The sequence below is a fragment of the Ipomoea nil genome, unplaced genomic scaffold, assembly GCF_001879475.1.
Source record: "Ipomoea nil cultivar Tokyo-kokei standard unplaced genomic scaffold, Asagao_1.1 scaffold2826, whole genome shotgun sequence".
NCBI lineage: Eukaryota > Viridiplantae > Streptophyta > Magnoliopsida > Solanales > Convolvulaceae > Ipomoea > Ipomoea nil.
The window spans coordinates 3,011,457-3,080,000 of NW_017619254.1; the positions used below are offsets into that span (position 1 = coordinate 3,011,457).

The following is a 68,544-nucleotide window of genomic DNA, read 5'->3' on the forward strand; positions in this document are numbered from 1 at the left end:
GTCTCCGTTGTTATCTTCATACTTCCCGGTGAACTCAATAAACAGTATTTCACCACACAAGAAAAAAAAAAAAAAAAAAAAAAAAAAAAAAAAAAAAAAAAAAAAACTAAAAATGTCTCATTCTTCAATAATCAGCAAAATGCACATTGATGGATTAGATAGATAGAGAAAGAGAGCTACCTAGGAGAAATACGATCACGACCGAGCTGACCTTCGATGTTACGGTCCCAGGCATAAACATGGCCCTCACGAGTGACGGCGAGGGAGTGGAAGCGGCCGGCAGTGATGCCGGTGACATCACGTGGGAGGCCTAGAATGGGAGTAAGCTTGTAGGCATCGGAGCCTAAGCCCGGTATGGACATCGGCAGGCCCAAAGCCCGGTGGCTTCCATCGCCGAAGCTCATCACGGTTGTTCTCCCGTCGGTGCATATCCACCGCCTGGTCAGTCCGATCACGGAACGTGCTTTATCAACTAAAATGACACGTATGCCCTTCAAAATAAGGGTGGATAGATGTCAATTGTAACGGAGGACCACATTGGGTATCATTTTAAAAGTTAGAGGATTAAATTGGGTACTTTTAATACTTTGGGACTAAATCGAGTATTAGCTAATAGTCGGAGGACCAAAATGGGTATTAACTCTAAAATAAAATAAAATAAAATAAAAACTTTCAGTGACTTCTGAACCCCTCAAAAAAATGCACTGAAAATGACTTCGTCCCTGAACAACACTAAAACATGCATTGACAATGACTTGGGTCAAATAGGCCACTGAACTGCACACTAAAATACAATTAGGTCATCAAACTCAAAAAAAAAATGCAATTGAGTCCCTGAACAACATAAAATAACTTATTTACCTTGTGTGACGGTTATCAAATTTAAAAATTATTTTTTAAAAAAAAATTTAAATAAAATAAATATTTAAAATTTATATATATATATATATAAAAAACAAGAACACCTGCCGGAGACGAAGAAGTCTTCGTCTCTAGCAGGGTCCTTTCATCTCCGGCCAGGAAACTAAAGGATCCAGTCGTAGATAAAGACTTCTTCGTCTCTAACAAGTTTTTTTCTTAATTAAATATTTATTTTATCTTTTAAAAATCAATAAATTAAGACAAATTACCCTTTTACCCTTGAATTTCACGATGCAAACGGAAGAAAGTAACGAGAGGACCGCAGAAGTTCAAAATTATAAAGTCATATGACTATGCTAAGACAACTACAAATTTAGGACGATAGATGACAAAATATCAAACTCAAGGGACCTTGGCTGGTATTAACTCTTAAAAGTAATTTGTAAATGTACAAAAAAATAAATACAATATAAATTAACAACTTAGAAAGGAAAAAAAGAATTTGTAAGTATACTAGAAGTAAAATATATTAGTTAATATTATAACTAATTATATCAATAAAAATTAATCAGGACTATGTGGTCTAATGGTACCCGGGTTGGACTTCTATTTGGAAGGTTGTAAGTTCAAACCTCAGTGGAGCAGATACTACATTGAAATAGAGCTAGTAGCATTCAAAAAAAAAAAAAATCAATAAAATTGTATCCCTATTATTGTTGACTTTTATATATTACAGAAATGAGGTGCACTTATACATACACACACATACATATAGAATTTGGAATAAATGAGAACTTCTTCTTAGTAGAAAAATTATAATCCATCTTAATTGTCTATCTAGTTAGATATTTCTAATGGTTCTAGAGCAATGAGAAAAAAAAAAAATTGATGATATTTTGATAAATAACTAAAATTTAAGTGCAATTTGTAACACTTTTGGTTGTACTTTGCAACACCACATGTAGTATTTTCCATTGCAAGTTCTACTACATAGACTCTCAAATCATACTCCTTGATGTGGCAGGCACTGATAGGTTACTTTTTTCATGTGAGTCACAATATAAGTGTCTACATCAAGATTTTTTGTGTGAGAGTAAAAATTGAGAGTGAAAAATAAGAGTACATGTAGTATTTTTCATTACAAAGTGCACCATGTAATGTTGCTAAGTATATACTTTTAAATTTTACGAGAAAGTGCACTTAACAACACCACAATGTGCATTCTACATAGTACATTTTAAAGTTAAAAAAAATATTATAAAAATGTCAATGTATTTTCTTCTATCATTGTTTTAAATTCATTATATTTTATAGACAAATAACTGAGATTAATTCCTAATTTTTCTCTCAGAATAAGTTCTTATATAAGCGTCTCCCTATAAACACACACATATATATATGGATGATATCTAATCCTAAATGTCAACACCTTGCTGTCAAATTCAGCTTGCATGCATCTATAATGTTGTTGATTATCTAATTAATCATAAATGTCAATTAATGCCTGGCTGTCATATATAACTTGTTTGTATCATTTATTAATCAAGGTTGATTATTAATTAGATTTCTTAATTAATATGCTTGTTGCATATTAATATGAGCACTTATCTCAAATGCTAAGATGTTATTTAAGTGTCGTGAGGGTTGAGGTACAACTCCATTTGTTAACTAATCCAAAATAAGTTTATAAGTTTTGTTTTGTTAATAATTGCGCATGGGTGCAAGGTTTATCAAGGACCAAAATATAATTATCCAAAATGAAGTCATTAAGTGATAATAATAATAATAATAATAATAATAATAATAATAATAATAATAATAATAATAATTGTCTGCAAAGAATCTTTTCCATTAGAAGATGAAGGTGATATGATTAATAATGTGCCAAAAACAAACACTAAAACTGCAATCTCTACATAAAATTAACACCTTATCTATCTTATCTTAAATAAACCCTAATAAGTTCAAAAGCTTCCGAACTGCAGTTCCAATATAAAATTTCTGGATCATGACCACAAGTTTAGACAGATATAAAGCTGTTATTTTCATGTGCATTAATCTATAAATAAAAGCAGTTTAGACAGGCAAAATTGTACCTTTACTGTCCCTTACTCAGTCAACAGATGAAAACAGATCAACATATCACATCACAAATACCCTTATTTCTAGTTTCCTACCCTTGTGGAAGTTCAAATTAGTCCAAAATTTTCAAAAAATAAAAAATAAATAAAAATAACGACGTTTAGGCAGTCAATTTCACCATTAAAATAACAGCGCCAGAATTTGGCATTATGCATTTATATTTTGTTAAAAAATATTTTTTGTCGAGATGACGAGAAAACTCATAGTCACTATTTGAAGATATGAGTGGAGTAAACTGCACTAGGAAAACCAAAGACCATATGCAACGAGCTCAAATGAAAGGGTGTTAGTATATATTGAACTAGTGACCTTCTTCTAGTATGAAAATTATGTTTCACCACTCGGTCACCCCTTTCGGGACAAAATAATTTTCACCCATTACAATAATTGAGGTGTATAGTTTGAGTTTTCACACACAAAAAAAAAAAAAAAAAACTAGTTTGCACTCAGGTATTTTTTTTCAACTTGGATTAAAACTTGTTCCTATTCGTTTTTTTTTTTTTTTCAAATTCATTGCCGTGGTTGAAAAAATCATTTTTCATGTAATAAGCTATCAACTAATAGCTAATTTACCAAATATTTTTCTACAATCAATAAATATTATCAACTAGTCAAATCCACGAACCAATCAGTAAACAACTACGGAGTATTTACCAAACACCCCCTAATCTTATTACTTAAGAGAATCTAAATTTACTTAGACTAAATTAAACTCGTTAGCGGATCCCACCTAAAAATATATTCCTCAAAATAATACTTATTAGCCAGTTTTCTAACAAAATCTCCTCATTAAAAAAAAAAAAAAAAAAAAAAAAAAAAAAAAAAAAACCTTAGATGATCTCATTTTGCTAGACTAATCCTAAGCCCATAGTACCTTACCCCTAGAACCATTGCAGAGCCAACAGGAGTAAACTGCGAATCACACAATCAGCCACGAGTCAAATCCTAAATCTCCTCAAATTTGAATGTACTTGTTACTGCAAGTTCCCTCAATTTTCCTTTTTTTTTTTTTTTTTGTGCAAATTATTATTATTAAGACTTGACTCTTGAGTATATAGTAAAGACATTCCCAATTCAAACTCTATTCTCCCTTCTGTTGTTTTGTTATCTAAAGAGATAAGGAAAAATATCTATCAAAAGTAGGACAATCCAGGAAATTGAATTTGCATTCAAATTGCCGCAACTTTATGCAACATTGATCGTTGACAGCAACTAAAATATCTAATGCTTAAGATTTGGTTTTTCTAAGAAATGTGTTAAGAAAAGAGTCAGAAAGCAACCTTCATATATCTTAATTAAAGTATGCATTTCATTTCAATTAAAAGTTTAAACCAGTAGCCAAGTACCCTCACACATGTTTGATGGGCTCCATGTAACCCATAACCCTTGAATGAGTTGACACTAATACTAAATTGAAATATGTGTTTCGTCCAGTGTTGCAAATCGGCGCCTAGTCGCTAGGCGATCCCCAGGTGCCTAGCGATTTTTTCAACATTGGTTTCGTCTCAACTAAAAGTTTAAATTGATAGTCGAATTACATATTTATATATAGATATTCATGACCCTAGTTAAGTAGTCAGAGCATAATGAGGCAAACCATGCTAGGTTGCTTATAGTTAACCGACTCAAATCAAGAAAGCCACTGGAGTCAAACTTGAGAATTTATGATTACTAAAACAACTGTCCGATCAACTTGGTTAAGATTGCCACTATCCAACCACATTCTGTTCCTTAACAAATAAGACATGCAGAGTTTTATTGACAACAATTTCTTTTGTATGTTGAAGGTGATTGCCTTGAAAAGCATGGGCAATTTCCTATCTATTTAATGATATGACATAGAATATAAAAATGGATTTACATATTACATCCAAGAAAGCTCCAAGAAAGAAAGAGGGGAAGGCATGGAACTTCACCAGAATACAAAAATTCAATTGAATAGTGATTTGTCTACATTTCACTGGTTTAACCATCCCTTGAAATTCCTTTCAGTATATATATATCTATAGAGGCTCAAAAGATGTTACTCACACCAATGAAAAAGAACTATCAGTGACAGAATTTTTCCTGTTCTTTCAGAGTATAAGCTTTTCTTGAACCAAAATGATGCAACCACAGCTTCTTCATCCTTCCTGGCTATCCTATGAAACCAATTACTCAACTTCTCCTCGTACTGGATCCTTAAGTTTTTTTGAGGATGTTTTTGTAACAGACAACAGTTACCTTTCTCCAGTCATCACAGCAGACTCCTCGGGGCTAGATTCGACCTTATTCCATGATGATTTTCCTGAATTTGCAGATCTGCAAAGAGATATGCAAATCCCTCCACTCCTGGAGGGTGATGTTTCCATGGATGATATAGAGCCCAGCATGTATGAGGATGTTTGGAGGTGGTTAAACAATGAGGAGAGTGAAGAGGGAACTAACAATACCTCTTCAGAGGTGACAAAGGATGTTTTGAGCCCAGATTTCTCAGTTGTGTCTGCTGAGGATTCTTCCATGGCTGTTGTTTTACCAGGAAATGGGGTGGGAGTGGATGATAGCCATTGGTGCCTTCTTCTTCACTTGCTAGCAGCTTATGCAGAGGCCATGGGAAACACGCAGAGGGAGCTAGCAGAGGAGATCGCGAGATGCATAAGGCGTAAAGCAAATGCTTTAGGGGAAACACTTGAGCGGGTTGCATACAACGTTGTCCAGACCAAAGAGGATAGAGGAGGCAGTTATCTGAGATGCGAAGCAATCAAGAACTACGAGACAGCATTCAAAGTGTTGTACCAGGTTCTGCCATATGGGAGATTTGCACACTTTTCTGCTAACTCTGCCATCCTTGAAGCCATACCGGATGGTGCAGAAGCAGTTCATATAATAGACTTTGATATGGGAGATGGAGTCCAGTGGCCCCCTCTGATTGAATCCATGGCTCAGACAAGAAGGGCTCTGAGACTCACATCTGTGAGAAGGGAAGAGGAGTCCACCAGTCACCACTACTGGAGATTTGAGCAGACAAAGAGAAGGCTTTATGACCATGCAAAGCCGTTGGGTATAAAACTGCAAATTGAGGAAATGAGCTTAGAGGAATTAGTCAACGAAGCGAAAAGAACGAAGAAAACAGGGAAAAGGAAAGAATGGTTAGCCTTCAACTGCACGTTCAGGCTCCCGCACATGACAAACAGGCAACAAAGAAGTCAAGCCATGCAGTTTCTAGAGATAGCTAAGGAACTGTCGCCCTATTCTGCAATCCAATCTGGGATTGTGGTTTTTGCTGATGGAGAATCAGGGTGTTGGAGCAGTTCATTTTCAGGTTACACTTCTTTCTTTAACAGGCAGTTAGTACACTACAAATCCTTGTTTGAATCAATGGAATGGCACTTCCCGGTTAATCTCACCGAAGCAAGGATTGCAGTAGAGACTCTTTTCTTAGCGCCTCATGCCTGCTCTGATTCTTGGTTTCATGACTGGCAAGAAAACAAGATGAAGGCAATTCCCGATCTCCGGGCAGAAATGGGGTTGCAGGGCCGGAAGCTAAGCAGAGAAAACATTTTCCAGGCTAAAGAAATGGTGAATGAAAGAGAGAGTCCATACAGAGTCAGGATTGAAGAAGAGAAACAGCATGAGATGATCTTGGAATGGAGAGAAACACCATTGGTGAGAGTTTCAACCTGGATGTAAAAGACAAGAACCGCAAGAAAATAGGAAGAAAGTACATAAGAACACGCTCAAATTATTGTCTCCATTTATTTCTTCAAGGCGTTAAATTGTTATGCAAGTGTTAGTGTACATACACAATACATACATATCACTATATCAGAAGTCTAAAACATTTGATGGAATTTTTATTCATTTTTAAGAAACATTCTCAAAATGTTCATTTTGAGAGTTTCTGTACATGAAAACCACACCATGAAATCCAACTTTGAGCCATTCAATGGATGGGTCAAGATAAGTGGAAAAAAAAAATACAATATTTCTATTTGAAGGAAGAAATATCACAACCAAAGCAAAATATGAAAACAAACATAAAACTAAGCATTAATAAAAAAGCTAACTGTTGATCGTGCATGCACGGAATGTCTAAATGTATACTTAGACGAAAAAGACAGGAGTCTAAATTGCAATATCAAACATTACATCAATAATCTAAACAATTTCTACCCAATTCCTCCAACAAGTCGGAACGAACTGTCTACCTGAAGTATATAGAAATCTGAGGTATATCAACATCATTATCATCATCGTCCTCACAAGCCACCACAATGTCAAAATGACGACGATATGGAGGGAAATCTGCCTTGGCAACATCCCTGGCCAAATCCATCATCTTACGATCTATGCGGTCCTTGTGCCTAGGGAACATGCTATTGTAAAGTAAGCAGCTGCCGTAAGAGATGCTATAGGCATTTAGACCTTTATCTTGGAGCCACTTGATGAGCTCTTTCAGTGTCGGATTATCCCTCAAAATCCACCTGTCCCAGACAGTCCAGCTCATGTCTTGATGTTTGATCACTTTGGGTGGTACTGGCTCAGCGATTGAAAACAAGGGGAGTGCCAAATTTGCAAATGTGTTGCGGTAATCCTCCACCTTGTGTTGTCCATCCAGAGCCTTGTATAGCTCTAAGCAAACAAGACCTGTTGCCATAGCAGTTGAAGTAGCAATCGCGGGAATAATCCTCCCAGCAATGAATTTGGCTTTCAGTTTGTCAACCTCAGGGATGCTGTAATTTCTTGCTCTCATGTTGGCAAGTCCAGCAATCATGTCCATATGATAGTTGGTATCATCATCCTGCACATTCACACAAATTAGGGAAAACTGAGTAGAAAGACCATGATGTCAAGGAACAGAAAACAAACATTATCACACAATCTGTTTCTTTCCTTAAAAACAAGCAGATGATGCCAAATGTTGTAAAAAGCAAAACGGCAATTAATTGCACATGGTTCTAATTCTCCCCCCCCCCCCCCCCCCCCCCCCTTTTTTCCTTTTCCCTTGAGGGTATGGTGCATAAAGAGATGATGGCAGTACCTTCTCAAACTGAATAGGGTTCATCTTATAGCCTGCAGGCAATTTCTCTCTGCACAATTCCAGATTCCTGACCAACTCATTGATCACTGCAGCATCATCTATGGATGATGTTGAAATACTAGTTGCTTTCTCATCTGTCTCAATCTTGACATCCTTTTTCGGTTCGAAATCAGGGACTATCACTCTGTCAATGGCATCAGCCAACTTCTGTTCAGACTTGATCCAATCTGGGATAGGTATGCCAAATGTTTCAGCTCGCAATATGGATGCTGCCATAACAAAATTAAGGTGACTAGAGTCATTGGTGGAGAACTGAAGTGGTCTTGGAAAGCGCTTTGGTGCAGACCAAAATGGAGCACCACTGCTAGTCATGGCATCCTCTGGAAAAGTGAATGCCAATTGCTTCACACGGTTCACAAAGTAGTCTTCGAACCTGTTATTAAAAAATTCAAATTATGAGAAACTTAAGATAGGAAAACAAGCACACAAAAATGGAGGGGTAACCCCAGCCAAGATGGCAAGAGATCCACGCTTGTAAGCACAAGGTCACGAGTTCGAATCCTTGCCCCCTTGGTTTGAGCCGGTCAACTATGGGTAACCTAGGTTGATTTACTTCCTTGTGGTCCTTTGCCGGCTAGGGTCACAAGGCGGGGTTTACTCACACCCAAAAGGGTTGTGAGGTTTCCCTCGTCATCCAAAAAAAAACACACACACAAAAATGGAAAGTCGTGTTTAATTTACTTTAAACGAGCCCAGGCTATGCAGTCTTGGAATGTATCGCATCTATCCTTCTCAAGGCATTCAAGAACACGTTCTAAGGTATCTCTGGACTGTGCATCACCAGCATTTTTCATTCCAGATGTGTATTCGGTTGGACTAGTCAAATAAGCATTTACTTCAGTAGGGGTTTTCTCAAGTAAACCCTCAAATTCAGATCTTGCCCATGTCAAACAGTGATGAATGTTGTGCGGGAAGGAATGCACAGTGCACATTGGTGCTTGTTTTTCAGGAGGATCCCTTGAAGCACCATAATTCTCAGTTAGGTGAGGTATTACCATCTGAGTGTTACACTTGGCACCTAGAGTTCCCGACTCCAGTAATGGTTTCTGAAAATACAAGCACCTTTGGTCAATGTAAAGCCTGGCATTAACATTATCTAGAGCATTGATGACAACATTCAAATTTTCCCAGAATGTATCATCAAACACATTTTCAGTATCAGGGCTTGCACGGTTTTGCAGAGCTTCAATATGTAGAAGAGGATTAATCAATGAAGCGGCTGAGGCAGCAACTGTAGATTTAGCCTGTCCAATATTCCAATCACGGAAAAGGAATTGTCTGCTAAGGTTGCTCTTTTCAATGACATCATCATCGGTGATAGTTAGCTTTCCCTTCTCCCCACAAGAAACCCCCATCAGAGCTAAATTCTTCAAGAACTCGCACCCAAGAGCACCAGATCCCACAACAAAAACCTTCGCATCCTCCAGTTTCTTCTGTAATTTAGATCCAAACACAGAGATTTGAGCATCATAGCGACTATTCAACGGCTTTAAGTCGCTGGTATCCAGGGGCTCAGCTGGAAGAGACTCCAGAGAATCGAAATAGAAAAACTGCAGCCATAAAAAGTAACTGATTAGTCCACACTAATAAAACATACATGACCAAAGGACTTCAAATTAGGGATGGCAATGGGTCGGGTGTGGGTCGGGGAGGGCTACATCCATCACCCGACCCACCTTATATTTTCTCCACCCACCCCCACCTCCAACCCGCATCGGGTGGACTTTTTCAGAACCCACCCCCACCCCCACCGGGTGCGGGTGCTCACTACGGGTACCCACCACTTATCATCTTATTATGTTTTTCAAAAAATAATATTTAAATTATTTACACATAATAAAAAAATAAAATCCATTAGTGATACTAAAACATAAATAATTGAAATATTTAAATATAATAACTAAATTGTTAATTTTTAAAATAAACTTAGTAGTTTTGATATAAAAAATAGTAAAAAGATACACGGAGTTATATAAACTATTATAAATAACTACATACTAGTATTTATTTTACTATTATATATATATACACACACACATGGTGGGTCGGGTGGGGTTCTAGGCGGGTCTTGTACATAGAACCCAAATCCAACCCGACCCACCGCGGGTTTTCTTTTTTAAGACCCACCCCCGACCCACCACCCACCATCACCCAAAAAAACCCGATCCATGCGGGGTGGATTCGGGTGGATATCCACGGGTCGGATTGAAATTGCCATCCCTACTTCAAATAGTTGAAGCTTAACACGGTAATGCATAATCCGTGTTAGGTGAACAGTACATGTGTCACTAGGTCAAGTGTACAATAATAGTATCTACAGCTCAAACCACAAGTCCACAAGTACCAAAAATTAGTTGAACAACCACGGAAAAGCAACTTACACATTACACCCAGTCAGAAGATATTAATAAAGATCAAATGTACTATTAATCCTTTTTTTCAAATTGGCAATACCAATAGAATTTTATAATCAGCGCGTAGTTATGTAAGGATAATTTGTAGTTCTAGTGATTAAAATCAAAGGATAATGCTAAAAATACAATTGATGCTGAGCCAATAAAGGTGATAGTGAAGTTGTAATTAAATAGGATTCTGCAAGCTGGATGTCAATAATAAAATACAGCTGCAAAATCACGATCACCAACCCGATGCAATAAAGCACATCACTATTGAATAACTGGCATATTTCTGTTGCCTTCAATAAACACTAGTCAAAGAGTCAAATATTCATGCTCAGAAAAGATGGCTAAAGTTGCCTTCAACTCACAAAATGAGCAAATCCAAGCAAAAAGAATTAAATAACGAACCTGAAAAAGTGGGTGGAACTTCCCAGAGCAAGCCTTTACAACTTCTTGTCCAACAATACCGCCAAACATAGCAGCCATTGGGTTTAGCACAGCCCTAGCACCAAAGGCAAAACTTCGGAGAAGTTTATGGTCAACCTCTTCAAGTTTAGCATCAGGCAAACTATTGTTAAGTTCAGTAAACAGCTGTATAAGTTTCTGAGCGTCTTCTTCTGATCCAGAAATAGGAAACCGTCCTAACTCCAAAATAAACTTATCCAACGCTTGAAATGCTAAGTGCAGTACTGGTGGTCGTTCAAATTTTGAGAAGTCACTGAGAAGAAAATCACCAGGATCCTTAAGTGTTTCTCGCAGCGGCTTGAATTTCAAGACTTTAGGTTCCTTTACCTGTGTGACAATACCACCTCCCTCATATGCGGTATACTTTGTGGTATCTTCTTCAATCGTAAATGAATAAGGCCTTGCATTTTTTATTTTCCTTGGCTTTCCATCATTCAATTCTGTCATTCCTCGGACTTCGGAAAAGACAATAAGATCTCCATCCTGAAACTCAAGCCTTTCATCATCAACGCACGCAACAAGAGCAGGATTGTCATTGCTAATAGATGCAATAATGCCTGTACGTGGATCCTCGCCATCAACATCAAGAACTGTGAATTCAGGGCCAAAGTCACAAAATACACTACCAAAAAGGCCACATACTTCAGTTTTGATAAAGGCAATTGGAGGCTGGTGATTATGACAGTAATCATCAAATTCCATTGCCTTCTCTAAGCGGATATCAGTAAATACAGCTGCCTGCATCCCAAACATCAAACATGAAAGGTTGTGTTATTTTGTATAGTGTACATGAGATGGCATATTAAATTAGTATAGTTAACCAAGGAGGGCACTTGCCTGAAAATCAGAGAGTTGTTCCTTACTCAACTCATTTGTTAGGGTAGAAATAATCACAGAATTGTTTAGTTCTTGCAATTTCTGAACAGAAGCAAGAGCCCTGTTTTTCCCCACATCATCCTCAGAGAAAACAAAATTGCTAGACAGATCCCACAGCTCCACATTTCCTTCATCGTGTAAAGTAACAGATTTGACACCAGCAAGAATGAGGTTCTTCGCTGCCAATAACAATAACAATAAAATGATGCTCTTAGTTGCAAGTGTCAATTCAAAATAGTCAGATATATAAAATGATGCTCTCTGCTGCCAAGTAAATACAATGCAACTACAATACTACATACAACAAAGAAGAAATAAACATTACACTGAATAAAGGTATTATAACAAATACACAACCCTAGATTCACTTCATGAATGTATATGCATCATTTTAAAGACTGTAAATACATTCGGGCAACAATCAGTGCACACCTAGGTCGCCAGGTGCCTTTTAATGAAGGAATGTGTGTATAAATATTGCAGTACTTGCCGTTGGAATTACATTGAAACTAGATAAAATGAGATTATCAGAGTTCCTGTGAGCTCAATCATCACAATATACAGATCGGGATCATACAACAGCTAAAAAAACAACAAACCAAATTTTTAAAAAAATAAATAAATAATGATGCACAGCATTTAAAAGTGAGCTACCTGCATACCTCAACAATTCAGACACAAAATCCAAATAAATGGGAAAACAAATTCAAAATAAAAAGGAAAACTATCATTCCATACCGATCTCAACTCCGAGGCCTTTCATTCCAGAGATAAGAACATTAGAGCCGAACAACCGACGCATGGTCTCACGGCCATACACAGCGAGCTGACGGCTGTGCAGATCCTCATCGATGTCGGGAGAATTACGCGAGCAGTCAATCGGCGATTTACCATTCTCAGTCCGACGGCCGTTACTAACAGCATCATTTCCGTTCACCTCCACGCCTCCCATCTCGACACTCGATTCCTCTCCGCCGCCGCCGATATAGCAATCGGATTTGAGCCGTTTGTTCAGGGAATAAGAAGCAGAGGAAGAAGAACCTTCTAGTTCTGAAGCGGCGGCGTCCCCTCCAACTGCTGACCTCTTCAACGGAAGCATAAAGCGGTCTGAACTGATTGATTCATCAATAGCCATGTTAAAATCTTCAAATTATTATAAATTTATAAAAATAAAACTTGAGCAATTTCACAGCAGAAAAACTCAGGTCCGAATCCAGATGTATGTACGAATGAGGAGAAAGGGTAAAGTAAATAAATATAAACGAATGAAAGGAGACGTACCGAAAAAGACAATGAAGGACTGAAGGAAGCTCAAGGAAGGAAAGTGGGGATGCCTGAGATTATTAATAGGGTTTCCTTCATCACCTTTCGGAGCTTATTAATCAAGGAAATGAGAGTGTTTCGTTTGTGTTTACTGTTTAGGTACTTGTCTCCTTTGATTTCTGGCTGCAAATGTCATTGCAAATTATAAATTATTAATTTATTAATTTTATTTGCTTAAACATTTATCCAATTTAAGAAAAATAATCGAAAATTTAAAGTGAACGTAGGATATATAAACTTTTCATATTTGGTAGTAATATTATTTTATGTAAATTGTCAATTACAATATTGTTATGATATATTATATTTATGCTATTCAATTATATTATATATAAGGTTTAAAATATTGTTTATAGCTGCAACTCTATTATGTAATTACACTTTATTTCATGGAATTTGTCTCATATAAAGTTTTGCATTAACGTTATAAATTTTATTTTATATAACAAATAAAATATTGATTATATTTGTAATAATGTTATGTAATAAAGTCATATGGTCTTGTGAAAATTAAATGGTGATAATCAACATTTAATTTTTACAAGACCATAATAATATTGTTATTGTGAAAATTAAATGTTGATAATTAACATTTAATTTTCACAAAACCATAATAATATTGTTAATTATAATAACAACAACAACAATAATAATAATAATTGCAATAATAATAATAATGATAATAATTTTCACGGACAGTTTCTATAATATATATACTTATTTATTTATTTATTATATTTATTTATATTTCAATTTCTACGGGCAAATTATTGTGAGGAACGATGGTCCACATAATTGTATGGATCATGAATATCAAATACATTTTTAATATATTAAAAATACATTATTTTTATATTGAAAGTACCTTACATACATATATAATGTACCCTTAGTATATTTAAAATATACTTTTTATTGCATGCAATCCCAAATTTCATAAGTTTGAAATTAATATATGGCATAGCTAAGCGGCCTAATATTTAAGATTGTTGATGTGCAAATTGAGGACTACGGAGACAAATATGCGTTATTCGTGGATTCATCGGATACTATCCAACAACATTCTCCAACTTAATTGACGTGAAGTGGCTTAGTAACATTAAGATTATATTCTCGAATTATTAGTTCTCATCTTTTATTGATTACACACTTAATTCGATAGTATTTGGAAGAAAAAATCAATGTTCGAACTAAGATTGTGATTTTGGTCTTTAAAGGTCAATTGTATGTTGCTACATCTAGAGTTAGAAATCTCAAAGGTCTAAAAATTTTGATCCGTGGTGACTCTAAAATTGTAATTCAATTACTATTGTAGTTTACTAAGTTCTTAAAAATTTGTAATATTAAATACTATGTACTAAATTTTTAATATAGTTTAAGATTTGTAGTAATCACCCACCTTAAATGTTATTTTAATTGTAAATATATTTATGTTCATAATTTTATCATAGGAATTCACACATAATAATTATTAAATAACAAAAATTTTATATATGAATAAACCTCATATAGGGTATAGTTTTATAACATATTTTCCGTGCATCGCATGGGACAAATACTAATATTGACTATATATTAATATTATTATGTTATTACTTTATTTTCGGCAAATTATATATTACAATTTTACTATAAAGTATTACATGTATGTTATAAAGTATCTTAACTATAATATAGTCATATGAATTGGTAGAGCAATTATTGTGACAATAATTGCTCACCAAACCATATGGTTATATTACCATATGGTTATATATTTATTACATGGTAAATACAAATTCAAATTAACCTTAATTCATTTTTCATCTCTCTTGCCTCATCCAATCCATCTAAAAATTCACAAATAAACTTCAATTGAGATTATTCTAATGAGGTCAATCTTAAAAATTTAGTACATAATATTTAATATTACAAATTTTTAAGAATTTAGTAAACTACAATAGTAATTGAATAACAATTTTCAGAGTCACCACATATCAAAATTTTTAAACCTTTGAGATTTCTAACAATTTTCAGAGTCACCACGGATCAAAATTTTTAGATCTAAAATTTATAGAAATCTCAAAGGTATAAAAATTTTGATCCGTAGTGACTCTGAAAATTGTAATTCAATTACTATTGTAATTTTACTAAGTTCAATTCTTAAAAATTTGTAATATTAAATACTATATACTAAATTTTTAATATAATTTAAGATTTGTAGTAATCACCCAACTTAAATATCAATTCTTATTTTAATTGTAAATATATTTATGTTCATAATTTTATCATAGCAATTCACACATAATAATTATTAAATAACAAAATCTTTATATATGAATAAATCTCATATATGGTATATTTTTATAACATATTTTCTGTGTATCGCACGGGATAAATACTAGTTATAAGTATAAGGCTTAAAATATTATTATTTTTTGAAAATTAAATTAAATTATTGATTATATATGCAATGTTGTTATGTTATCGTTTTATTTCGTACAAATTGTCCATTAGAGTTTTACTATCAAATACTTCATTTATGCTATAAAGTATTACAGAATATATATATATATATATATATATATATATATATATATATATATGGTTTAAAGTATTGACGATATATGTAATTTTATTATATTATTACTTTATATTTCTCCAAATTGTCTATTGCAATTTTATTGTAAAATTATGCATTTATGATATAAACTTATTATATATAATACTCAAAATATTACGGAATAATTATATTTGTAATTATGTTATGATCTATTATTATTAGATATAAGATAAGATACTACGCATAGTATTTCTCTCAAGAGACCAATCCAAAAACATATTGTGTAGATTGACAATGCATTGTGTATATCGATGAACCAATGTTGACAATGTATCATGGATCATGATTCAAATTATCTGTATAAAATTAATATGTTATGTATTTTCAACTAACAAATTGTGTATATGTTAAATGCAGGGGCGGTTTTTGGCCCGTGCATAATTTCCAACTGCAAATGACATCAATTTTAGAGAGACTAATATCTAATTTTCACCTAGGTGCTTAAGAAAAAAAAAATACAATTAAACCCACATTCATTCACGTATACTTTTATTTTGCCTAAAACTCATAAGTTTTTTTTTTTTTTTTTTTTTTTTCCTCCAAATCACCCACTACCATTGAAGAGGACAAGATTATTCCTTTCTCCATTAATTTTATAATTTTTCCCCAAATTTTTTTATTACCAAAGTTGTAATTCAATTTTCACTAATCTCTCATAATTGATTGAGCATGATTATGGCAAAATTGTTCAAAATTTTTATATTGAAAAATAATATATAAACTAGTATTTGTCACGTGCGATGCACGAGAAATATGTTATAAAAATATACCATATATGAGGTTTATTCATATATACAAATTTTGTTATTTAATAATTATGTGTGAATTGCTATGATAAAATTATGAACATAAATATATTTACAATTAAAATAAGAATTTATATTTAAGGTGGATGATTACTACAAATCTTAAACTATATTAAAAATTTAGTACATAGTATTTAATATTACAAATTTTTAGGAACTTAGTAAACTACAATAGTAATTGAATTAAAATTTTCAGAGTCACTACGGATTAAAATTGTAGACCTTTGAATTTTTTAGAAATCTCAAAGGTCTACAAATTTTGATCCGTGGTGACTCTGAAAATTGTAATTCAATTACAATTATAGTTTACTAAGTTCTTAAAAATTTGTAATATTAAATACTATGTACTAAATTTTTTAAGATTGACCTCATTAGAATAATCTCAATTGAAGTTTATTTGTGAGTTTTTGGATGGATTGAATGAAGCAAGAGAGATAAAAATGAATTAAGGTTAATTTGAATTTTTATGCACTATGTAATAAATAAATAAATAAATCTTAACTATAATATAACCATATGATTTGCTGAGCAATTATTGTTACAATAATTGTTCACCAAACCATATGGCTATATTATAGTTAAGATAAGAATGATATATTTTACGGTATTGATTTTAAGATAGTGCTCATACTTTGTATAGGGCCTCGTCAACTCAAAGCATATAATATATTAATGATATGTATATAATTTAGACCATGGCACATAATAAATTATGCTGTGCAACCGTGTGCACCATGTATGGTGCACACGATTGCAAAAACGACGTCGTTTTGACTAAAAACGCGCGTCCCACTTAAAAAAAAAAAATCAGGTTTGATTACCGGCAATAGCATTTTTTGTGCATAATTTGAATTATATATCCACAAACTCATAATTATATATCCATAAATTTATAACTATATATTCACAGTGAATGAATAACACAAAATTCAGAATGAATGAACTAAATATCCATAAATTCATAACTATATATCCACAAACTCATAATATTATATCCACAAATTCATAACTATATATCCACAATAATTCATAACTATATATCCACAATAATGTTGTTGAGGGGAATCAAAATTGAATTTTCTTTTTTAAAATGAGACGCACGTTTTTTAATCAAAACGGCATCATTTTGCAACCGTGTGCACCGCACAGCATAACTATTGTAGGTCGTGACCCAGATATAATTTGCGGATCTCGCCAATATTGGGCCATCAAGTCCGAATTTGCAAATTGGATTGGGCCGTTAGCTAATCTGTAAGAGTGACAAAAATACGGAGTAGAAAGATTATCCCAAATCATCGATGATCTCTACCTGACTGCAGTCGCAGCTAGTCCGCCATTGTCAAATCTCCCTCGCTCCATTGCTACTCAAGCACAAGCTCGGAAACCACTATAACCCGAAACAATGGCATCGGTTAACTTCAACCCTTTCAGTGATAACTGGTTCAGTAAACCTCCAAATCCTATTAAATTCGTCGATGTGCATACATTTTTTGAGTCTGTAAACCCCTTTAAACCCCAAACTAAGAATCCTCCCTTTGCCGCCATTTCACTCCCATTTTCTCGAAAACCGAAGAAGGAAAAACCTCCTGGCCCTGGAATGTATCGCCGGATGCTTGACCAGTTCTACTGGGAGTGCGAGACGCTGCCGGACCACCGGCACACGCCGAAAGTAGAGAAGATACTGAGCGAGGATTCGATTTTTGAGACGAAGGAGAACCCGACCCAAGAGGAGATTGAGGAGAACGAGAGGTGGTTCTCAGAATTCAAGGAAAGCCCGGTTGTGCAGTTTTTGGCCCGCGCTGAAGAGATTGCAGATAAGATTAATGAGACTGCTCTTCGAGAGAATTCAGCTCCTTACCAGAGAGAAGACAAAAAATTGTGGAAGGTATTAACTTGCTCTAATTGAAAGTCCGCACCCAGATTCCATATGGATTTTCTATTTCATTTTTGAATTTCAAAGTTCATTTATTTGCTTATATAGTCAGATAAATGCGGTGATTATATCAAAGTTCTAGAAGGCTTGAAGTGCTAGTCTATTTAGGGCAGTAAAATGAGCACTGAAATGAAGTACATTTCCATATAAAAATTTAATTCTCAACTCTGATGGAATGTAAATGAGTTTCAGGGAGAAATTATTATCTCTGTTATTGTTCTGATTTTTCAGCAAGAAATTGTAAAAGCAGATTAAGTATATAGTTTAGCTTTGAAGTTGAACTTCATATTTTCCATTATCTGCAGAAACTATTTGATAGAATTTATGGTATTTGTTCTACTTTCTGTATAGTAATTTAAAAATATTCTGATAAAGCTTGCTATGTTCGCTTCTGAAGGCAGTTCCTAATGTGATTGGATTGGATGGGAGGCCAATGCCGAGGAAGGCCATAAAGACGAAAGACGAGTCAGATGATAAATTCTGGGATTTTGCAAGGCAATTCTTTTTTGGGCTCTGGGGGTTCCGACAAAGGCCATATCCACCTGGAAGGCCCATTGATGCTGCACAGGCTATTGGGTATAAGAAGCTTGAAAAGCGGTATTACGATTGTATGTTCTCTGCATTAAATTTAAGTAGTTTGTTTTTAGCAGTTTGATTGTTATAACTGTGTCAATGCATGTATTTTGACCTTCTGCCATGATTTTTAGTCTTTTCTTGCCATTTTATTTATTAGCTCTCATAGATGGAGTAGTCACTTTTCAATTTTCTTGTTTATCTCCGATTAGTTTTCATTCAGTTGAGCTTTATTGTTACTTTTGCCCAGTTATAATGAAGACTGGTGGATGGTTTTACAAGGATAGATTGGGTCGTTCAAGGGGTCCCATGGAATTAGTACAGCTTAGGACTGCTTGGACTGGTGGAATCATTGACAGGCATACTTTCGTTTGGGGTGACGACATGGATGAATGGGCACCTATATCCATGGTTTATGGCTTGGAACGTGCTATTGCCACCTGGGACGGTTTGTTTTCACCTACTTGTGTCTTCTACAATTTCTTCGGCTATTGATCTCATTTATGAATTTGGTTACAGAGCAGATAAAAGTTACATGATGTTTTGCCATGGGAAGAAATACCATAATCACAAGGATTCTCTCAAATATGATATTCTTTTTAAATAACACCCTCATGGTAATTTAAGAATAAGATGCATATATAACACTTTGGATGTTCAACCTACTGTTTTACAGATTTCGGTGATGTGTATGCTTGTATCCCAATTCATATCTTATGCTGTGGCATGTAATATACATTTCTGCAAACTTATTGATTGGGTTGAATGTGTTTGATTTCCAGTCAGACTATTTGCTGCTGCTACAACCTTATTCCACAAAGTCCAGAAGGGTATACCTCCTTGGGTTCCTCTCAAGGGGCAAGAGGAAAAGACCTATAATCAGCTCCAACAAGAAGCTTATGAGAGCAAGAAGCGTGACTTGGCTGTTCTGGAAGCAAATGGCGGTGTGTGGCCTGGCGTAAGAACTCCAAGTCATGCTCTGTTTCTCTGGGCCAGTGGATCTGAGCTGACATCAATTTTGGATGAGGATCACATGCCTAACAAATACATTCCAAAAGATCTCAGGTGCGTAATATCCTTCATCGTGCATTGATAACAACTGAACCCATTCTTAATTCCAAATTAGTTGAAGCATGCCTTACTAAGCTCTGTTTAAACGCTAAATATGCCCAATCTTTTATGTTGCAAATGTTTTATAATAACTTTAAGCGGAGTAAATTTCGGTCTAGCACTTCATTTCTTCTTTTACTACCATGTACTCCAAATCCTGCTTGGCTGAGAACAGTATACCCTATGCGCGTGCGGTAAGACCATGTTATCTTCCTGTTTGTGAATGTTACCACTGCATTTTGCTCATTGTTTCTGTTAGAATATCCCGCTTCATAATTGCATCAGCTACTCTGTTTACTAAGCATAGCCTTTCTGGTACAGGATTCAATTGGCTAAGATAATCCCTGGGCTACGGCCATGGGAGGTTCTGAGTGTTGAACAAGCAATGGATCAATTAACATTTGGACGTGATTGGTATCGTGAACCCCTTGGTTCATACACAACAGGCCCTCCTTACATTTATGATTGGAATAGGGATATCTGGGTACGGATTCCCCACCAAACACTCATGCTTTTCTTATTTCTGCATTAGTTTTGACTTACAAATCCACATGTTGGCATGGGAATCTAAAATATGTCAACAATTTAATGAATTTTGCTCTTAGTATCTCACCTTTCATGAAAGAAGGTTCAAAAAGAAACTAAAGTACCATTCAAATGGCGCTTCTTGTACCTGATATTTGAGTCAGTTTCACGTGGTCATGCAATTCTTCTTTCTACCTGCAGGCCTTGGCGGGCCACTACAATGACTTCTGGGTAAAAATGCGTAGCATACTAATGCGTGGCATCCCCGGTTTTGGCGCTGTGTTGGATATAATTGCAGCTTATAACGCCGCCAGATTGAAGAGGAGAATGAGGATCAAGGAAGCGAAGAAGAATGCCGAGCTGGAAAGGAAGTACCTTGGTCATCGTCGTGGTGAAAAGTGATCAGCGATGTTTGATCGGATCGGCTTGCAGACAGTAAAATACTAGAAAAGATTGTTGCCAAGATTCTGCTGTGGCAAAAGCATTCATTAGCTTGCTGCTTCTCCATGACCTATAAACTCGACGCTGCATAATAGCATATATATGATTTCTGATACTTACAATTATCCAAAGGGTTTTCACTTGTGTCATTTTTGGCCGTCTATTCACAACCTAAAACCTTTGATTTTTACGGCAATGGAAACTTGAAACAACTTTTTTATTTCTTGTTTTCTATTTTTGTCCACAAAAAGTGAAATCCTTTACTCGAATATGATAGGATTGTGAATGGATAACTCGCGACTCAGATATTCATTAGGTAGGAAGATCAATGTCTGTTACTCACAATGAGTTACCTCAAAAAGAATTTTACAATTAATCAATTATCAAGATTTAATCATGTGTCATTGCCAATAAAGTTACAACTAAGTGAGTTATGTGTTAGGGTTTATTGTTTTCTAGTTGTAAATGTATAAATAAATGAAGAATTTGATTTAATTCATCAATTACTTTTAATTCTGTAGTAATCTTTATGGTTTTAGTTTCAAATTTATCATTTTGTTAAGAATTTATAAATGGTTAAAATGATTTTTTTTTTAATTCTGATAAAATTTAAGGTATTATTTGCATTGAATATAAATAATTGTACAGTACTGAAAATAATTCAAAAAATATACGATCACTCGATATTATAAATTTATTATATTATTATTATGCAATAAAATTTTGGTTGGTACAGGCGTCCAGCACCGACTTTAGCAAATTGAGATAGGTGGGGTGGGATGTGTCAGGAAATGTCACGTGTCCGGTGTCCCGACAATGAAAAGGTAAGGCAGGGACATGAAAATACGCGAGGAAAATGTATATATAAATGGACGGAGTACGCGGTTGCATTTTCTATGTAATCACCCATCCAGAAGAAAGAAGAGAAACTAACTAAGATGGAAGACGGAGTGGAAGCCATTGAAGACTTGGTTAAGAACAGCGAGGATATGAGTGCAGATCAAGAAACGGAAGAACAAATTCAACAAGGCAGCAGCGATCGAGAAGAAGAAGAAGGCAAAAAGTCTAGTGGGGTTGTCAAAAGCTTGATTTCTGCCTTGGTTTCGAGAGGGAGAGAGGGGGAAGAAGTGGAGGGGAAAAGCGAAGACGGCAGAGCCTCCGATCCTGCAGATGAAGCAAGCGGCGGCGGTGGTGACGGAGGCGGAGGAGGAATCATCAACAGTTTTATTTCAAACATCTTCCACCAGAGTGAAGCCGGAGATGGGGAGAGGGAAAGCAATGGGAATGGAGAGAGTGATGCCGAGAATGGCGGAGAAGATGAGCAAGTCAAGGATGCTGAAGGCGGCGGCGGCGGCGGCGGCAGTATCAGCGTTCTGGATAATATTGTTTCTCACTTGCCAAAGCCTCTCTCAGGTATATATGGCCGTACGTGATTTCTGATTTGCGTGTGAGTATTGTGTTTTTTAATTTGCTGATTTTGGTTGTTACTGTGAACAGATAGTATGGCGCCGGAAGAGGCGTCTATATTGATCCATTCCATTGTGCATGACTAATGGAGATGGGGCTATGGTCTTCAAATATTTGTATTTTACCAACATTAAATGATCATATCTGTTCTCAATTCTTGTAAATTATATTTAGATGCAAATTATGTTCTATAATGGTCACGAACTTTCCTGGTCACTCAATATTATGTACTACAAATTTATAAGATTGATGTTTTGTATTTTTTTTTAAAGAAAAAATTAACTATAATCTGCTATATCATTAAAGGATGAATGCATGAATAATGAGTTATATTATGTGGATTTTCAAATTATACTTTTTATGTAGTAAATATTGATATGATGATTTTATTGTGTGAGTTCGGAAAAAAGTTGTCTACTTTTAAGATTCGTGAGAGAGTAAAAGTTGAGAGTATAATTTGAGAATATAAATAGTATTTTTATGGAGGATTAGACTCTCAAACAATAATATGATCACAGTTCTCAACTCTTGTGACAAGAGCGTGGATAGTTGATTGCCCATCCTCGATCTAAAAACTAAAGAACAAGAAACAATCGAATCTAATAATGTTAAAAAAAAAAACAAAAAACAAAAAAACGAAGGCAACATATCCTATCCGAATATTCCTAACTCCCTTTGCATTCAATTAACCAAGATAGTATCTCCTTCCAAGTCAAAATTTTCTCTTAACAAGAGCTCGAGAGCACACAACAATGGTTCATTCGACGCTACCTTGACTATCCGTCCATCACCGTCAAGCAAGCAGAAATCGGAACTGGCTTACGTATAGTAACGTAAAAATGTGCAATTAGGTTACTGAACACTTCAAATGTATGCAATTTCACAGTATAACATGTTACCACCTTGACTCTATTATAAATAGTCAATGTCCCCACATTGGGTTTGAACATAAAACCTCTAATTTGAGGGGCACAACTATGTCGCTCGATCACAAAGTCTTTAGCACTAAATTGGTAATATGTAAATGTAATTTTGGACGAGCCAACCAAGCCAACATAACACGCAATTGTATCAACACGGTCACATTGACATCATTAACATATTATTGTAACGATATAATGAATCATAAGGTGAAATTATGAATTCAGACTTCAAATACTAGACATTGAAAATCTCTGGCTTTATATAAGTGAGTATCATATCATATTATCATATTTGTCGATAAGGAAATTCTCTCTCAGCTGCGAATCAGCGATGGAGAAGAGAATTGCAAAAAAATTGATTTTACAATTTTATCCTTAAATTTAAGGCGTAACTAACTGTGATTTAACAAAATGATCATAATTAGAACAAAATTAATAGTCAATGAGTTAATTTTAATAACATTAAAAGTCGATAATAAAAATTAATAAAAGTTAATAGTCCAAGTACCATACATGAAAGTAACTCTATACTAAAATGAATATTTATATAGAGAAAATTACCGATTTGGTCCCCGACTATGAAGATTTTATCAATTTGGTCCTCGCTTTCAAAATTCTCAATTTCATCATCGACTATGTCATTTTTCTCTATTTATATATTAAAAATGAACATGTGTGTAGCGATACACATATAATGTTTGATATTCAACTAGTTGACGGTTGACCAAAGAAGATGAGTCAGGCAAATTATTATGTGAACCCGAGTCTATATTGTAAGATGGATCCGAGTTTAAAATACACAATTTACATACTGAATGTTCACAATTTTGTAAAAAATAAATTATGAACATTTAGTATGTAAATTGTGAACGTTAAGTATATAAATTATGTATGTAAATTGTAAATTATGAATATGCAGTATATAAATTGTGTATTTTGAATTCGGATTCACATTGCAAGGTAGGGCCGGGTCTATGGTATAACTATTGGAAAAGTGATGAATGGGCTGGATCACCAGAATTATTGGTTATTGTTTCAGCCCATTCACTCATCACAATTCACAAGATCCAATCCTTTTTTTAAAAATTTTTATTATGTTGGGCACATAGATCCAATCCAAGTTGATTTAGCGTAGGAAACCCTTTCGGCCTGCCACGGAACAGCAGGGAAGTTCAGATTCAGGGAGCTTCAGTGATTGCTCGAAAGCTTGTCTGCGGCGGAGGACAAGAAAGACCGACAGAGCAAGACGAAGCTCTGTAGATTGGTTCCGATCCTCAATCACAATGGTTAGCTCCTCTCACATTTCAGCTTCCAATTTTATCTGCAACATTCGAGCGAGTTCTTCTATGAATTAGAATTGCCAAAAGTTCAGTGTCGTTTTGAAATGACAGAGATTTTTTGGATTATATGCATGTCGACGTTGGTGTATTTTCATGTATGCCGACTGATGGATGCATTATCATGTTTGAGATCTGAGTTCAACTTTTGTTTGATGAATTTACAGATGTTAGTAGCTTCAGAATCTCATTTTCTTCTCCGGATATTGAATGGTAGCTTCCAAGTCCTAGACTCTATCAGATACCAAATTGATATTCTTTTTGCTGATTTTTTCTGCTCCAATCCCAGCTCAAAATTAATCAATACAAGGTATGTGATTGTGTTACTAACTGACACTAAGGATCAAAATGTGTCTCAAATGTATTTAAGGTGCATCTTATATTTCATTTCTCTGTAATACTTTAAATTAATGTTTAGAAAAGATGGCATTATGCGAAGTGCAATTCCATCAGAGAGGAATGAGTTGCCTCCAAATCAGGGTGAAGACACAGGTGCGGTCTTCAATGTATTGGATTCAATGTTGAAGGACATGTTGGACCGATTAAAGACTATGAGGTTAGTGGTATATATAAATGGAAACAGCAGTACCACTATTATATATGCTGTAAGAACTTTCACTTAGAAATTGTGGAAGAACCTGAATTCTCACTGTTATCACCTTATATTTTCTGTCCTTTCAAGAAGAATGTGAAAGTTGACTTGTTATTTGCCTATAGTAGTTATTTTGCAATAAGGATAAAAACCCCAATTATTTTGCTGAGAAATTGGGGCTAATTGTGCCTGTATATGTTTCATCCACCTTCACGAAGTTGACTTGTTATTTGCCTATAGTAGTTATTTGAAGTGGTTTCAAAGCCTTTGCAATTGTTAGAAACATCTAAGTTTGTACTTGAAGAGTATTCTTAAAACACTTTGTCTACTTGCTTATGAGGATCTATCTTGTTTGTTCACTGTGAGATAACAGAAAAAGTTCAAAATTAGCTTATAGGAGGTGTCTCATCTTTTTCTTTGTTTAGTAGGTTACATCTATTTTTCTGTTAAAACATTACATTGGATAAAAATTTTCATTGAAGTCATTTGTTATTGATTTAATATTTTTGTTATATGTGTTTTATTTCCTTAAATTTAAAGGTTTGCTCCTTGCATTAGATTCTTTTTCAACCTCACTTGCATTCCTTCATAATGACTAAACATGGAGCTAGAGTTTTAGAGTGTGCTCATGCTTAGTAACTTATGATAACATATCTTGTATGTTTGAAACTTTTGAAATAAAGTTCATGCTTCTATTTCAAAGCCCTTAACTAGCTCTCAATTTTAAATTCATGAGTTTGATGCAGGGAAAGAAAATCATGGACTTGCATTGGCTTTGATAGCATATCAAAGTCAAAGTTGCGTAATGACGAACACATCATCAGAGCATTGTGCAAGGAAGGTAAACTGGGGCCTGCTTTGTCTCTTTGGAGCAAGATGATACATAAATTTGTCAGTCCTGATGTATTTACGTACAACTATCTTATCAACGGACTAAGCAAGGCTGGTGATTTGGAGAAGGCAGAGTGGCTTATCAAAGAGATGCTATACAGGGGCCCTACTCCTAGTTGTGCTACATATAATACCTTAATTAAAGGTTATTGCCGTAATAATAATGTGGATAGAGCTCTAGATATATTTTCAACAATGTCTAACCATGGTATTACCCCGGACAGAGTTTCTTGTAATATACTTGTTGATGCACTTTGCAAGAAGGGTCTCATTGAGGATGCGAAGAAACTTCTAGAGGCAATAATAGGTGATGAGCATGATGAGGAAAAGCCAAATTTAATTACATCAACTATAATTATGGATGGTTGCTTTAAAAATGGGGATAGTGTTCAAGCTCTTGCCTTATGGGAGAAGTTAAGGAGTGTCCAAATTGATGGAATTGCCTATAATGTTATTATCCATGGATTCTGTTTGAGCCAAGACATAGTCATGGTATATAATTGTATGTGTAAAATGCTGAAGACTGGTATTGCACCTGATGTTTTTTCTTACAATACATTTATTAGTTTACTCTGTAAGGAAGGAAAAATGGATGAAGCTTGTTATATGTTTAATGTCATGACAAGAATGGGTGTTTGTCCTGACAGAATCACTTACAAAATGATTATTCAAGGCCTATGTATGAATGGAGAGGTTGGTAAAGCCAATGACTTTCTTTGTTGTATGCTAGAGAATTCAATCATCCCTGAACCTCTCATATGGAATGTTATGATTCATGGCTATGGGAGGCATGGAAGTGTAAGAAGTGCTGAATACATTAGAAGCAAGATGGTTGCATTTTGTGTTCCGCCTAATGTATATACTTACAATGCACTGATTTATGCTAAGATAAATGATGGAAATTTCATTGAAGCTCACTCTTTGAAAAAGGAGATGCTCTTACATGGACTTCTCCCTGATCTGGTCACTTTTAATCTGTTGATTGGTGCAGCATGTAGTGTTGGCAATATACATTCTGCACTCCAGCTATATGGGGAAATGTTGAGAATGGGCTGTGAACCAGATATAATTACTTTTACTGAATTGCTCAAGTGCTGTTGTATATTAGGTAAAATGAAAGAGGCTGAATGGCTCTTTGGCGTGATAAGGAGGTCTGGAATAAGAGTAGATCATGTACCATTTCTAGTACTGATGAAAAGATATTGGGGAATGAGGGAGATTGACAAAGCATTTGACCTTTATCAAGAATGGTTAATAACAAAGGATGGGTGATTGCTTTTATCACTAAAGCTTGTTGCTGTGAAGTTGGTGATAGACGGAATAAAAAGGATGAATGCCCCAAAACAATGGATGCTGCACAAGTAGGTGGTCCTTCTGTCTGTAGATTGAATAACCTTTCCTTTGTTTTATAGATTTAATTCATAGCTTCACTATTCTCTGCTTCTTTCCACATGTGCATGTGCATGCATTTGCATCAAAGATGTCCATTCATGATGCTAATCTCTAGTCCTTGTTCATGTTCTATATGCTGATTCCTGAAACCAAAGCCTTCAAGAGCAGGGCCTAATAAATTCTGAAAGGCTCAGTTTGACAATGCTAATCTCTAGTCCTTGTTCATGTTCTATATGCTGATTGCTGTAGCTGTGCCTTTTAATTGTGATGTAGTATACTGAGACACCTGAATTTATTAAACATTGATGATTGATGCCAGTAATTCTTGTACTGTCTAAAACTTTTTGAATGTTCTTTGTTGCTAGATGGCCGTGAATTCCCTTATCTACTGATTTTCCCTATGACACTAAGGGGTGATTTCAACTTTGCACTATTAGAGCTGAGGTGTCTAAGGTATGTTCTTTCATATAATATCTTATTGCAAGTATTTTAATTTTGTGATGAGGAATCTTGTTTTTTCCCCCATATCTCATTATTGCACACTGGATTTGTTCTTAGGATGTATGTCTTGTCAATCAAATGCAAGGTAAATGATTAGTTGGGCAATATGTTGAATGCTGTAAATCTACTAGAGAATAAAAGTAGATGGCTTCTATTAAAAGTTAAAACCTGTACATACTTTTAAAATACTATCTGTTGTCTGTAAAAAGTTAAGAGCAGATACAAAAAACAACCCACACTATTTTACAATTTGCACTTCATGTTTAACAAGATGCTACTTATATTTAATTATTGTAACACCGAGCAAATTCTGATGACTTCTCTGGCTAAAATAGGATCATGTGCATGCTTCATGTTGTCATGTTTTTATTATGGATATTTTAGTCCTTTTCTTTGAAGGCCTATGCAATCCTCCTGTGCTTGCCTTTTCCTGCAAGTATATAGCTTTTCACTTGATTAGTCCCCTTTTGCTCCTTTTACAACCGACGTTGGTTTAAAAAAAAAACTCAAATTTTTATATTCAATTCTTAATATGTTTCATTATAAGTGGAAGGAAGTAGATCAAATGTTTGTATATACTCCATATATGTGTAGATCAAATGTATGTATATATAATATATCTACGTGTAGATAGAGATTGAATCACCTTGATCTAATGATTTTTGTTTAGGAGCCTTTATGCTTCTAACAATCTCAAGCCTCTCAGAGAATGAGTGAATTGCCCAAAATGGGAGTTGGGGTTTGGGCTGTTGGTTGACATGGGCAGTTTGTGTTTGTATCTCTACGGAGAGGCTAAAATAGCCACATGAACTTAATCAATGTTACAATGATTAAAAAAGAAAAAGAAGAGGTTGCATTTAAAATGTAGTTTGTTAAGTGTAAATTGCATTTAAACTATAGGTTTCTAATTCAAATTTACTCTTAAAAGTTAAAACTATTGATTCTTGATATTATGTTTAATCTCTGATGGCACAGCAAGTAATACATTGTATTTTCTGGTCCTTCAGTTCAAACTGTGCAACATTCAATAGTGCATTTTGGGAAGAATGGCATCCCTTAAATCAATAGTGCTATGATGGTGAACTGCCTGCTATCCAGATTCACACATAAAGGCTTATCATACCATCAAGCTTGAGTTCCATTGAGTTTGAGGTTGGAAATGTTGCCATGGTGAGTGGTGACTGGTGGAAGGAATTGGAGACTTGGCAGTGCGATCAATAACAGGGAGATGCACAAAGGAACCTTTGAGACCAATAGACCATTGATATCCACGATGCTCTTGGTCAGGAGTTCTCCACTCGGTTGGACATCTTTACAATTGGGAAAGTTCTGATGCATCTGGGCTTCCTTCTGTAGGGCAAAGGTATCAAATTGTCAATCTTGCAGCTCAATCAGTGCCAAATGCATAACATGATTACGAGTATATGTTAGTGCTAGAAACTTTGCCCAGAGGGGAATCTACCCACCATTTTTTTTTGGCATGGGCATAGTTGGTATTACTTTGATCCGATTGATTCATGCTTGAAATTTTGTTTTTCAATAGCTAACTGCTACATTTAGTCTGCCAGATCAACTTGTGTCTAATTTTTGTGATAGATTAAACCTGTAAATTAAATACGGATAAACACTTTGCCTTTGAGCCTCTTAATTTCTCACTGGCACAAGTGAATCATCACATATCAACCATTAAAAGTGACAGTTTCCACCCCATCATAAAAAAAGTGGTCACATTTACTTTTCATTTGGCTTGTTGTATTTAAGTATATATATTTTAAAGAAAAAAGTAATATATATATATATATATAGAATTACTATGTTTTATGAAGAGAATAAAATTTAGAATTGAGATCTCTATAAATATACTTTTCGGAGAAGTTTTGTGGTGGAACCCACTTGTCATTTGTTTACCAGTCCCGTATTCAGACAATTATGCAAGTTTGATTTTCTTAAAATCAAGAATCTAATGATTTATTGCCAATAGCTAGTATAAATTCCATCTAATTTGGTAAAGGTCCTTTCAGACGCTTTTCGCTGTTTACCTTACTATGGCGTATTTTACTATTTTCAGCAATTTATATGAATGGACCATATGAAAATATGTTGTTTTGATCTTTAAATTTTAACGGATTATCAACTTTTCTGTTTCTCGTTATTGTACAAAGATAATATTATATTTTAAGTACAAAATTCATACTCTTAAAAGATGACAAGGCATAAAAACTCACAACATAAAACATAAAACCTCACAACACATAAATTCACAAGACACATAATATTTTGTATGTTACATAACTATTAATCTATTATAAGTATAGAATTAATAACTCTTAGGGGGCGTTTAGTTCACACTTAACCAAACAAGGTAATGTTATATTCTACAATTCAAACTAAACACATAAGGTAATTTTACATTCTCAAAATCTCACATTACCTTTTAGAGATAATCCTATTACCACTGATAATTCAAAATTCTGTGAACTAAATGCCCCCTAAGTACAAAAATTCATAACACAAGAGACATATACATGTTATATATTTATTTATTTTCAAATATGTTTTAAATTGATTTAGGTATAAAATTTATGTTTTATAGACATAAAATTTCACAACACAAAATATAAATTTATAACATAAAACACATAATATGTTACACAATTACTAATTTGTTGAATTTACATAATTGATATTTGATTCTCTGAAACAAAATTTTCATAACACAAAACATAAAAAGTTACAACAAACTCAAAGTGAATTGGAAACAACCAAACAGCATCATTAAAAGTAAATCTAGGGTCCAAAACCACTTCTATTTTTCTCTTCTCTCTTTTGAAATTTGTAAATACTTGCAGCCGCCTTTTTAATCAACTTTTTTCCCCCTTTTTATGAAAGATGCACATGTCAAATACTATAAAAATTACAGAGCATTTGAAAATCAAATGTTTTTTTTTAAAAAAATAAAAAATAAATTATTATTCCCATCTTATTATAATTGCTATATTCCACTTCAATCTCTTATTTATTTATTTATCATTTTTTCTACAAATTGGTTGAATTCTTTAACAATGCACGTACCTTTGAATGATCAAATTGCTTATCAAATTCCATTGAATGTTAACAAATATGGATATTATAACTGAGATTTTATTAATTATAACCAAACCCCATTACAACTAATACACATCCAAAACATCTTAACATGTCTCTATTAAGGAAAATAGTACATAAGATGAAACTATCTAAGCCTTCCTACTGGAAAGAAACAGCCCTACGGTCCTTCATATAGTCCCTTAATGTTAATCGAGGAGCCTCTGATCAAAGTGCCACACTCCTGCAGTTTACAAACAGGTAGAACATTAAGAAGCTTATATAAGTAAGAGACGAAACCAGTTGGGCAATGGATACAAGGATCATACCATGTCCCTTTCCAACCATTCTCAGTTGTGTAACATACTCTGCTATTTTCTTGATGGCTTCCACCTGCAACAACATTTGAAACAGATTAACCTCAAAGCATATGGTTATGAATTTGAATCTCCTTGAAGAAGTAGAACAGAGTTTTGTTTTCTGGGGTAAACCAACCAAGTTGTCGTTTTGTTAACTACAAAGTTACAAGTTCAAATTTCAACTGGAGCAACATATTAGCCATTCTTGGTGTGGATTTCCCTATTAACTTTGAAAAAAACAGTTTCGTTGTTTTACCTGCTCCTCCAGGAACTCTCTCTCAACAAAATCTTGCATTTCAACATCATTGTTCTTATTAGCTACCTGTGGATTCATCAAGAAGCATAAATATCAGAAACCCAACATCCTGAACAAAGGGACTATATGAAATTATAACATTGATTGTCACAAAATGACACATAGATTATGGTGTTAGAAGGCATAAGATCTCTCTTACAGCATGCAGGTTCAGGAGCTTCTCATTCACCAACTTCTCCAAGGAAAGCGCTAGCTCCATTGCTGCATCAAGAAATCACAGAATCAGAGCAGCCATGAATGGTGTTCATATGTATCAGAAGAAAAAAAATGGAAGTTGGAACTTACCATGCAACGCATCGCCTTTTTCGTTGTTGTCAAACTCAGAAGGAGGCATCAGAATAGAGTGCAGCTTCACCCTTCCTCCTCGGGTGTTCTGTTATTCATCAAAAGCACAATCTCATTTACATTATATATATAAAAAAAAAAATCATACACAAAAAGAACAAAGGAATTCTGAAGCCAAGTATGGAAATCTGGGAAACCTGATATTTCATCAGCTTCTCAGCGTGCTCCCTTTCTTCCTCACTTGATTCCTTGAAAAATCTGACAAAGAAGATCGCACATCGGATTGTAAATACTTGCATTAGGATAAACAGGAATTCTTAGGAAAAAACAAAAAAGATGACGGATTTAATACTTACTTAGCCATGCCCTTGAGCGCAACGTTATCTCTGTCGAAGTATGCATACATGGAGTGATACACATAAGATGCGCTGTATTCAACGCTGAAATCAAACAATTGAGAGTCAGTCCCTAATCAATGGAGATGGAGAGATTCATAATCAGGCAGAAATGAAACCAAAATTAAAGGAGATTAACAAAACAATTATCAAATAGGGAAAGAACGAACTTGATCTGCTCATTGATCGCAGCCTCGCACTCGTCGATGTACCTCTGGCGAGCAAGCGAGACCTGAGCACCGGAGGGGACCATAAGCTCATCCTTCTTAACCTCCACAAACGGCTGAAACACCACTCCGGTGAGCGGCGCATCAGCCGTCTCCGCCGCGGCGGAGATGGAGAATCCACCGCTCCGCTTCCTCGGAAACGCGAGGCCGGAAACAGAGGAAGCAGGGGCGATCGGAGAAGCAGAGGTCAAGCACGGAAGCAAAGCGCAGGAAGCCTTGCACAGGGAAACAGCTGAAAACGCCATATCTTCAAGACTCAAAGAGAAAACAGAACAACAGAAATCTATGCAGGAAGGGAAATGGTAGAGCGGTAGAGATTGCTGGGTGGCGAAAATGAAAGGAAATGGTGATGCATTATATAGTGGCAAAGACGAAGCAGGGGAGGAGACTAGGGTTTGCTAAGGCATATGAGATAGCGACACGTGTATGTCCACGCCTCAAAGGCGTGTGGCGACCTCGTGGCCTGATCCAAAAAGTTATTTGACACTCCACAGCCCATCTCTATCATGAACGAATCTTCGCTGTACCTGTAATCATTTCACGCTTTAGTGGGTGTACTGTTCCCTCTCCACCGATTCATCCCCCAATCATCATCCATTTCTTTTATTCTTCTTTCCTTCCCATTAATTTTGTCTTCTGCCTTTAAAATTATATTTTGAAAAAATTATAATCTAGGCATAATATATCAATTATTAATATTTCTTTTGAATTATTAGTTGTATAAATATTGTCCACTAATTTTTAAAAAAGTACATATATTATATATTTTGCACAAATTGAAAGACATCATTAAACAGTACTGTTTTAAAAATTTAAAAATAATATTTACACCACTAATAATTAAGAGTGATATTAATAATTAACATACTATAGAGAAATATAAATTACAGTTTCCTTTTATACTTTTTATTGTCATAAATAGCTGTTTAACTCATAAGTATTAAATTTAAATATATTATATTTTTCTTTTATAAATAATAAACAATTATTTTGAAATAAAGAATACAAATTTATTTAGTACGGAGTATTATATTTTGTAATAATACAATTTTATGATGACCTATGCGTATAAAAGAGAGCTCCATCAATCTCGATTGTTCATAAGAATTGAAACTATTAATTTAATAGGACAAAGGATAATCTCTTTATGTTGTATTTGAGTATAATATTTTTCTAATTTATGAAAGGTGAATGAATTTTATATGATAGAGCAAGGAGCTTGATTGAAGATTTGAATACCAGATTTTGAGTTTGGGAAGAACCGCTAAAATAATACTCAAATGTCATACTTCTTCAAGCTTTTGAATTTGGAGGTTCAAGTATAGTATATTTCGTGGTGCACGTCTGTCATATGTATATTTCATGTTCTAGTAACCGATCTCTGCAACTGCAAGTTGTAACTGCTGGATGCACGTCTCCTATATGGCAACATTCATGTATTCCATCTTCTACCAACCGCTTTGTGCAAGTTGCGAAGTAACTGCTACGGAGGCCGCGAATCCAATAGCTTCTTCAATTCTCCCATGGCGCGCGGCAACGTTCTGAAGTTTGGAGTGATGTATTCAAAAGCGGCAAAGTAAACTGAATAGAGATTTCAGCGTAATCAAACCACACTTCGCACAAATCATTCATCCCGGCCTTAACAGTGAAGAAGATCTGATACAGGTTATCTCTGATCTTTATATCGTTTTAGGAAAGTTTCATCTCGATTTCTTTTCGTGTGTGTTTGAGTTGAATTCGTTATCTGTAAATTTCAAGTTTGGTTAGGATCGCAAGGCCGACGAAGCCTCTGGCGGTAGGAGCCTGTTGAGATCCGATCCATGGGGTAAATCTTCAGCTAGCTAGCACATTATATTCTCTCTGAGTTTCGATCTAACCTTTAATTTCATTATGTTGTATTCTTAATTACTTTCCGTTGCCCGATTAAATGTTCTATGTTACTGGTATTTATTTTATTTTTATTTTCTACAATCAAACGAATGAGAATTACACAAGCAAAGAGATGCTAACTTTAGGATTTTGGTTTCAAGCATAAGCATGGGCTCCTTTCTATGAGAACTAACATTTCTTCTTCATTATTCGTCTACTCCTAAGCATTTTAGAGGGCTTATGCAAGTTGATTTCCATCCTCCTACTAGCATCTGAATATTTGTTCTTCCAGGTTGCAACAGGTTAGGACTGGGGATGAAGTTACTATTTTGCCTAACCCCCAGCTATAAGTTGCTTCTAGTATAGTTACATTGGTAAAGCCATGTGACTATAGAATAATAGAAACTCACATAAATGAAAACTATAGTAATTAAGTAACATAAGGTTACATTGGAAAATAGTTCAAGGAGGGTTTGAAATGAAGTCACAACAAAAGTATCACTTCTTGTTTCCAACGAAGGAGGACTATAGAAAGCATTCACCCAAGTGACACTAAAAAAAGATGCATCTTTTTCATGGAGCTGCTTTTGTCAGTAAAATGAAATAAAGGATGACATTATCATTGTATATATATATATATATATATATATATATATATAACAGAAAGGTGTCTTCCAAAATTTCAATTTAATAGATTGAGTTAATGTTCAGATCCTTGATAATCAACTTACCATGAAGTGTGCACATAAAATGGCTGCTATTTGTGGTACCTTTTCTAATGAATTTTTATAAAGGGATGACTCGCTGGCCGATTGATAATTGGACTGCATACGCAAGGATTTGATTTATACCATGGACCATACTTGCCATGACTGAGACTCGGTTTATCACTATAGAGGGTGGTGCAAGGTGGAGGGTCCCTATTTGATAAGAGGATAAAATGCACCTCATTTTCAATGCCTTTGGCATCCTTTTAGGTGTTGCTCCTTGAAGTTTGTATTTGTCACTTGTAAGAAGCCAGATGCCTTTCAATGCAAGGTGGATACCATACGTTTTTTTTATAATGGACAAATCCTTAAGATGTTCCCTATTTAAGCTGAACTAAAATCTCACCATCATTAACATCACCATGCAGAAAGACATTCCCTAAAGTTGAGGCTTGTGGATAACACAGCTTCTCCAACATGCATAAATAATTTTTTCTCTTTTTTCTTCAGTCTCTCAATCTTTTAGTTTTAGAGGAAATGAAACTAAAAAATTTTAAACATCAGTAAAATTAGTTGTAATTATCAGAGTTGGACTTGTCATTAATTGGTTGATTCTATACTTTGTAAGGTTCATAAGAGGCTTTGCATGTATGAATTCTGCAAGTGATTTTAGATGGAGTTGTCTTTTGAATTTCTTGTGGCTAGTTTTACCATTTCTCAATGGAATTATTTTTGCATATTTAACAGCTTTTATGATGTGAAAATATCTTGTGATGTGAGAATGAGTTTATTTATTTGTATTATTGGCTCAAGCATCTGAAGTCTAGGCCACTCTGCAATGTTCTGAAGTGCTCTCTTTAAAAGCATTTCATGGTTCGGCTGTCCCACTGAAGTGGTAGAAGTTATTCCCTTTGTCAGCGTTTATCTTTGTTCTGATTCTTCTCCATAAAGTTTGAAAGATATTATTTAGTGCTTGACATATAAGGTTTATCTCCAACCTCATTCTCTTTCCATGCATAACTTTTGACTCTATTCTCAAAAATTGACTCTTGTGAATGGCGACAAACCAATTATTCATGCAATCCTTTTAAACCCCAAGCGCCATTTCCACCAATTTACAACACCCTTCACCACCATGGTCTCCACCACTACCACCACCACAGACAACACTCAAGAATTCCACCAAGCTACAGAATTCCTTCCTGAAAACGTCTCCCTCTCATTGCCAACCCATGATGGACTAGAATTCTGGCAATTCATGGTTGCAGGTTCAATTGCTGGCTCTGTGGAGCACATGGCCATGTTTCCTGTAGACACCTTGAAGACCCGCATGCAGGCTGTTGGTTCTTTGGCATCCAAAGCTGCAGCTATATCTCTCAGGCAATCCCTTGGCTCAATCATGAAGGTAGAAGGACTGGCAGGACTGTATCGTGGGATTGCTGCAATGGGTCTTGGAGCTGGACCAGCTCATGCAGTATATTTCTCTGTTTATGAAGTATGCAAGAAGTCTTTATCTGGAGGAAATCCAAAGAACTCAACAGCACATGCACTTTCTGGTGTTTTTGCTACTGTTGCCAGTGATGCAGTGATAACCCCAATGGATGTAGTAAAGCAGAGGCTGCAGTTAAAGAGTAGTCCATATAAAGGTGTGATGGATTGTGTGAAGAAAGTGGCGATGGAAGAAGGGATTGGGGCTTTTTATGTGAGTTATCGCACTACGGTGGTGATGAATGCACCTTTCACAGCTGTTCATTTCGCAACATATGAAGCTGCCAAGAGGGGTGGGATGGAGGTGTTGCCAGAGATTGCAGGGGATGAGGAGACTCTGATAGTGCATGCCACTGCTGGTGCTGCAGCAGGGGCTCTGGCTGCGGCTGTTACTACTCCTCTTGATGTTGTCAAGACTCGGTTGCAGTGCCAGGTGAGAATTTTTTGTGATGATTTTGAGTTCATGCATGAACTAACTTCAGCTGATTCTTTTTTCAAGATTTTTTGATTGCCTCTCTTGGAGCAATGGTAGTTGTCGCCATGTAACCTGTCAAGTGAAGCTATTCTTCTTCTGATACAAAGGAAAGCAGCATAGAATAGACCAAAAAATGGCCAAAAGTATCTGCATATATTGGGAATATCATGCACCCGGCTTCCTTTTACTGGAGTTTCTGTTTGGCTCTTTCATTGTTGCCCTGCAATCTGCACATGCTACCTACTTGTAATCATTATTCTGCCTTGAACTGTGTCAGGGTGTATGCGGATGTGATCGATTTTCAAGTGGCTCAATTGGCGACGTGATTCAAACAATAGTGAAGAAGGATGGTTATGGAGGACTAATGAGGGGTTGGATTCCCAGAATCCTGTTCCATGCTCCTGCTGCTGCAATCTGCTGGTCTACATATGAAGCAGGAAAAGAGTTTTTCCAGCAACTCAATGATAAGAATAGTTCAGTAGATTGATGATTTCTCAGCATTTAGCTCAATACTCTGTTTTAAATAACACAGCACATACATGGACTAAACAAAGCCATTGTTGCTGATTGTAATGGTTTCTGGACACTTGTATATTGCTGTATAATTCAAGTGGATCGAGGTGTTGATAAATAATTTCCCTTTTCAGAGCAAAATTGTATATTGTGTCACAGGTTGTCAGTGTATAGAGAACAAAATTGTATTACAATTTGTTTTGTAAAGCTTGCTTGTGCGAACAGTAACGATTGGAAGGAGATGATGAGTCCTGCTGAGAAGGTGCTCTCTTTGTTCCGGAATGATTATATGAGAATTTCGAGAACAAGAACAGTCATGGTTAGACATAATTAGTATAGAGATAGTTAATTTTGGGATGTCCCATTCTTGTGATAAAAGAAAACGTAAAAAATCATGTTTTGAAAACAAAGTAGAATAGCACATACTTTTGTTTGGAGTTCTATTTCTTTATACACAGGGACTGTGTGGTTTTGTTACGACCCTAGATAGAATGGTAATGGATGAGAAATATTTTGAGTAGGTTTTTGGTTCATAATCGTATACAAGTCACAACAAATTTCAAATTCAGAGCACCAAGAAATAACTAAGAATAACATGAATGATGTGGTAAATACGCTGGTATATACAAATAGGTAGTTGAATTTTGGGTCAAATTGTATAGTAACATTGATAGGTTGCTTGTTGGTAACTCTTTGGAGAGTGATAAAAGGTCGGAGAGTCCGAAGCCTAATGATCTTTAAGTGAGAATCTCCCAAAAGTCCTCTCCTTCTAGCATTAAATGCGATATTTATAGGGGATAGGAAGGGACATATGTTGGGCTCTCGACATGCTTGACACGTGTTGTGCATGCAGTCAGTAAACTCGGTGGTCGTGCAGTCCACGTGCAATGATATTTCTGATTGGCACTAAATGGTGAGGTCGAGTTGAGATAAAAAATTAAGGCTTTGCTCTCTAAGTCGGGTTAATCGTCCCGACCTCGCAAGGTCGGAACCAATCTTAAGGTGGGGCAAAAGGTATGCACTGATTAGTCATTCGCTCGGCTTTCGTATCGAGGTCAGGTCAGTCAAGGTCGGGGAGTGTTCCTCGTGACCTACGGGTTGTATACCGAGTAGATATACTGTAGGTATGCTCAGGATATATTTTCCATTAATGAACATGAACAATATATGTCTCTATTTGGTGCTCCAATATTCATATACAATTGACATATTTATACTAAATTACTAACACCTATAATATTTAGCTACTAAAATTATACCAACTATACAGGGTAATGATTTATTTTATACATAATTTTTTTGAGTACTACTGACTCAGTTACAATGCAGTATCTATTCATAATTTTTTTCTATTCAAATATAATCAATTATTCTCTAATTACACATCTTAATTGATTATTTCTTTTCAGACTTTTCACTAATTAACCACCAATTATTTCCTGCCTTTTATGCGTATTAGTTTTAGACCAGCCCTGAAGGGTCTTTAGTGCAAGGTTAATAGTCATGGTTTTTTGCATGTTTTTTTTTTTCATGCCACATGAGAAAGAGAAAATGGAGGAAAAAACAAAGTTAGAAAAAAGAAAAAAAAAAAAAGGAAAATGGAAATTTACGTTACTATTTTCTTTTTCTCTCTCCGTGTGGCCCCACAAATATCAATTTAGTGCAAATGTAATTTCTTCTCTTTCATTTTCCCTCTCTCGGCTTCTCCTCTAAATTATCATCTCTGGCCTCCACAATTCAAAAATTCAAGAAAAAATTATTGACGGAGATGCCCTTAGGATGCATGTTTTGATTAATGATTGCAAGTGTATGATGACACAGAGGTGTTTCTTTTATTAGAGTGCCTTTCCCCCTATTGATTTAAATTAAATTATTCAATTATAACCTTATGCTTTTGGGACTATGATCTAAAGACACTTTTGTATTTAATTTAATTCATAATTTTGTTAATTTTCTTTTAATATAAAGATAACATAGTAAAATCTTAAAAATTAAATTACTAATATGCTAAATTTTTATAAACAAACAGTGGAATTTATTCTCTTTCAATAGATTTGCTTAAAAATGTTTAACAACGCACCAGTGGTCTAGTGGTAGAATAGTACCCTGCCACGGTACAGACCCGGGTTCGATTCCCGGCTGGTGCAAAATTTTTTACTTAGTTTCCCACCAAGTTGTTGAATTTAGTGATGAAATAATGTTTTTGGTTGCATCAAGGCGAAATTCATAAACAATCTCACGCCCTTTAAATTTAATTCAAAAAGGAAAAACAGAATGCAAAACACATTTTCATTTCGAGAAGTAAGAATTACATGCTGGAGGACTTGTTTGAATTTTTCTCAACCGATTGGACAAGAAGATTTTGCATAAAATTTTAAGATACTGGAAGAGGAAGGAAGGTGGCAGGGAATGAAAAAGTTTGGCATTACACTTCAACCCTGGCCTTACCAGGATCACAGTGAAAAAAGCTCTCCCAATTCCAATGTCCATTATCCTGTCAAATGGGAAAGACCAAAATTGAACAATGGGCTTGGGGTGGATACTGCGAGATGATTTGGGAAATTTCAAAGGAGCAGTAACTGGAATCTGATGCCATGGTAGTAGTACAAGGCTTAGTTTCAAAGTAATTCAAACTTGGGTATATCTTCACTTGATCTGATTCTGATATTGACGGACATTAAAGATATGATGAACATACATGTTTGCTCAGATCAACATTTCTTTTCTTAAACATTCTGTGATCCGGCTGCTTAGTACCTACTTGTTAGCCAGGGTCCAGGGAGTTTGTTTCTAGGTCTGAACGTAGGGAGCGGTTCTCTTATGCTCCCCTTTTCTTTGTAATGTTCTGGTTGATGATTTGAATTAAAGTTTTCAAAAAAAAGAAAAAAAGAAAAAAAAAAAAAAGAGTAAAGCATGTGTTTCGGGATTGAGGTGTGGGAAAATTCAGGCTGAACATGTGTATAGAGAGCAAAATTATATCACAAACTGTCTGTATATAAAGAGTAAAATTATGTCACAAGTTGTCTGTGTATAGGCTTAGAGAGCAAAAATGGCAATTTATATCCTACACCACGGTGCGCGTTGCACTATGCGCCCAGATGCAAAACGACGTCGTTTTAATTTTATTTTTTTTTTGAAATTTCCCGCCCCAGTGAATGGCAGTAGTTTTTTCTTTAAAAAAAAAAAACCCGCTGTTCAAGAATGTACATAATGTTATACTAGAATACACATAATGTTATACATGAATGTACATAATTATATAAAAAAATATACATACTCTTTTTAAAAGATAATACACATAATCTAACATAATACATAATAAACATAAACTTTTAACATAATACACATCAACTCTTAACATAATACACACAAATTTTCTAATTCGGATGTACATAATTGTATAAAAAGAATGTACATAATTGTATAAAAAATACACATAACTGTATGAACTAATACACATAACGTTGTGAACAAATACACATAACGTTGTGAACAAATACACATAATCTCAGCAACTTCCTACCGCGCCTCCCAACACTACCCCAAAACGACGTCGTTTTGGGAGGCGCGCGCCGCACAATGCTATGTACGCCATGGTGTAGGATATAACGATTGAGCAAAAATGTGTCACACTTTGTCTTATAAATCTTGTTTGTAGGAACATCAATGATTGTAAGGAGATGATAAGTCTTCCTAAGTGTTAGGATCGAAACGGGTTCACAACACCAAATTTACAATATCAATTTGAACTGGAAATATTGAGAATAAATTTCTAGTGTAAGATTTAAAATAAATCATACACAAAATAAGGCAAATTGATTAATTGAAAAAGAATTTTCTGTATTGGCAAAAGGATATTAGAATAGGAATTACAAATATAACTCTCTATTTTTACTCTCTGTATTTCGAATGGGATGATACAAATGAGCTAGATGGGATGAACCAAATGAATGAAGGACATTGCCTATTTATAGCAACCCATGTGCCTAGTGATTTGCAAAGCATTTAATGCCACATTAAATGCCTAGAGATTTGCAAGGCATGAAACTTCTCTTGCAACCTTTTCCCAAGTAAAACCTACTCTCATACCTCATCTCATATCTTTTCCCCAAGCAAAACCTCCTCTTATCGTTTGTCTTATTCAAACCTCCTCTCATAGCAAAACATCTATCCATTCCACATTCTGACTTTAGTATTTACACTAAGTTGTTGCTCTCTTTGTTGCGTGATGATTATATGGGAATTATGAGAATGAGAAGAGCCATAGTTATACATACTTAGCTTTGGGTTACCTCCATTCTTGTGATTAAAAAAAAAAGTGTTTTAAGAGCAAAGTAGAATGATACATACTTTGTTTGGTGTTCTACACTTCTACCTACCATGCACATGGGTTGTGGGTTTTGGACCAAACCCCGAAAGGCCTTCAAATGATTTTGATGGAGGATTGTTTGGGTGTTTGCTGATAGAGAAGGGTAGGTGTTTGGTTGATGATAGCTTGGTATTTGATGGCACAAAGGTATTCGTTTTAGAATGCCCTTCCCATTATTAATTAAAATAAATTATTCAATTATATCTTTATTCTTTTGGGGCTATGATCTAAAGACATTCTTGTATTTAATTTAATTCAGAAATTTGTTACGCTTTTTATATAAATATAAAGATAACATTATATAAGTAATAAATAAATTTTGTAAGATGTCTTCCGCAAAGCACCAGTGGTCTAGTGGTAGAATAGTACCCTGCCACGGTACAGACCCGGGTTCGATTCCCGGCTGGTGCATCAATTTTTCCAGTTCCCAGCATAATTCTTGAACTTAGTACTGAAATCATGTTTTTTTTTTTTTTTTTTTTTTTTTTTTTGTTGCATCAGGCGAAATTCATAAATAATCTCACACCCTTTAAACTTAATTCAAAAAGGAAAAATAGAATGCAAAACACATTTTCATTTTGAGAAGTAAGAATTACACAGTGAAATACCAACAGCTCCCAGAAGAGGCACAATGTATATCATAATGACTTCGATAACACTAGAACTTTTCTACTCTTATTCCATCTTTGTTATACTCATATGCATCTCTATTTCTGGTTTTCTTCATGCCAACTGAGAAATGGAGTTTTGAGTTATCACACGTAATTGAAGACACTTTGACCCAAATCATCACCTTTGTTTTAATCCCGTCAATGTCAGTTAGCTTTCCCTTGTCAAGACACCCAGTTACGGTAGTATTAAATCGCAAAACAGATGAATCCTTGTAGCCCACTTCACATATGGACGGTATATTGACAGTCAGCTTCCGTGTCTCTTCATCAAATTCATAGTTTGTGGTGTCACGAGGGAAAATACCTATTGGCAATTCATACTCCTTAAGCAGCTCTGGTAGTGGCTTTTGAATTGACCCTGCAAAAGCCAATCTTTTAGTCTCATTAATGTAATAGATACAAAAAAATCAGATCTTTCTTTACAATATACTTTAAAAAAGACTTTTATAGATTTCTGCCTTCAATAGAAGACACAGACAAAACAAATGATAGCAGAACTTGCAAGCACCCCAGATTGTTTAGGTGCATAGTGCGTGCACCATAACCCTTATAGATGACATTCGGATTGTTAAACAATAAACATCAATGTTTGGCTTGGTAAATCACAAGGTTTCAAGTTTGACTTCCAGAAGAAGCGGCCTATTGGCCTTCTTTCTCTTGTCATCCAAAAAAAACATCGATGTTTAATTGTTTAAATCATAATAAACTAATGTTTAGGTGGTTTGGTGTATTATTTTTTGAACAGTTACCACTTGATCATAACATAAATCCTAATTATTGATGGGATGCATGTAGCTCGTGTATGCAGGTATTTGTGAACAAATGAAACTCAAAAATCTCCAATAGTAGTAGAATGAATTACTGAAACGTATGAACACACCTTTAATTTTGTTAACCAACCATTTGGCTCCTCCTTCTATACTGTTTGACACATTCTAAGTAGTAAACAAGCAAAACAGTTAGCTATGAAATGCCAAAAGAAAGAACAGAACAAATTGAAGGGAAACATAATACGGAGTAGCAAACATGCAATCTCTCTTCAAATGACTCCAATCAACGTTAGTTTGTCTGAAAACAAAAATCAACTAAATTCACCTCTGTGAACTTTATAAGAAATTTTTTGTCACCAAGATATCATTATGATCGTGCTTCTTGTGGATTAGCACAGATTGGCAAGCTAGGAGTCTAAAAAAGATACACTGCTTTCAAGCAATTCTAAGCCATTTAGGCACAAGGCCTTCATGTTCCTAAGATGTGTCTGTGCATTGATTTTTTCTGTTTTAAAAAGCATTAACTTCTATATATCTACAAGCCATCCTTGCAAAATTTTTACAAGAGTGTCTGCATTACACTACATTTGGCAAGTCTTTAACAATTTTTCCCCAAAGCCTCAATGAGAAATGCTATAGCACGAACAACTTAATTGGTTCCTAGGTGGTATATTATGGGCAAGGACATAGGAGCGAGTCTTGATAGCCACATTATGGGAGTTACACCCAATGTTAGTCCTTTGACCTAATGGGCCATTGAGTCATTGATTTACCCCTCCATTACTTTGTCGAGCTGGTGTGTGGGGCCTGAGGGTGAGGGAATTGAGCCTGGGCAAGATATTGTATTAGCATTTGATGACAAAATGCAATTAAACCTAATACCCAGATAATTTTATGGCGTATGATTCTACTTTCAACCCAACAAACCAAGTTATTTCATCCCGGATCCCAAATAACCTTGATAAGCATATGATCAACATGAATGAACAATATGATTTCATAATCTTACACAGAACACCATAGTAATTAATGATTCATCGTCACCATTCACTGAAATCCCAGAATGAAATGCTCAAATGGATTAAACCGATCAGCAAAATCAAACATCACAGGAATGCAATTGCAAAACGCAAAATTTAAGAAACAAGGATAAGGATGTTACGTTGAGGTCATTGCCGACGGAATTGACCTCGCTGCTGGTTTTCTGGCCTACCCAGTAAGACCCCACCTTGCCCATTAACGAATCCATCCCTAATCAGTAATCCCTATACGTACGTATATCACAGTATTTTGTGCGTAAAGATGACAGTACGAATAAGAGGTTTGCATACGAATTGATTGAAGAGGCGATCGCTCTCTCTTTCTCCCACGAACGCAATTCGATTAGAGAGAGAGAGAGGAGAGAAATGTTGTCTCCGTTTGTTCTTGGCGAATTTTCAGCCGAAAACATGACTGTGTCGTTTTCCCTCCATTTTCTGTTGTTTTCTCAGTTCTTCTTCGTAATTTCAGCCCTTCTTTTGTCCTACGGACCAACTCCCTTTGTCCTAATGTAATATATTTGGAAAATATCAAATAAGTTGTCACTCCGTATAAAATAACAATTTATTTAAAAATTTAAAAATTTTCCAAAAGACAATGCATTTATTAATTAATTAATTATTGTTATTATTATTTGGAAAAGTCAAAGAAACGAAAACTTGGCATCAACGCTAACATGGACACTGAGAATATACTCCTACCTGCAAAATCCCTTTCATTGCCATGACACCCCACCAAGTAAACTCTGCACATGACCAAAATGTCCCCATCCGATCCTCACAACAAAGATAAGCCTCCCACCAAGCAAGCGGGGCAGATTGGTCAATTCAACCCCATTCAATGACTCGAACCTAAGCAACATCCATGACCGATCAATGACCATATCTCTTTCACCCAACAACCATGAAGAATATAATCGATCAAATTAAGCAGACAAAGAAAATTCAATCCCAACAACCTCCACAAATGCTAACCCTCTAACCTTAAATAACCTGCGCCGCTGTGGTCACGTACAAACGACGTGACAATAATATATATACAACAACAAAAGCACAAGTTACGTTACGTACGTTGTATGGCTAAAGCTGCTCAGCAGTTACTAGCAGCTCCATCGGCCGCGGTTCCTGGAATCCCTGCAGGATCGTTGTTTTGGGACATCAGGTGCAGCTTCCACTCCCTCACGGCCGTCCTCATCGTCGGCCTTGTCATCGGAGTCGTTTTCTTGGCCGGGGAGACCCAAAACTTCTTGTCCGTGTTAAACCTGCAACAAAATACCGGTGCTATTAACCACTCGTCTTCGTCTACTAAGTGCGATTTGTTTTCAGGAAAATGGGTTTACGACAACAAGTCTTACCCTTTGTACAAGGAGCAAGAATGCACCTTCATGTCTGATCAGCTGGCTTGCCAGAAATTTGGCAGAAAGGACTTGGATTACCAGCATTGGAGGTGGCAACCCGATCATTGCGATCTCCCAAGGTTTTCAAATCAAATTCAATATATCTTTTCACTTCTTCTTCTTCTTCTTCTTTATGATCTTGCTTGGGTGGATAGGAAGATGTTTTTGATGTTGATAAATTAAGGTAGGTTCAACGCCACAGAAGTGCTGGAGAGACTGAGGAACAAAAGGCTTGTTTATGTTGGGGATTCACTGAATAGAGGGCAATGGGTTTCCATGGTTTGCCTTCTTGATTCTGCCATCCCACCATCTCTCAAATCCATGCACTACAAATACAATTCTTCCTTGACCATTTTCAAGGCTAGGGTCAGTACTCAATTGCCCTAATTCTCTTTAATTTGCTTTTTCATCAAGTGAAGAATACAAGATTTACGTGGTTGGACAATGTGTTTAAATTGCATAGTAAAAAAGGAAAAAAGCTGTTCTTTTATTAATTGTGAAAATAAAACATGAGTTACCAGCAATAATATGCACATACATCTCAGTTTTCAATGAATATGATATTTTATTTTTCTCTTAAATTTGATTGTGAACTGAAAATGATGAAGGAATACAATGCAAGCGTTGAGTTCTACTGGGCACCGTTGCTGGTGGAGTCGAATTCCGACGACCCAACGCACCACCGGCTGCCGGAGCGCATAGTGAGGGCCAACGCAATCGAGAAGCACGGCAGCCGGTGGACCGACGCCGATTTTCTCGTCTTCAACACCTACCTCTGGTGGACACGCCCCGGCATCAAAGTCTTGTAAGAAAACCAACCATGAAAATTTAACATAAATTGCCACGAAAAGTATAAACACAGTACGCCAAGATGGATCAACGTAACCTAGGAAATGAAAACACAAATTAAATTGTTTTGGATATTGTTCAGATGGGGCTCGTTTGAAAGGAGCGGTGATGGAATCTACAAAGTCATAGAAATGCAGCGGAGCTATGAGATGGCTTTAAAGACCTGGTCTGACTGGCTGGAAATCCATGTCAATCGCTCCAAAACCCAATTATTTTTCATTACCATGTCCCCTGTCCACGAAAGGTACATTATACACCATCTATATTGATTTACCTGGTAGTCTTTTGTTAACTAAGATCACGAGGGTCAGGACATCCCGAATAGTGGCTAGCCACGGCTGGAAATTTGACCATTTAAAAATGATCTTAAATCAAGTCGAAAGTCTTGTTTCGACCACTTTGGTATTCGGAAAAACCTTTGTTGCTATTTCCAGTCACTTTTTGCTTTCGACTTAATATAAGATCACTTTCAGGTGGTCAAAAATTTCATAATTTCTAATGGTGAGCTACGGGTATCCTTCATTACCCAGAAAGTAAGGGTAACTACCGCCCAAGTTAGTCAGACTATTGACTTGGTGACTACAAGTTATAAGTTCGACTCCCACCCGGTGACAACTAACTTTGTTGGTTTACAAGTTATATATTCTTAACAACATGCATAACATGTTGAACGTTTTATTTAGGGCGGAATTGTGGGGAAAAGAAGAAGGCGAGAATTGCTATGGAGAAACGGAGCTAGTGGAGGAAGAGTACTTGCAGCGCCAGGTAAACGTAACAGATACGAAGATGATGGAGACAGTGCAATCCACCATTAATGGGCTGAAAGGGAGAGGCTTACAAGTGCAGCTGATGAACATAACACAGCTCACACGATATAGGAGGGAAGGCCACCCATCAATCTACAGAAAACAATGGGAGCCTTTAACTCAGGACCAAATTGCAAACCCAAGTACCTATGCAGATTGCATACATTGGTGCCTTCCTGGAGTTTCTGATGTTTGGAATGAACTCCTCTATGCTCACATTTTCAACTATGTGTAACATATCTACTATTTTTGGCATTGTATGTAATTGACCATTTTTTGTCCTTCCAACTATAACTCACTTCTTTCCATGATTAATTTTGTCACATCTAAGATAGAGTACATGACCACTCACACCAACCAAGCTGTTTATCCAATGAAATATTTAGTATTAAGCTAGGCGAATACTAATCACATATAGTTACTACTCTTTCATGTAATACTAAAATTATATATTAACCCACACTAGACACTTTTAAAATGGACATTAAATCCCTGTTTTTTTTCAGTGATCGATCACAAAACTTGAGTACTTAAAATCATGCTAAGAGTACTGTTGCTTCCTAATGGTGGGAGTTGTGTAATTCATGTGGTTAAAAGGTGGTAATGAAAACTATATTTTAAGAGCAAGATGGACATCACAGTACTGAACATGGGAGGACATGGCTGTTGGAGTAGTTATAGTTTTAAGGTGATGAAGAGCTTCCATCCCCAGAGAGTGTGATGAAGTGTCTCCTCCTTCACATTTACAGTAATCTTCATCATCTTCACAAGTTTCTTGCTGGACGACAGACACTCTCTGCACTCAAAGGTTCACAACACAAAACCTTAAACATACAGGAACAATTTTCCATGGCAGACAAAACAATATAATATAATCACAAACTAACCTTATATATTGTTCCATCCTCCTCAACCTGCCAGCCGGCTTCCCGGCAAACAGCAATGAGCAGATCGTTGGAGTCTGCATGCTTGGGGAGGTGGTAGTTGCCGTGAGCCCGGAGGCCGGCGAAGATCTTCTTGGCCACGGCGCGGCGCTTCCGCTCCCTCTGCTTGTTGTTCTGCCGCTCCCTCTCCGACGGGTACCGGTACTTGGTGATCACGCCGCCGTTCTTGGTGGTTCTGTGAACCGTCCACGGCCCCCGTGTTGTCTTAATGCAACCTCTCAGAGCCTTGCTACTGCCACTCTCCCCAACCATATTAATTTCTTTCTTTCTTTCTTTCTGCTTAGCTTTAGCTTGTAGTGTTCTTGTATGTTCTGATCTGAATTGTTTGATGGTATAACAAATAAATATAACAGAGAAACAGCATAGAGACAAAGTTGCAAAAAGTGGGAATAATGGTACTATGCAACCCAGAAAATATTCTTCCAGCTTTTACATTATTTGGCATGCAATTAATATATATATATATATATATATATATATATATATATATATATATATATATATATATATATATATATATATATATATATATATATATATATATATATATATATATATATATATATGGAAGGGATCAGGTACGGGGAGGGGCTTTCCGTAGGGTTGGACGGTTGGACGCACATTAAACATTAACTGACGCATTTTACACAACACACGCACATTAAAGCACACAAACAAAACACCTCCAGAACACAAACTCACGCACGTTAAGCACAAAACTCACGCATATTAAGCACAAGCCTCACGCAGGTTAAGCACAAGTCTCACGCACCTTAAGGCACCTTTTAAGTTTCAACAATTACTCACATTAAGCACAAAACTCACGCATATTAAGCACAAAACTCACGCACTTAAGCACAAAACTCACTCACTTAAGTTTTCAACAACTGACATTAAGTACAAACACGCGCACATTAAACACAACCTTCACGCACATTAAGCACAAAACTCACGCACTTGAAGTACAAAACTGACGCACGTTAAAACCGCACAACCCCACGAAAAACACTTAAATCACTGGAACTTAATTTTATATATATATATATATATATATATATATATATATATATATATATATATATATATATATATATATATATATATTAAACGTTTACAGTCAAACAATGTTGTTCTTAAGCATGCAATCTGCAGTAAAAAAGAGATAAATGTAAGGTGAACGGTGGATGATCGATCCAGCACAGCTGTATAGTAAAAAATTACTTGAAGGGGCATGGTCAGACATCTAGAAGGGAATGCATGATAGAACAACGTACCAGTGCCGTTTTTGGCTACGAAACAACAGAAAAGTGTGGAAAATGTACTGGGGGAGATATGCCATGCAGACGGAAGAGATTTCATCTCTTGGGTAGAAAAAAAATATATTCTTTACCCTTCTGATCACAAACCAAGTCTGGTTCTTGGGCAGGATATTGGTTGCTTTGTGTTTTTCTATCCTAAATGGAACATAATAATATTTTTATATAGAACATTTTAAATGTACAATGATCAATATTCATTTTATTATTTTTTTTTACTCTCGCATAGCAAGTGATCAATTAACCCAAAATAAGTTCATAATCTTTGTTTTGCTGGTCGGCAGACCCAAGATGTAGGTTTCCCGTTTCCAATGCACTTGGAGGCCTGTAGGCTAGTTGAGACATATTCTACCATTTATTTTCTCCACCCATCTCCAACAATCGTTATACCCTGCACCACGGCGCACATAGCACTGTGCGTCCCGCGCCTCTTAAAACGACATCGTTTAAGTAAGTTATGTAGGGAGTTGACGTGATTATGTGTATTTGTTTATACAATTATGTGTATTTGTTTATTCAATTATGTACATTTTTTATACAATTATGTACATCCGAAACAGGAAATTTATGTGTATTATGTTAAGAGTTTATGTGTATTATGTTAAAAGTTTGTGTATTGTGTACTATGTTAGTTTATGTGTATTTTGTTATATAATTATGTACATTCATGTATACAATTATGTGCATTTTTGAACATGAGTTTTTTTTTTTAAAGAAAATTAACCGCTAACACAGGGTAGCGAAATTTTGTTTTTAAAAAAAAATCTGAAACGACGTCGTTTTGCATCAGGGAGCACAATGTAAATGCGTGCCGCCCTGGTGCACGATATAAATTGCCCATCTCCAAGGTAGGAGCTTTAATTTGAGAGCTCTTAAGTTTGAAGTTCGATGACACTTTGTGGTCCAAAACACCAAGTTGTTTTTTCATATGGGAAGTTGTAGCACTACTGGAAATTATTGAATTTCTGACCATCTGAAAGTGATCTTAAATCAAGTTGAAAGCAAAAAGTGGTCGGAAATAGCAACAAGGGTTTTTTCGGATACCAAAAGTGGTCGGAACAAAGCTTTCAACTTGATTTATAATCACTTTCAGGTGGTCGGAAATTTCAGAATTTTCAGTAGTGTGGGTTCGAGCCTCGAGGAGATCAAGAACATAAAATGAAAAATAAAGAAGCATCAATGTCATTCTAATAGAGTAAAAAAAAGAAAAAAAAAGTTTGAAGTTCAAACTTGTTTAGAAAAAACATATGAAGATAAAACGAAAAATAAAGAAGCATTTTCGTGGTTCGGCTAATTAAGAACCTATATCCACAAGAGGGATGAAATTCTTTTATTAATTGTAATGATAAAACATCCAAGGTTATTATAGACACTTAAATTTTGATAAATATTGATTATTTATCAATATAACTACATTTTAATATATTTATAAATAATACTGATATTATCTAATTTGTTAATTAGATAATATCAAAAGAGTTTAAGCTTATCAAACTCTCTATCCTTCAACTATAAATAGAGTCTTTCATTTATATGTAATCACCCATCCTAGGAAAAATCATAGAAAGAACTCTGAAGCTTATTCAGAGATCACAATAAAAATGTGATCCTGAAAGTAAAAGCCCCCCCTCCATTCCAATCATGCCTGTTGATCCAAACCTTATTGAATATCAAGCCATTTGAACCCGGGGGCCTTTCATTGAAGAACAAACTATATATATATATATATATATATATATATATATATATAGAAAAACGCTCATATGTGGTCATGTCATTAGGTGTGGTCGTGTGGTCGTATCTGTGTCGTTGAATCAGTTTAATCTAAAGGTTGTGGTAATTCTGAAGATTTTCGCGCGTTTTAGTAAGTGGGGGTGTTATGGTAATTACAGTGACCATTTATAGCGGGCGGGTTCCAGAATACACCAACAGTGTTGACAACATACACCAATAGTGTAATAAAACACACCACAGTGAAACACACCAATGGTGTATTCCCGTGTTATGGTAATTACAGTGGCCATTTATAGCGGTCTAGTTCCAGAATACACCAACAGTGTTGACAACATGCACCAATAGTGTAATAAAACACACAACAATGTGATTTTCCTTATTCCGGTGTTTTATGACAAGTTTACCCTTACAGTTCGCTGGGTAGAAGAATGTGCGCGAAAATACTGAAAAAATCTTGATTAATATGATTCATTAGATCTATCTAATCTAATGGTCTATAATTGACCATATGGCCACACCTAACAACATGGCCACATGTGATCACTCCTCTATATATATATATATATATATATATATATATATATATATATATATATATATATATATATATATATATATATATATATATATATATATATATATATATATAAGCCATTCTTTGAAGATTAAGCCATCATGCCTGTTGATCCAAACCTTCATTGAAGATCAAGCCATTTGAACCCGGGGACCCTTCATTGAAGAACAAGCTATATATACAAGCCCTTCTTTGAAGATTAAGCCACTTGAAACCCGGAGGCCGGCCCTTCAATGGTGGAGTGCTCAAGACATCAATTGAAGAATCAGAGTATCATTCAGATACTTGTACCTACACCGCATTGATATATACTACTGTAGCAGAAATTTTGAATTTCTAAATATAATTCAATTTTCTTTGTTTACAGTTACAAATATTATATCTATAAACAATTCTAATATGGAGTAGTATATTTACACAACTATCCATATACTATACTAGGTTATGCTAAAAGAAGGCACATTATAAGTTAATTACTCAGATCCTTATTATGAATAGAAAAGAATTGTGGCATTTTTCTAGCATATGTTGTAGAAATTTTCTAATAATATAATATGTTAGGGTGACAATCATATGCTAAATCATTACAGTGCCGTATAAATGATACGGAATATAAGTTTTGTAATTTGACCAAATTGTTTTATTGAGCATATAATATATAATATAAATGTATAATTAAACTATCATCAGTTTATAGTCAATAATCTTATACTCTAATTGCATAGAATGACTTTTTTAAATGAAAAATTCTGAGTTTGAGCTCAATAAATCAATTTATATTAAATTTTTAATTGAGATAAAACACATGTTTCACTTGGTTATTATTATCAGAGCAAATACCAATTTTGGTCCCACGAGTATTAACAAAATGACGGTTTTGGTCCACATGTTTAATTTCTACCAATTTTCATCCCATGACTATTGTTTTAGTACCAATTTTCATCCACGACTATTATTTTAGTACCAAAATTCATTACGTCGGTCACCCCTCCATCCAAGACATGTCGAAATCTAAAAATTTTAAGGGCATTTTTGTCATTTTCAACTTAAGACTCTAATTTGAGCATGAATAAAGGGATGTAAGCCCTAAGATCAATCCCAATTGGCAGTTCTCCTCATCATCCTACTTTAATTTGAGGAGAAAAATTGCGAATCGCGATAGATCTTAGGGCTTAAATCTTTTTATTCATGCTCAAATTGGGATCTTAATTTTAAAAAGACGAAAATACCCTTAATAATTTCATATTTCGACATGTTTTAAACAAATGTGTGACTGGCGTGATGAATTTTGGCACTAAAATAATAGTCGTGTATGAAAATTGGTACTAAAGTAATAGTCGAGGATGAAAATTGATAGGAATTAAACATGTGGACTAAAATTGTCATTTTGCTAATACTCGTGGGACCAAAATTGGTATTTGCTCTTATTATCACTACCATAAGCGTGCATGGAGTAGTAAAATTGTGAATTTGGTTTATACGCCAAAAAGAGGTGTATACCTAAATATTTGATGGGTCCGTTGGAAGGGCAGATACCATAAAAGTTCTGTGATCTCTCTGGACAAACATCGATAAATAGGTATATTATTATTAGGTATATTTAACAACAAAATTAAACAGGAAAAACTTAAATAAAAAATAAAAAATAAAAAATAAAAAATAAAAAACTGGCTGTTGTTAACGACCAGCTTTTAAAAAATACTAATAATAACAAGCTTTATTCCGCAGCTGAAATTTAAAAGATGGTTTTTAATATATATATATATATATATATATATATATATATATATATATATATATATATATATATATATATGTATATATATATATATATACATATATATATATATATATATATATAATATATATATATATATATATATATATATATATATATATATATATATATATATATATATATATATATATATATATATATATATATTTGATACTTTTGAATAATATTAATCTTATCTTTTTTTACTACTACTAACTCGGTTAAAAACTTAAAATGCAATAGAGTAATTTGGTGCGCTAGACCACAAAGGTCCTTGGCAATATTGATCTTATCTAATTTATTTAATTAGATAATACCAAAAAGAGTTTAAATATATCAAAAGTCTTCATATCTTTGTGATAAAAAGGTGGAATCGTCCACCTTAGACGCCCTCACATTTTGTGGAAAAAATATTTCTCTCCTACAACTATAAATATGAGCTTTTATAGAAAAAAACATCATGCAAAGCTTTAAAGTTTGATATAAGGCTCCATTGATGATCAAGCTAATTTGAATCTAGATGCCTTTCAACAAAGAACAAACCACGTATACAAGCTCTTATTTGTATATCAAGCTAAGTCATCCACTTGAAACTCGGATGTGATCGAGATGTCCGATCCAATGAAGAATCAGATGACTATCCATATATCTTATGCCTGCACATTGGTACTACTTGTAACTCAATTATGAATTTAATTTTAATATTTCAAATTTTTGTGTTTACACATGCTTTTTAGTAAAAAAGAAATGCCTACTATTTAATTTTCTTTATTTAGTAGGCTCTTTCATTTAGTAATATTACGGATGAATGCTAAGAAAAATACTATATGCGCTCTTAAATTTACTCTTACGGGATGAAAAGAAAAATGATATATGGACTCAAATGAGTAAAATTCTCATTAACGTGTTGTAATTTTATTGATATAGAGAAAGAGAGTAATAAAAATAATAAAAATTGTGGTTTTTTTTTTTTTTTTTTTTTTTTTTTTTTTTTTTTTTTTTTTTTTGTCTGAATGAATCAAAACATGTAATGTAAGTCATGAGTAAAAAATATTAGAAATAATTGAGAATATGTATAGTATTATTCAGACACAAATGTTCTATTAGTGTTTACCATAATATTAGGAAATATGATTGAGAGAATAAAATTTTGGAGTCCTTATACAACAACTTTGGGATGATTTTTTTTTTTTTTTTTAAATGCTACTAACCAAGTCCGGCCCTGGGCAAGGGCAGGCTGGGCCCTTGCCCAGGGCCCACACTTGGAAGGGTCCCACCATCTTATGCTATTACCTATATATACTACAGATGTTTGAAGAGTTTTTTGCACTTTTGGTCCCACGACTATAGTGGCACTAGCAGAATTGATCCAAGACTTTTGAACCTTGCAATTTTAGTCCACGACTATTGATTTTTTTGTAAAAATGGTCCTTCCAGCCACTTTTCCGTCAAAATTACACTAGAAATTTTTTTTTATCCATTTTTAACAGGGCTAAAATTGACATTTTACTTATCTCAAAATATAAAGGAAATACATAAAACGGAAAGGTAAAAGCGATTGCATTTGAGAATCTCCGCCGCTTCTCTCGCTGGAAATCTATACAACGAAGCTTTTCCGATGTCTTCGGATGATCTCGCAGGCGTGCTGGCTCCGCCTCCAATGCTGCTGCCGGATAACCCAACTAGCCCGGGGAACGCCACGGCCGCTCCGCCGCTTACTGACAGCCCTACGTGTTCTAGGAACTCCGCCGCCTGGGACAGTAATATGTAGCCCAGTAATATTGTATGTAGTCAAATGTCAATTTTTTTTCTTTTATTTTTTGATCGAGATAAGTAAAATGTCAATTTTAGCCCTGTTAAAAATGGATAAAAAAATTTTCCGGTGGAATTTTGACGAAAAAGTGGCCGAAAGGACCATTTTTGCAAAAAAAAATCAATAATCGTGGACTAAAATTGCAAGGTTCAAAAGTCGTGGATCAATTCTGCTAGTGCCACTATAGTCGTGGGACCAAAAATGCAAAAAACTCAATGTTTGTATAACAATATTCTAAACATATTCATAACTTAAATGAGAGACGGTTTAGTTGGTGGGAGCTGTGGCTAGTTTACTGGAGGTCAAGTGGTCAAATCCCTTCCTAAAATTACTTTCATAATAAATATCTCGTCCATACTCTATTTATATGTTTGCTTTTTATAATTTTCTTTTATCTTTCTATAATTATAGTAATATTTAAAATATAGATTATGATTCATATTAAATTTTGAATCTATTTTAATTTTAGTAATTTACTACTTATTATATTTAAAATATGTGTTATTTTGTGAATTTTATAATGAGTTATGTATATATTTCTCCCTACTCTATTTATATTTCTAATTTGTATTTATTTTTTAATTTAATTTGTAAGATTGATTTGTGATTCATATCAAATTTTGAATCTATTTTTATTAGATTAATTTACTACTTATTTTTAAGATATGTGTTATTTTATGAACTTTATAATGAATTATGTATATATAATATATTTTTTGATTTAGTTATGAAAAATATTTTAAAATATAATTTTTTTTATGAATTATCTAATCAATGTAGTTTAAAAGTCCTATTGTGCGTCATCGTATTCAAATTAATATAAAAAAACTTAAAATTGATCTAACTAAAAGAAAAAGTATTTATAAATATGTATTTCAATATAGAGATGTGTGATTTATTATGTATTTTTTATTCGAACTATTTTACCAATTAATTATATATGTTTCATATTTTATTATGAATATATTTTATCACGTTTGGAGTTTTTTTTATTTATTGCTTCCAATAATTAAGATTATATGCTATGCTCTTATTTGTAAGTTTTGTTTTATAAATTTTTATTAAAAATTACTTTATTATTTATTATAACAATAATGTGATACTCTATGAGCTCATTTGATTTTAAATTATTTATTCGTTTTTTAAACTATAATTTTTTATTTATTAAAGCATTAATGCCGGTATTGATTATTTTGGATTTAGGAAGACATTTAGAATTGTTTTCATGTGTATGTATAATTGTTCAAAACTTGTGAATCTTATTTCAAGTTATTTGTTGTGTAAACCACGATGTGGTCTGAGTCTTTCTCTATCCGTTTAACGGTCCATGTCATCTTATTTCAAGTTATTTGACATTAATATTTTTTCTCTTATTTAATTTAAATTTTAGTTATAAGAATATATATATATATATATATATATATATATATATATATATATATATATATATATATATATATATATATTAATCTAATATAAGGCCCATTTTTATTGCTACGCCCTGGGCCTATATATAAAATGATAGGACCGGCCCTGCTACTAACTCTATTACATTGTAGTATGTTCAAACATACTTTCTCAACTTAACAACGCCTCCACTGAGGCTCAATCGGCTCAATCTCATGACCTCTCACATGAAAGAAGTCACTATATGCCATCTGAGCACAAGGTGCTTGACAAAATTTTGGAATGATAGAAGACAGTAAAATAAACTTTGAGGTTTTCTAGATGTGATTGACTATCAATAATTCATAGCAATGATGAAGAGAAGAAAGGGGATGAGAGAATGACATCAAGAGACAAAATGTGATGTAGATATAAGAAAAATGTGTTTGCCGCCATTAATTTAATTACTTTGTAGACTAAACACTCCACAATTATATTATTTTAGAGTTAATTATTAAAATGGTCTCTTAACTATAATGAAATTATCAATTTGATAATTGATTATTTTTTTGATTAATTAAGTCTCTCAACTTTAAAAATCTTAACTATTTGGTCCTCCGTTTGTTTTGTTGTTTAAAATTCGTTAACTTAGGACTAAATTGGTAATTTCGTTTAGTCAAATGATCATTTCAATAATTAACTTTAGGGGTGGGCAATTAAGTTCAGTTTTGTCGGATTGATGAATTTAATCTATACACCAAAAAGAAGTTTATAGCTAAATATTTGGCATCGATATGATGGGTCAATTGGAAAGGGAGATACAAAATTTCTGTGATGTGCATTCCTTCTGTCTCTTTGTGATTTTGTATGGACGACAGAGATTGATATATAGCTACGTTAGAGTTTGACTATTGGGCAGCCACACTTGAAGACCGAGTTCGACATTCTGCCATCAAAATGTGATTAGATTATTTTGTAGGTATAATAATGAAATAAAATTACACATGCACTACATGTTTTAAATAAAATTAGGTTGTGTCTTCGTTATTAGCTATAACTTATGGCATAATGGTAATCGTTTAATCCTATGAGAAGCATGTTATGCAATTGAGGCTGACATGGCTGGAAGGAGATTGTTGGGTCGCGAACAACTACGCAAGTATAAGAAAATAAAGTTGTAAATAAGTTATCACTATTAGTTATAGCTTTTGGTGTAGTGGTAAGTGCTTGATCCTAACATTAATTAACTTTTTTTTTTTTTTTGGGACAGAACAACAAGCAATTTCATTAATTCAAATCAAGCATTAAACTATCAAAAATGATAGCCGGCGGAACATCGAACCAAGAAGTACATTAGACAAAGAAATAGCAAATATATTAATTAAAATTAATATATTAGTTTACTCATCAGAATAATACTCAAATAAGTCAAACAACTATACACAAAATTATAATTAGGTTATTCAACTCAAAAATTACAAATGAATCTCCTAATAATTCAAAATTGCATGCAATTAAACTAAAATTAACATGTTATCTCAATTACTACTGACGTGGTGATTAATTCATTAAAAAATAATTTTAAAATATTTTAATAATTTTAAATAAAATAAAAATTATTAAAAAAACCTAACCCCCTCCTCCGTCTTTGTCTCTGACCGAAGATAAATGGAAGGTCTCATCTCTATCATAGAGATGAAGACAGAGGAGGGGTTTACTCTTCTTTAAAAAAAATTGATGTTAAATTATTAACAAATTAATTTAAAATTATTTGTTAATGAATTTTTTTTTTTTGAAAAAAAAAACATGAATTAATTATTATATCAGCAATAATGGGGGGGGGGGGGGGGGGGGGGATGTACTCAATTTTAGTTTAATTACATTATTTTGAATTGATTAAGGACCAACAAATTATATTTTTTTATTTAATTGTAATCTCGTTTGTAATTCTTTTTGAATGCTTCTAGCTCTATTACATTGTAGTCTCGTTTGTAATTCGATAAACTATTTGTACCGGATTCCTTTACTCATCTTTGGAAAATTCTAAAATTTTTTATTACAATAAATTTCTGACACTAGTAATTCACTTTTTTTATGAATCACGAAAAAGTATTGATTTTTTTTTTTCTTTTTTCTTCTTTCTTCAAAGGTAATCATGCCGACCTTCATGAGTTGATTGGCGATGTAACATAATCACTCATTTGTAGTATACGAAAAATAACTTTCATTGTATTAAAAATAAATACTCTGTATTGTTTTATAATGTGGACAATTACCTACCGTATAATGATTGGTAAACTTTTTTTTTTTTTTTGTAATAATTTGAAAATTATTACACATGAAAAGTAACCGCACTAGAAATACAATAAATATTTAATATTAGTGATGAATGTTATTTTTTTTTATTTTGTTTTTGTGTTAATGTTAAAATTATGTTATATTAAATTATTTTTAAAATAAAAATTCTTAAAGTTCATATCATATTGAAGAGTGTAGCGATAATTTGAGTAGCATTGTGCCAATGATCTTGTGATTTAGTGGCACAAAGTGGCTCTCTCAAAAGGGATGTTATGGGTTTGATCTTTAGAATGATATTGACTCTTTGTGCTTGAATAGATTGAGAAAGTAGTTACCAGGACTATGTGGTCTAATGGTATCCGGGTTGGACTTCCATTTGGAAGGTTATGAGTTCGAGCCTCAGTGTGGGGGCGTTATTGGCTACTACAATGTAATAGAGCTAGTAGCATTCAAAAAAAAAAATAATATATTGTAACAGAGTCAGTAGTAATAATTTTTTTTTTTTTTAAAAAAACATTGTAATCCAAACAACGTAATCTGATCTTTTCCTCCCATTTATATTGGGAAGATAATCTTTGCAGTCTGCATTAGAAAGAATATTTGATAAATATGGCAAATGATTAAGTATAATTATGTAAATTAGTTTGGTATTTAATATACATTGATAAAATTTTAATAGTATAACTGTAATAATATTTTACAAGCACATACAGATATATAGACACAATTTAAGAGTACTAATGTAACGTAAATTATATTCATTCTTATAAGAATTTTAGAAAGATTTAGGGTGTGTTTGGTTCGCACATAAGAATTGGAATCGGTATGGGTATCAAATGCTTGGTAATGGTAATGGGTTTCGGTGAAAATATTTAACATGTTTGGTAGTAGGGTGGAATGAGAATGGTTACTAATAGTAGTGCTTGAGAATGAATAAGGGAATGAAACCCTTATTGTATTTAGGTATGAGTTTTTCAATTGATGGGGTATTCGAAACCCATAGTAGTGTTCTAAAAACCTATCAATCAAACAACAACAAACACACCCTTAGATTATATTATTAAAAATTGAATTGATACTTATGTAAATAATAAGTGCATATAATCAATCACCAACTAAGAATTTATCAAACGTAACGGTCCGTCCACGGTCCACCCCAGGCCAAGAATTTATTTACTATAAGTAGCTCAATTTGGGTAAAACTCTGTCCAACGTACCCAGCCATATATATGTTCATTCCATGTGCACATATTATTCATTTCATTTCTTACCCCAAAGGCTGAAACCCCACACTCCGACTCAATAGAACATGTGGGAGGATGAAAATCACGGTGACTCAATGGGTTAGTAGACAAGGCCAAATGCTGGTGCGCACAAGGAATCTACCAACTTTGAACATAATTCCCACACTACCACCGATGTTTGAACATTGGTCTCTTACCCCAAATACTGCCCACTAAACCATTGAGTTAAGCCCGTGCGGGTATTCATTTCATTTCTAATGAGTTAATACCCAAAATCGTCATCGACTATAGTGTTTTTCTCAATTTCGTCCTAAACGACTTTGGTGACCTAATATCGTCCTAGACTTTTGTGTTTCGCTCAATTTAGTCCTTCATTTGTTATTCCGTCAAACTGGTATTAAATAAAGAGACAATTCATTAATGTCAATATTGATCTCTCTTTACTTTCAACTTGTGAAGTGCGAAATTCCTCTTTCTTGTACGAATTACACCCAGAATTACTCCCAGACCTGCAAATCAAATTTTATATTCGCAGTTTTAGGAGTAATTCTGGGAGTAATTCGTAAAAAAAAAAAAAAAAAAAAGGATTTCGCAATTCACATGTCTATGAGTAAAGAGATGCCAATATTAAAATTACTGAATTGTCTATTTATTTAACACCAAATAGACAGAATAACAAATGAGGGACTAAATTGAGCAAAAACACAAAAGTCTGGGACTAAATTGAGCGAAACACAAAAGTCTGGGACGATATTAGGTCACCAAAGTCGTTTAAGACGAAATTGAGAAAAACCACTATAGTCGAGGACGATTTTGGGTATTAACTCCATTTCTAATCAAGCTTTGGCTTTATTTGGAACTCCCATCCAAACAGTTGTCAGTCAATCCACATGCATTATATTATGCACATACTCTGATCTTCATCTTCATCTTCATCTTCTTCTTCTTCTTAAAGCGAATTGAAGCTGTGAAAATTGATATGATGCAGCGCAGCATGGAGAATCTGTAAAGCTCAGGAGGGATAGCGCCCGGCCCAGAGGTGATGATATGATTGATCTTCAATTCATTTTTATCAACAATCATTAATTACCTCACTTAGCTTGTTGGGCGCTATCCATCCTGAGTTTCATTGCTTCTTCATGCCATGTCTTTCCAATATAATAGCAAGCCATACACCTTTTCTGTTGTTAGCTTTCAACTAGTATTTGCGCCCGTGCGATGCACGGAATGGGTTTGTTATAATATATTAAAAATATTTGGATTGATATATAGTTATTTAAATTAGAACATCAAATATTATATAGTGCAGTTGAAGATATGGTTTGGATTATTTATGTGTTTTGATGTTATCATTGTTTGAATTTGAGCAAATAATTGCTCAAATTAATAGCTAATGTGTAGATGTACGCATGCGGTGCTGTAATTTGGAGATTTTATTTATCATTGTTTAGTATTTTTTTTATATATAAATTAGGCAAATGTGTTTGTTCTCTAGCAACTCAGTTATAATTCATTTGTATAGAATATATATATTTTTTGTCTAGATATATAACAATTTTGTCATTAAAAAAAAAAAAAACATAACATCAACGATTGTATTTAGACATTATTGAAACCTCTTTGTAGACGACATTGGTATTGGTAGTAGCAACGCAATCCTGTCCATCATCGTATAGAGCTAACACCTTCAGTCCATCAGGATAGGTGACTCGAGTGAAAATATATAATGGTAGAGTATTAGTCAATTGGCGATCCTTTTTATATTTTAAGTCAATTAGTAATATCAAATTCATTTTCAGTAAATTATTCTTTTATATTTTTAGTCAATTAGTTAATTAGAATGTGACATTTTTACCTAATTTTCGTTTCATTTTTAATTGATGATGTATAATATTATTATTGAAATATTTCCGTTCCATTTTTAATTTATCTTTAATATTGTTTAAAATATGCATTTACTATTTAGGAATAAGGGCCAAATTGGCCACTGAACATAACGCGATAGTGCAATCAGGCCACCCAACCTAAAAAACGTTCAATTAGCCCATTTAACAATGCAAATATCTCCAATTTCACCACATAGCCGGTATTCACCTCTTGTTTCCGGTTGAGTGATGACATGGTTGTTTACCTGGCACTATTACCCCCACTTGGTTTATTTTGTTTATTTCCAGCGTGTCGCTACAAGTTGTAGACTCCGCAATGCGATGCCGTCGGATCCACCGCCGTAGTCGCTGTGGTAACACCGGAAAGTATCGTTGTGTCCAATTGCGGCGATTCTCGCACCGTTCTTGCCGGAATGGAGCCGCTATCCCACTCTCCGTCGATCACAAGATAAATACAAATTCCAACTGCACTGTGACCACCCACTCTCCGTTCTGCGCTTAATCGTCGTTTTTTTTCACAGATTCACAGACGGCGGTCACCCCTTCCGCGACCTCCGTGGTCTCCGCCACGCCCGCGCCCTCCAAAACCACGGCCAAAGCCCCCTCTCTCAGCCATGAAACTAACAGAAGCAAAATCGAAAAAAGCCCCCTCTCTCAGCCATGTTCTCCCATGTCGCATCCGGGCTCCTTCCGGTGTAGTTTGCACAAGAACGTGAACCACGCGCCGTCGATTTCGTACTCCCCCAGTCGGCTGAACGCTCGAAGGTCGGCAATGACGAATTCGCTTGTCCGTATTGGTACAGTAGAAGGTGATTTAGTGAAGTGAGCTTTGGCGGCTTTGATTCGTCCATCGTCGCATCACCATAGGCGCATAGGCGATTTCCAGCATAGGCCGAGCCGGCTTTCAAGAATGTCGAAAGCAGAGGATCTATGAGATTTATTTGTTTTACAGCTTTGTGATTTAGATGATACTGTTTGAAGATTGTGCATTTTCGGCTTTGCGGTTGAAGATTGCGAATCAAACCCCTTTTTTTTTTTTGAAGAGGCGAATCAAAACCCAAGCTAACGATGAGATGCAATTTTGGTGTTTACAGGACAGTGAAATTTTCACTTTGTACATACGATTTGCAGCAAATTGATTGTAATCGATGGACATTTCAGACATTCAATAAAAAAGAAAAAAAGAAAATACTAAACATTGCCATGTAATCATCCAAGTCACCAATTAACCGGAAACAAGGGGTGGATACCGGCTGTGTGGTGAAATTGGAGACATTTACATTGTTAAATGGGCTAATTGAATGTTTTTTAGGTTGGGTGGCCTGATTGCACTTTCGCGTTACGTTCAGTGGCTAATTTGACCCTTATTCCTACTATTTATGATGTAGAATTATTATTGAAATATTTCCGTCAAATTTTAATTTTCGTTCCATTTTTAATTAAAATGTAATTATCTAACCATTTTTTTTCATATTAATCAATTATGGATCATTTTTTATTTGCAGTCAACTATTAGTATTCATTTCTTTTTATATTTTCAGTCAATTTGTAATGTCATATTCATTTTCAACCAATTATTCTTTTTTATTTTCAGTCAATTAGCCAATTGGAATATTCTTTTTTGTTTCATTTTCAACCAATGATGTAGAATATTATTATTGAAATATTTCTGTTTCATTTTTAATTTTTGTTGCATTTTTAATTTATCTTTACTATTGTTTAAAATATGTCTTTACTATTGATGATGTAGAATATTATTATTTAAATATTTTCTTTTCATTTTTAATTTACTTTTACTTGATGATGTAGAGTATTATTATTAAAATATTTTCGTTCTATTTTTAATTTGCATTTCGTTGTTTAAAATTGTGAAAGATTGATGACATAATTGTGATTTGATGTATTATACTGTATAATATTATTGTGAAAAATTAAAATGCAATGATCTGACCATTTCCTTTTCCATTCTAGTCAATTATGGATCATTTTTATTTTCAGTCAATTATTAATATTCATTTACTTTTCCAATTAACCTAACTTTAACTCTTTTTTTTTTTTTCATGGAATAAGGTTCAAATTGGCCACTGAACGTAACCTGAAAGTGCAATTAGGCCACTGAACGAAAAAAAAGTGCAATTAGGCCACTGAACCACTCAAAAAATGTGCAATTTCACCTGATAGTAGGTTACCCTCAATTTTAGCAGGTTATCTGCTTACGTGGCAGCTGAGTTGGCATTTTTAATAAATTTTAATTAATTTTTAATAAATTTTAATAATAACTTTTTATTAAAAAAATTTAAAAAAAAAAATAAAAACGACTTTATTTTATTTTTTATTTAATTTTTTTCAATTTTTTTTATAAAATTTATTATTAAAATTAATTATTAAAAATTATTTAAAAATTATTAAAAATGTCAACTAAGCTGCCACGTAAGCAAGTAACCTGCTAAAATTGATGGTAACCTGCTATCCGGTAAAATTGCATACGTTTGGAGAGTTCAGTGGCCTAATTGCACATTTTTTGAGTGTTCAATGGCCTAATTGCACCTTTTTTTTTTTCGTTCAGTGGCCTAATTGCATTTTCAGGTTACGTTCAGTGGCCAATTTGAACCTTATTCCTTTTTTCATTTTTAATTTTCAGTGAATTATTAATATTCATTTTTTTTTCCAATTTACCTAATTTCCATTATATTTTTAATTGATGATGTAGAATATTATTGTGAAATATTTATGTTCATTTTTCATTCTTTTTTTTTTTTTTAATTTACCTTTACTATTTATTATTGTTTGGGTAGGAAGTCAAGTAAATAGGATTTTGTTTTTAATTATATAGTATAGATTTGACCGTGAGGTTGTAGCATATATATATATATATATATATATATATGAATTGGTTATATTATAAATTTTTTAAATTGGTTATATAGGGTATTATGTTAGTACGTGAGAGCATTGAATATGGAAACAATATTACCAAGATTTTAGTTAATTTCTATTTTACATTTGCTTACAAAATAAGTTGTATTAATTATTAAATTAGTTGGTGATAAACATCCAAAAATTCTACACGGTAATACCATACATAATATTACCAATTATGCTAATATGTTATTACCTAATTAATTATATCTTTTCTACACAGTATTATAAATAAGTAAAAAAAATATGGAGAATTTGTAAACAATAATGTTACCAAAAATATTATTATATTATAGAATATAAATAATATGTCTTTTATATATGGTATTATGTTATTATGTTAATACGTAAATATGGAAACAATATTACCAAGATTTTAGTTAATATTCATTTTACATTTGCTTACAAAATAAGCTGTAGTAAATTTGTTGGTAAAAATACAGCTAGCTACGCATGAAAGATGAATTCAATCTAAAAATGACCGTTTATAGTTTTGTATGTGCACATGCACACATAAGGATGATGAGTTTTGTTCATATGAACATAAGATAGTACTTATGTAGGTTGATTATTTATAATATATTTGGAAGTAAAATTTGAGGTCTAAGATCATATAGGGCACTCTTTGATCATAAATCAATAAATAATTAGTTATATACACATATATATCTGTAGTATTGAACCTTGTGAGATAAGAAATAATAATTAGTTAAATGATGCCTTTATTTGGATGCACTGAGACTATTACAATGCTCCATCATTTTGAAAACATGTACAACTTTGACTTTATTTTATACTTTGCTTATCCTTTGAATTTTTATGTATTATTTTAAGCTAATTTATTTATTAACATTAAAAAAAATAAATTTTAAAGTGTGACAATTTATACTAATAAATCATTTTAAAAAGTGGCAAAAGATTATTAAAAAATTTGATGCCACTGTATCAATTTAAAAAAAAAAAATATTTTATTGCTACTGTTTATCTCAATCATCTCATAAATAACAATAATGTTTCTTAGAGGGGTCTAATCAATACGTAGACTGAAAAAAAAAAAAAAAAGACAATCATAAACAAAATAAGTACAAAAATAAATGATAAAAATATTATGATAATGATTAAGACATAATAAATTTACTTTTCCAGAAATTCACAAAACTCTGAAAATCTTGATTGAAAAGGAGCTGTGTATCAAAAGTTACATATCTTGATATAACCGGCTAATAAAAAAGAACATTCATTACTTGTCATTATTCAAACACTTTCAAATATAAAGAAAAGTTAAAACACTTGTGTTTAGATTAACTCTTTGTATCATTCTTAACTTTACACAATTGCATAAGAACAACCATAGGATTTGCAAGGCCAGAATTTAAAAAAAAAAAAAAAGTTTCAACTCTTGGTATATGTTGATCTCACACTATAGCCTTCAATTAATTATCCCTATAAACAAATAAACTACTTAATAAAAAATACATATACAAAATACAATAAAAATAACAAAATTAGATAATTTACTTTGTATCAACGTACAATTATAAAATCAATAAGTTAAGAAGGCTTCCATGCAATGATCTTATCCAATGGGGAGTATATCTCAACGACCCTACCAATAACGTCAAACATTTTAATAAAAAAAATAAATAAATTCAGATGTAGATTAAAATTATAAATGAAAACTTACCAACGAACTGTTTATCATCTACAGACTTCAAAGATGAAAATGATTTCAATAAATAAATTTGTCTAGGAAAGTTGTCATTTTTTTTTATTCTTTAACCAAATTAGCATAGTTGAATTACAACATAAAATAATTAGTGCATTTTTTGTAAATATAGAAATTACTTATCACCATAATTTTTTTAATGACATAAACATTTTATTCTTTGAAAAGCTTAGAGTACTTACCAACATGCTCCCTTGGTATATGAGCACAAAGTTCCCTACAATGGAGTAAAAAAAAGTGCTATTTTGCAATTTATTTTTGCAGTATTGGAAGCACCTTTGGAATGCATCTTCGTCCCAATTTAATATACAACACGAGTTCTAGAAAAAAGCAAAATCGAAAAAATACCATTTAATCGTGAAATATGCACTCTCTAGATTTTATGGAATCACTCCCCTTTCTCTATGGGACTTTATATAGGTGCACACCAATCACTATCTAATAGCTTTGAAAGTCTTCAATGGAGAAATATCCCGGGCAAGGATAAATATTGGAGTCGTAGAAAAAAGCAAAATTGAAAAAAAAATACCTCTTGAACGTGAAACATGCACTCTCTAGATTTTATGAAATCATATAGGCCAGGTGCGCACCAATTGCAGTCTAATAGCTTGCAAGTCTTCAATGGAGAAATATCCTGGGCAAGGATAAACATTGGAGTTGTAACAATTTTATGTTAGTATACATATCTATATTTCTATATATAATTACTCAATATAAATAAATGAATATAAGGAAAAAATATTACCAATTAATAGATTTACCAAATAGGTTAATACGTGAATATGGAAACAATATTGATTTTATTTAATTTCTATTTTACATTTGATTACCAAATAAGTTTTACTACAAAAGTTTGGGCGGGAAAATGAAATAGGAGGATTTTACTTTTATATATACTAGTATTTGCACCCGTGCGATGCACGGAATTGATTTGTTGTAATATATTAAGAATATATGAATCGATATATAATTATTTAAATTAGAACATCAAATATTATATAGTGCAATTAAATATATGGTTTGGATCGTTTATATATTTTGATGGTATCATTGCTTGAATTTGTGCAAATA

At 33.9% G+C, this 68,544-nt stretch overlaps 8 protein-coding genes and 2 non-coding genes across 16 annotated transcripts; 7 read left to right on the forward strand and 3 right to left on the reverse strand.

Annotated features, from left to right (window-relative positions):
- Nucleotides 1-7,006: 7,006 nt before the first annotated feature.
- LOC109159073 (ubiquitin-activating enzyme E1 1-like) lies at nt 7,007-13,255 on the reverse strand. Of its 2 annotated transcripts, none has more exons than XM_019307078.1 (7): nt 13,105-13,255; nt 12,562-12,935; nt 11,785-12,002; nt 10,891-11,685; nt 8,765-9,633; nt 8,024-8,456; nt 7,007-7,783 (listed from the first exon to the last, which is right to left on the reverse strand). In XM_019307078.1, exons 2-7 carry the CDS (start codon nt 12,920-12,922, stop codon nt 7,187-7,189), a joined length of 3,273 nt encoding a protein of 1,090 aa, XP_019162623.1. In that variant the 5' UTR covers nt 12,923-12,935; nt 13,105-13,255; the 3' UTR covers nt 7,007-7,186. The 2 variants fall into 2 exon arrangements, with proteins under 2 accessions (XP_019162623.1, XP_019162624.1); XM_019307079.1 differs by having other exon boundaries at nt 12,562-12,930; nt 13,105-13,248.
- A 4,569-nt stretch (nt 13,256-17,824) lies between these two features.
- Nucleotides 17,825-21,367, forward strand: LOC109159261 (protein TIC 56, chloroplastic). Its single transcript, XM_019307356.1, has 6 exons — nt 17,825-18,439; nt 18,885-19,095; nt 19,311-19,508; nt 19,843-20,125; nt 20,492-20,654; nt 20,897-21,367. The coding sequence occupies exons 1-6, from the start codon at nt 17,957-17,959 to the stop codon at nt 21,095-21,097; spliced, it is 1,539 nt and encodes a 512-aa protein (XP_019162901.1). The 5' UTR covers nt 17,825-17,956; the 3' UTR covers nt 21,098-21,367.
- Nucleotides 21,368-22,013: 646 nt separating this feature from the next.
- LOC109158848 (chromo domain-containing protein LHP1-like) lies at nt 22,014-22,847 on the forward strand. The gene is made up of 2 exons (XM_019306740.1): nt 22,014-22,549; nt 22,634-22,847. The coding sequence occupies exons 1-2, from the start codon at nt 22,075-22,077 to the stop codon at nt 22,687-22,689; spliced, it is 531 nt and encodes a 176-aa protein (XP_019162285.1). The 5' UTR covers nt 22,014-22,074; the 3' UTR covers nt 22,690-22,847.
- Nucleotides 22,848-24,654: 1,807 nt separating this feature from the next.
- LOC109159308 (pentatricopeptide repeat-containing protein At5g24830) lies at nt 24,655-29,887 on the forward strand. 4 transcript variants are annotated; one of them, XM_019307428.1, is made up of 6 exons: nt 24,655-24,812; nt 25,031-25,173; nt 25,282-25,419; nt 26,202-27,707; nt 28,104-28,191; nt 29,247-29,887. In XM_019307428.1, the coding sequence occupies exons 1-4, from the start codon at nt 24,810-24,812 to the stop codon at nt 27,616-27,618; spliced, it is 1,701 nt and encodes a 566-aa protein (XP_019162973.1). In that variant the 5' UTR covers nt 24,655-24,809; the 3' UTR covers nt 27,619-27,707; nt 28,104-28,191; nt 29,247-29,887. The 4 variants fall into 4 exon arrangements, with proteins under 4 accessions (XP_019162973.1, XP_019162974.1, XP_019162972.1 ...); XM_019307429.1 differs by having other exon boundaries at nt 24,660-24,812; nt 25,287-25,419; XM_019307427.1 differs by lacking the exon at nt 24,655-24,812 and having other exon boundaries at nt 24,959-25,173; nt 26,202-27,711.
- A 1,477-nt stretch (nt 29,888-31,364) lies between these two features.
- LOC109159188 (ferritin, chloroplastic-like) lies at nt 31,365-33,250 on the reverse strand. Of its 2 annotated transcripts, XR_002050523.1 has the most exons (9): nt 32,849-33,250; nt 32,640-32,723; nt 32,481-32,541; nt 32,284-32,371; nt 32,138-32,199; nt 31,939-32,004; nt 31,653-31,716; nt 31,473-31,567; nt 31,365-31,441 (listed from the first exon to the last, which is right to left on the reverse strand). XR_002050523.1 is itself a non-coding variant. In XM_019307254.1 (8 exons), exons 1-8 carry the CDS (start codon nt 33,148-33,150, stop codon nt 31,533-31,535), a joined length of 762 nt encoding a protein of 253 aa, XP_019162799.1. In that variant the 5' UTR covers nt 33,151-33,242; the 3' UTR covers nt 31,365-31,532. The 2 variants fall into 2 exon arrangements, 1 of the variants encoding a protein (XP_019162799.1); XM_019307254.1 differs by having other exon boundaries at nt 31,365-31,567; nt 32,849-33,242.
- Nucleotides 33,251-35,421: 2,171 nt separating this feature from the next.
- Nucleotides 35,422-38,098, forward strand: LOC109159187 (mitoferrin-like). Its single transcript, XM_019307253.1, has 2 exons — nt 35,422-37,402; nt 37,722-38,098. Exons 1-2 carry the CDS (start codon nt 36,617-36,619, stop codon nt 37,929-37,931), a joined length of 996 nt encoding a protein of 331 aa, XP_019162798.1. The 5' UTR covers nt 35,422-36,616; the 3' UTR covers nt 37,932-38,098.
- A 1,935-nt stretch (nt 38,099-40,033) lies between these two features.
- TRNAG-GCC lies at nt 40,034-40,104 on the forward strand. The gene has a single exon. It is a non-coding gene; the product is annotated as a tRNA-Gly (tRNA).
- Nucleotides 40,105-42,666: 2,562 nt separating this feature from the next.
- Nucleotides 42,667-42,737, forward strand: TRNAG-GCC. The gene has a single exon. It is a non-coding gene; the product is annotated as a tRNA-Gly (tRNA).
- Nucleotides 42,738-42,874: 137 nt separating this feature from the next.
- On the reverse strand, nt 42,875-45,258 carry LOC109158700 (uncharacterized protein At5g01610-like). The gene is made up of 3 exons (XM_019306597.1): nt 44,930-45,258; nt 43,878-43,932; nt 42,875-43,355 (listed from the first exon to the last, which is right to left on the reverse strand). Exons 1-3 carry the CDS (start codon nt 45,014-45,016, stop codon nt 42,985-42,987), a joined length of 513 nt encoding a protein of 170 aa, XP_019162142.1. The 5' UTR covers nt 45,017-45,258; the 3' UTR covers nt 42,875-42,984.
- Nucleotides 45,259-45,800: 542 nt separating this feature from the next.
- LOC109159050 (protein trichome birefringence-like 34) lies at nt 45,801-60,156 on the forward strand. 2 transcript variants are annotated; one of them, XM_019307049.1, is made up of 6 exons: nt 45,801-46,281; nt 46,390-46,567; nt 46,810-47,006; nt 47,133-47,294; nt 47,734-48,113; nt 60,145-60,156. In XM_019307049.1, the coding sequence occupies exons 1-5, from the start codon at nt 45,881-45,883 to the stop codon at nt 48,089-48,091; spliced, it is 1,296 nt and encodes a 431-aa protein (XP_019162594.1). In that variant the 5' UTR covers nt 45,801-45,880; the 3' UTR covers nt 48,092-48,113; nt 60,145-60,156. The 2 variants fall into 2 exon arrangements, with proteins under 2 accessions (XP_019162594.1, XP_019162593.1); XM_019307048.1 differs by lacking the exon at nt 60,145-60,156 and having other exon boundaries at nt 47,734-48,164.
- The last annotated feature ends 8,388 nt before the right edge of the window (nt 60,157-68,544 follow it).

Bases quoted from the DNA above. Each gene is read 5' to 3' on its own strand.
- LOC109159073 (XM_019307078.1), bottom strand. From the start codon at position 12,922: ATGCTTCCGTTGAAGAGGTCAGCAGTTGGAGGGGACGCCGCCGCTTCA. The intron at 12,003-12,561 runs GTATGGAATGAT...TGTTATTGGCAG, and splicing joins AGGCCTCGGAGTTGAGATCG to CGAAGAACCTCATTCTTGCT. The intron at 9,634-10,890 runs GTTCGTTATTTA...TTATGGCTGCAG, and splicing joins AGTTCCACCCACTTTTTCAG to TTTTTCTATTTCGATTCTCT.
- LOC109159261 (XM_019307356.1), top strand. From the start codon at position 17,957: ATGGCATCGGTTAACTTCAACCCTTTCAGTGATAACTGGTTCAGTAAA. The intron at 19,096-19,310 runs GTATGTTCTCTG...ACTTTTGCCCAG, and splicing joins TGAAAAGCGGTATTACGATT to TTATAATGAAGACTGGTGGA. The intron at 20,126-20,491 runs GTGCGTAATATC...TTTCTGGTACAG, and splicing joins TACATTCCAAAAGATCTCAG to GATTCAATTGGCTAAGATAA.
- LOC109158848 (XM_019306740.1), top strand. From the start codon at position 22,075: ATGGAAGACGGAGTGGAAGCCATTGAAGACTTGGTTAAGAACAGCGAG. The intron at 22,550-22,633 runs GTATATATGGCC...TACTGTGAACAG, and splicing joins CTTGCCAAAGCCTCTCTCAG to ATAGTATGGCGCCGGAAGAG.
- LOC109159308 (XM_019307427.1), top strand. From the start codon at position 24,974: ATGGATGCATTATCATGTTTGAGATCTGAGTTCAACTTTTGTTTGATG. The intron at 25,174-25,281 runs GTATGTGATTGT...ATTAATGTTTAG, and splicing joins TCAAAATTAATCAATACAAG to AAAAGATGGCATTATGCGAA. The intron at 25,420-26,201 runs GTTAGTGGTATA...AGTTTGATGCAG, and splicing joins GACCGATTAAAGACTATGAG to GGAAAGAAAATCATGGACTT.
- LOC109159188 (XM_019307254.1), bottom strand. From the start codon at position 33,150: ATGGCGTTTTCAGCTGTTTCCCTGTGCAAGGCTTCCTGCGCTTTGCTT. The intron at 32,724-32,848 runs GTTCGTTCTTTC...GTTTGATTTCAG, and splicing joins GCGATCAATGAGCAGATCAA to CGTTGAATACAGCGCATCTT. The intron at 31,717-31,938 runs GTAAAACAACGA...ATGTTGTTGCAG, and splicing joins GAGAGTTCCTGGAGGAGCAG to GTGGAAGCCATCAAGAAAAT.
- LOC109159187 (XM_019307253.1), top strand. From the start codon at position 36,617: ATGGTCTCCACCACTACCACCACCACAGACAACACTCAAGAATTCCAC. The intron at 37,403-37,721 runs GTGAGAATTTTT...GAACTGTGTCAG, and splicing joins AGACTCGGTTGCAGTGCCAG to GGTGTATGCGGATGTGATCG.
- LOC109158700 (XM_019306597.1), bottom strand. From the start codon at position 45,016: ATGGATTCGTTAATGGGCAAGGTGGGGTCTTACTGGGTAGGCCAGAAA. The intron at 43,933-44,929 runs GTAACATCCTTA...TTTACTACTTAG, and splicing joins CCGTCGGCAATGACCTCAAC to AATGTGTCAAACAGTATAGA. The intron at 43,356-43,877 runs GTGTGTTCATAC...TGGCTTTTGCAG, and splicing joins GTTGGTTAACAAAATTAAAG to GGTCAATTCAAAAGCCACTA.
- LOC109159050 (XM_019307049.1), top strand. From the start codon at position 45,881: ATGGCTAAAGCTGCTCAGCAGTTACTAGCAGCTCCATCGGCCGCGGTT. The intron at 46,282-46,389 runs GTTTTCAAATCA...AAATTAAGGTAG, and splicing joins GATCATTGCGATCTCCCAAG to GTTCAACGCCACAGAAGTGC. The intron at 46,568-46,809 runs GTCAGTACTCAA...AAAATGATGAAG, and splicing joins TGACCATTTTCAAGGCTAGG to GAATACAATGCAAGCGTTGA.